Genomic DNA, 72,089 nt, shown 5'->3' on the forward strand with positions numbered 1-72,089 from the left:
TTTGCTTAGGTGATCTGTCCATTTCAGTGAGGGGGGTGTTAAAGTCCTCCACCATTATTGCATTGTTGTCAATGTGTTTCTTTGCTTTTGTTATTAATTGCCTTATATAACTGGCTGCTTCCATGTTAGGGGCATAGATATTTACAATTGTTAGAACTTCTTGTTGGATAGACCCTTTAAGTAGGATATAGTGTCCTTCCTCATCTCTTATTATAGTCTTTGTTTTAAAATGTAATTTGTCTGATAGGGGCACCTGGGTGGCTCAGTTGTTAAGCATCTGCCTTCGGCTCAGGTCATGATCTCAGAGTCCTGGAATCAAGCCCCGCATTGGGCTCCCTGCTCCGCAGGAAGCCTGCTTCTCCCTCTCCCACTCCCCCTGCTTTTGTTCCCTCTCTCACTATGTCTCTCTCTGTCAAATAAAGAAATAAAATCTTTAAAAAATATCTAATTTGTCTGATATAAGGATTGCCACCCCAGCTTTCTTTTGGTGTCGATTAGCATGGTAGATTGTTTTCCACCCTCACTTTCAATCTGGTGGTGTCTTTGGGTCTAAAATGAGTTTCTTGCAGACAGCATATCAATGGGTCTTGTTTTTTTATCCAATATGATACTCTGTGTCTTTTGATTGGGGCATTTAGCCCATTTACATTCTGGGCAACTACTGAAAGATATGAATTTAGTGCCATTGAATTGCCTGCAAGGTGCTTGTTACCGGATATTGTCTGTGTTCCTTTCTGGTCTATGTTACTTTTAGGCTCTATCTCTGCTTAGAGGACCCCTTTCAAGATTTCTTGTAGGGCTTGTCTTGTGTTTGCAAATTCCTTATTTTTTGTTTGTCCTGGAAGATTTTATCTCTCCTATTTTCAATGACAGCCTAGCTGGATATAGTATTCTTGGCTGCATATATTTCTCAATTTGTGCTCTGAATATATCATGCCAATCCTTTCTGGCCTGCCTGGTCTCTGTGGATAAGTCTGTTGCCAATGTAATATTTCTACCATTGTGAGTTACAGATCTCTTGTCCCGAGCTCTTTTCAGGATTTTCTCTTTGTCTCTGAGACTTGTAAGTTTTACAATTAGATGTTGGGGTGTTGACCTATTTTTATTCATATTGAGGGGGGTTCTCTGTGCCTCCTGGATTTTTATGCCTGTTTCCTTTCACGAATTAAGGAAGTTCTCTGCTATAATTTGCTCCAAAATACCTTTTGCCCCTCTCTCTTCTTCTTCTCAGATCCCAATTATTCTAATATTATTTTGTCTTATGGTATCACTTATTTATCGAATTCTGCCCTCGTGATCCAGCAGTTATTTATCTCTCTTTTTCTCAGCTTCTTTATTTTCCATCATTTGGTCTTCTATATCACTAATTCTCTCTTCTACCTCATTTTATCCTTGCAGTTAGAGCCTCCATTTTTTATTGCATCTCATTAATAGCCTTCTTGATTTCCACTTGGTTAGATTTTAGTTCTTTTATTTCTCCAGAAATCGTTTCTCTAATATCTTCCATGCTTTTTTCAAACCCAGTTAGTATCTTTAAAATCATCATTCTGAATTCTAGTTCCGACATCCTACTCTTGTCCATATTGATTAGGTCTCTGGCAGGGAACTAATTCTTTTTTTTTTTTTTGAGGTGATTTTTTTCCATTTTGTCCAGAGGACAATAGATGAATGAGAGAACAAAATGCAAACAGGGTAACAATGTCCCCAGAAAAATATACACTAAACAAATCAGAAGAGACCTGAAACCAGGGGAAAAGAAAGGGAAAGAAGGAAAAAGAAAAAAAAAGATAAAAAAAAGAATATGATCAAATATGATCAGGCTGGTGAATAGATTAGTGCCACACAATAGATTTTGGGTGTGTTTTGGTTAGAAGAAAGTGCCTCCTAAAATTTTAAAGAAAGAAAAATTTAATATTTACAAAAATAAGGGTAAATACAATGAAGGGATAGAATATGACTATAATGATTAAAATTTTAAAAGATTTTATAACAGGAATTGATAAGAATTTGGTTGATAGAAGAAAGAAGAGGAATTAAAAAAAAAAGGAGAGAATGTGATCAGGCAGGGGACTAGAACAAAGCCATATGCTAGAGATTTAGGGTATATTTTGGTCTGTTAGAAGAAACTGTATCCCAAGATTTTAAAGAGAGAACAACTCATACATAATACCAAAAATAAGGTTAACTACTATGAAGGGATAGAATAGGACTCTAAAAATGAAAAATAAAAAAGATTTTTTAAAAAAGGGATTGATAAGATGTTGGTTGAAAAAGGGAAAAAGAAAAATTCAAAAAAATAAAATTAAAAAAAATTAACTTTGCAAGACTAAAGAATCAGGGGAGAAGCCATGAATTCTATGTGCTGTATTCCCCTAGTGCTGGCATTCTGCTGTTCTCATTGATCAGCAGTCTTGGTCTTGGCTGGCTGTCCTTGCTGATCTTCTGGGAGAGGGGACTGTTGCTGTGGTTCTTAGATGTCATTGCTGGAGGTGGAATTGCCCCACTTTTGCCAGTGTCGAGCTAAGCAATTTGCTCAGGTTTGCTCTTGGGAGCTCAGTTCCCTGCATGCTTTCCATACAGCTTTTGAGGACAAGAGTGAAAATGGCAGCCTCCCAATCTCCACCCCAAGGAGCCAAGAACTCGGGGCCCCACTCGTCAGTGAGCCCCAGAGAAAAATCAGTCAGTCACTCCCATCTCCCCAGTCTCCAGCCTCACTCCGTGCTCACCCGGCCTGTAACTGAGGATTTCTATCTCTGGCACACGACCCCGTGTGGAGTCTCTAAACCCAGCAGATCCCTGTGGTGCGCTCCTGCACCGCTCCTTCTAGAAGATGAAGCAGAGTTTCCCCAGACCTGCCACTTGTGGGGTCCCTGCTCGAAGACCAGTGGCCCAACTGTGCTGTGGATCACGGTTTATGGCAATCCTGAGCTAAGAGCCCACTCCCCACTCTGTCTCTGCAGCTGGCTTCCCTGCTCTGATCCCTGGGAGCTCTGCCGTGCTCTGGCTCCCCCGGTCTTCCTGTGACCCCAAGGCTCCTGAGACCACACTGTCCCGCGAGGGTTCCACACCCTGCTTAGACACTGGCATGACATCTCTCAGCAGAGCCAACTTCTAAAAGTTCTGATTTTGTGCTGCTGCTCTATCACTTGTCAGTAGCAGCTGACAGAGGCCCCCTCCCCTGCTGTCTATCTTCCCAAATGTCGCCTTGGATTCACTTCTCTGCACATCCTACCTTTCAGAAAATGGTCATTTTTCTGTTCAGAGAGTTGTTGCTATTCTTTTCTTTGATCTCCTGTTGAGTTCGTAGGTGTTCAGAATGGTTTGATCCCTATCTAAGACTTTCTTATTTTTATTGTCAACTCTATTGAACAATGCTGATCCACCTTTTACAGTATCTTGTTTTGTTTTAGGATAGCATTTAAAAGATATATGTCCCTCTAGGGGCGCCTGGGTGGCTCAGTCATTAAGTGTCTGCCTTCAGCTCAGGTCATGATCCCAGGGTCCTAGGTTTGAGCCCTACATCGGGCTCCCTGCTCAGCAGGAAACCTGCTTCTCCCTCTCTCACTCTCCCAGCTTGTGTTCCCTCTCTTGCTGTGTCCCTCTCTGTCAAATAAATAAAATCTTTAAAAAATAAATAAATAAAAGATATATGTCCCTCTAAATATTTTTTCAGATGCCATTGTTCAGTTTCTCCTAAAGTAGATTGCCATTTAATTATTTTAGTTTTTATTTAAATTCCAGTTAATTTACATGCAGTATAATATTAGTTTCAAGTGCAATACAGTGATTCATCACTTCCATACTCATCACGACAAGTGCACTCCTTAATCCCCATCACCTATTTTACCCATGTCCCCAACTGCTTCCCTTCTGGTAACCATCAATATGTTCTATATAGTTAAGAGTCTTTTTCTTTGGGGAGCCTGAGTGGCTCAGTCGTTAAGCGTCTGCCTTCCGCTCAGGTCATGGTCCCAGGGTCCTGGGATCGAGCCCCGCATTGGGCTCCCTGCTCGGCAGGAAGTCTGCTTCTCCCTCTCCCACTCCCCCTGCTTGTGTTCCCTCTCTCACTGTGTCTCTGTCAGATAAATAAATAAAACCTTTAAAAAAAAAAGTCTTTTTCTTTGTTTGCCCCTCTCTTTTGTTCCCTCCTTTGCTCATTTGTTTTGCTTCTTAAATTCCACAAATGAGTTAAATTGTATGGTATTTGTCTTTCTCTGATTGTCTTATTTTGGTTAGTATAATCCTCTCTAGCTCCATCCAGTCATTGCAAATAGCAAGATTTCATTCTTACTTTTTATGGCTGAGTAATAGTCCATTGTGTATATATATCACATCTTCTTTATCCATTCATCAGTTGATGGACACTTGGGCTGTTTCCATAACTTGGCTATTATATATAATGCTGCTATAAACATTGGGGTATGTGCATCCCTTTAAAATAGTATTTTTGCTTTTTTGTGGTAAATACCTAGTAGTGCAGTTGCTGGGTAAGAGTTTGGTTCTATTTATAAATTTTTGAGGAAGTTCCATACTGTTTTCCACAGTAGCTCCACCAGTTTGCATTTCCACCAACAGTGTAAGAGGGTTCCCCTTTCGCCACATCCTTACCAACACATATTGTTTCTTATGTTTTTATTTTAGCCATTCTGACAGGTGTGAGGTGATATGTTATTGTAATTTGATTTGTATTTTCCTGATCATGAGTGATGTTGAGTATCTTTTCATGTGTCTGTTGGGCATCTGGATGTCTTCTTTGGAGAAATGTCTATTCATGTCTTCTGCCCATTTTTTAATTGGTTTATTCATTTTTGGGGGTGTTGCATTTTATATGTTATTTATATATTTTAGATACAAACCATTAATCACATATGCCATTTGCAAATATCTTCTTTGATCCTGAAGGTTGCCTTTCAGTTTTGTTGACTGTTTCCATTACTGTGCAGAAACTTTTTATTTTGATGAAGTTCCAATAGTTTATTTTTCTGTTCCCCTTGCCTCAGGAGACATGTCTAGAAAGAAGCTGTTGTGGCCAATATCAAAGAGGTTACTGCCTGTGTTCTGTTCTAAGATTTTTAGGGTTTCAGGTCTCACATATAGGTTTTTAATCCATTTTGAATTTATTTTTGTGTTTGATATAAGAAGGTGGTCCAATTTCATTGTTTTGCATGTTGCTGTCCTGTTTTCTCAACACCATTTGTTGGAGTGACTGTCTTTTTCCTATTGAATATTCTTTCTTGCTTTGTCAAAGATTAATTGGCCATACAATTGTAGGTTTATGTAGGGTTTTCCATTCTGTTCCATTGATCTATGTGTCTATTTTTGTGCCACTACCATACTGTCTTGATCACTACTGCTCTCAATATAACTTAAAGTTTGGAATTGTGATGTCTCCATCCTGCTTTTCTTTTCTTTTTCCTTTTTTTTTCTTTTTAAGATTGTATTTATTTATTTGACAGAGAGAGAGAGAGAGCACGTGCACAAGCAGAGAGAGAAGCAGGCTCCTCGAGGAGCAGGGAAGCCGATTCGGGGCTTGATCCCAGGACACTGAGATCATGACCTAAGCCAAAGGCAGATGCTTAACTAAGTGAGCCCCCCAGGTGCCCCTAGCTCTGCTTTTCTTTTTCAAGCTTGTTTTGGATATTCAAGGTCTTTGTGGTTCTATACAAATTTTAGGATTATTTGTTTTAGATCTGTGAAAAATGCTGGTGGTATTTTGATTATGATTGCATTAAATGTGCAGATTGCTTTGGGTAGTATAGATATTTTAACACTATTTGTTCTTCCAATCCATGAGCATGAAATATCTTTTCACTTCTTTGTGCCATCTTCGGGTTCTTTCATCAGTGTTTCATAGTTTGGGGACTAGAGATCTCTCACCTCTTTGGTTAGGTTTATCCCTAGGTATTTTATTGTTTTGGGTGCAGTTGTAAATGGGATTGATTCCTTAAATTCCCTTTCTGCTGTTACATTATTGGTGTATAGAAATGCAACAGATTTCTGTACAGTGATTTTGTATCCTGCAACTTTACTGAATTCATATATTAGTTCTTGCAATTTTGGGGCATATCATCTGCACATGGAGGAGTACCGAGTCATCTGCAAATAGTGAGAATTTTACTTCTCCTTGCTGATCTGGAGCCTCAATTCTTTCTGTTGTCTGATTGCTGTGGCTAGAACTTCCAATACTATGTTGAATAAAAGTGGTGAGAGTGGACATCTCTGTCTTGTTCCTGACCATAGAGGAAAAGCTCTCAGTTTTTCCCCATTGAAGATGTTCCCTATGGGTAGTTTTGTTTTGTTTTGTTTTGTTTTTTACTCAATGTATTCAGGCTTTATTTTAGGCCACTAAATAACATTTTAAAGTTATTTTCAATTTCTGCACATTTACTTACTAATAGACCTAAGGAAGTCATTTAAGCTTCCAAAGTGTAAGTTTTCTTTTTATTATTATTATTATGTTATGTTAATCACCATACATTACATCATTAGTTTTTGATGTAGTGTTCCATGATTCATTATTTGCGTATAACACCCAGTGCTCCATGCAGAACGTGCCCTAAAGAATACCCATCACCAGGCTAACCCATCCCCCACCCCCCTCCCCCCTAGAACCCTCAGTTTGTTTTTCAGAGTCCATCATCTCTCATGGTTCATCTCCCCCTCTGATTTCCCCCCTTTGTTCTTCCTCTCCTGGTATCTTCTTCTTCTTCTTTTTTTTTTTTTAACATATAATTTATTATATTGAGGTATGTTTCCTCTTAACCTACTTTGTTGAGGGTTTTTACCATGAAAGGGTTTTGTACTTTGTCAAATGCTTTTTCTGCTTCTATTGAAATGATTAATCATATGGTTCTTCTCCCTTCTTTTATTTATGTGTTGAATCACATTAACTGATTTGTGTATATTGAACCACACTTGCAACCCAGGAATAAATTCCACTTGATTGTGGTGAATGACTTTTTAAAATGTATTGTTGTGTGCTAGTGTGCTAGTATTTTATTGAGAATTTTTGCATCCATGTTCATCAGAGATATTGACCTGTAGTTCTATTTTTTAGTGAAGTCTTTATCCGGTTTTGATTTCAGGGTAATGGTGACCTCATAGAATGAATTTGGAAGTTTTCCTTCCTCTTCTATTTTTTGAAATAGTTTGAGAATAAGTATTAACTCTTCTTTAAATGATTGGTAGAATTTTCCTGTGAAGCCATCTGGCCCTGCATTTCCATTTGTTGGGAGTTTTCTAATTACTGATTCAATTTTTTTTTTTCCTGATGATCAGTGTATTCAAGTTTTCTATTTCTTCTTGTTTCAGTTTTTGTAATTTATATGTTTCTAGGAATTTGTCCATTTCTTCTAGGTTCTCCAATTTGTTGGTATATAGTTTTTCATTATATTCTCTTATAATTGTTTGTCTTTCTGTGTTGTTTGTTGTGATTTCTCCTCTCTCATTTGTGACTTTATTTATTTGTGTCCTTTCTCTTTTCTTTTGGATCAGTATGGCTAAAGGTTTATCAATTTTATTGATTTTGTCAAAGAACCAGCTCCTGGTTTCATTGATCTGTTCTATTGTTTGTTTTGTTTTGTTTTAGCTTCTTTATCATATATTTCTGCTCTTTATTATTTCTTTCCATCAACTGGCTTTAGGTTTCATTTGTTGTTCTTTTCCAACCCCTTTCAGTGTAAGGTTTGGTTGTGTACATGAAATTTTTCTTGCTTCTTGAGGTAGGCTTGCCTCTTAGGACCACTTTTGCTGTATCCCAGAGGTTTTGGATCATTGTGATTTGATTTTCATTTGTTTCCGTGTAGTTTTTGATTTTTCTTTTGATTTCCTGGTTGACCTATTTATTGTTTAGTAACATTTTGTTTAACCTCCATGGATTTTTGGTCTTTCCAGATTTTTTCTTGTAGTTGACTTCTAGTTTCATAGCATTCTGGTCAAAAAGTTGCTTTCTATGATCTGAATTTTTGTACTTGTTGAGGTCTGACTCATGACCTAATATGTGATCAAAGGGTGTCCATCTCATGTGCACTTTAAAAGAATGTGTATCCTGCTGCTTTAGGATGAAATGTTCTGAATACATTTGTCAAGTCCATCTGGTACAGCATGCCATTCAGAGCCATTGTTTCCTTGCTGATGTTCTGGTTAGATGTTCTGTCTGTTGATGTAAGTGGTGTGTTAAAGTACCCTATGATTATTGTATTACTCTTGATTAGTTCCTTTATGCTTGTTATTAACTATTTTATGTATTTGGGTGCTCCCATTTTGGCTGCATATTTATAATTGTTAGATCTTCCTGTTGGATTGTCCGTTTCATGAAATGCTCTTCTTTATCTCTTGTTATAGTATTTGTTTGAAAGTCTAGTTTGTCCAATACAAATATTGCTACTGTGGCTTACTTTTGATATCCATTTGCATGATAAATAATTCTCTATCCCCTCACTTTCAATCCGCAGGTATTTTTAGGTATAAAATGAGTGTCTTTTGGGGACTTCTGGGTGGCTCAGTTGGTTAAGTGTCTGACTCCTGATTTCAGCTCAGGTCATGATCTCAGAGTCCTGAGATTGGGCCTTGTGTCACATTCAGCTCTCAGTGGGGAGTCTGCTTGAGATTCTCTCTCTCTCTCTCTCTGCCCCTTCCCACTGCTATCTCTCTCACACACACACACACACAATAAGTAAGTAAGTGAATAAATAAATAAATCTTTAAAAAAGTAATAAAATGAGTCTCTGGTAGGCAGCATAAAGATTGTTTTTTATTTTATTTTTTAAGATTTTCTTTAGGGGCCCCTGGGTGGCTCAGTTAGTTAAGTGAGTGCCTTCGGCTCAGGTCATGATCCTGGAGTCCCGGGATCGAGTCCCACATTGGGCTCCCTGCTTGGCAGGGAGTCTGCTTCTCCCTCTGACCCTCTTCCCTCTCGTGTTCTCTGTCTCTATTCTCTCTCTCAAATAAATAAGTAAAATCTTTAAAAAAAAAGATTTTCTTTAAGTATTTGACAGAGAGAAAGAGAGATAGCGAGAGCAGGAACACAAGCAGGGGGAGTGAGAGAAGGAGAATCAGGCTTCCTGTCAAGCAGGGAGCCCATATGGGGCTCAATCCCAAGACCCTGGGACCATGACCTAAGCCAAAGGCAGATGCTTAACAACTGAGCCATCCAGGCACGCTGTTTTTTTTTTTTTTAATCCATTCTGACACCCTATCTTATGTCTTTTGATTGAAGCATTTACTCCATTTACATTCAAAGCAATTATTGATAGATATGTATTTAGTGCCATTTTATTACTTGGTGTGTCATTGTTTTTGGAGATTTTCTATGATCCATTCTTGTCTTTATCACTTTTGGTCTCCTCTTTGCACTCAATGAGTCCCCTTTAATATTTCTTGTAGGTCTGGTTTACTGGTCACAAATTCCTTTAGTTTTTTTGTCTGGAAAACTCTTTATCTCTCCCTCTGTTCTAAATGATGGCCTTGCTGGGTAGAGTATTCTTGGCTATAGATTTTTCCCTTTTGGCACTTTGAATATGTCATGCCTCTCCCTCTGGCTTGCCAATTTTCTGTTGAGAAATCTCCAAATAGCCTTATAAGTCTTCATTTGTAAGTTAAGGGCTTCTTTTGTCTTACTGCTTTTAGGATTTTTTTTTTTCTTTATCACTATATTCTGCAAATTTAGTTATATTATACCTTGGCCTGCTTTTGTTGATTTTGGTGGGAGTTCTCTTGCCTCCTGGATCTGGATGTCTGTTTCCTATCCCAGATTAGGGAAGTTTGCTACTATTATTTCCTCAAATAAATTTTCTGCTGCTTTTCTCTTTGTTCTTCTTCTGGGACTCCTATAATACAAATGTTATTATATTTGATTGTGTCATTGAGTTCCCTAAGTCTAATCCTTTGTTCCATAATTTTTCTTTGTCTCTTTTGTTCAGCTACATTATTTTCCATTATTGTGTCTTCTAGGTCACTAAATCTTTCCTCTGCTTCTTCCACCCTGCTATTCATTGCATCAAGCCTATTTCCAATCTCTTTGATAGCATTCTTCATCTCTGATTCTTTTTTAACTTTAATCTCTGTGATAAGCGTCTCTTGATGTCTTCTATTCTTTTCTCAAGCCCAGTGTGTTTCCTTATGATTATTGCCTTAAATTCTCCATCAGGCATGTTACTTATATTTGTTGCTTAGATCTTTTGCCAGGCCTTATCTTGTTCTTTCATCTGGGAAGAATTCATCTGTCTTTAGCATTTTGTCTAAGCCCCTGCCTTCTTCTCCTCTGCCAGTATTTCTCCTATTCCTGAAAGTAATAGCTTTATGAAGGAAAGGTAATGTAGTTTCCAGGGCTTGACACTGCAGGGAGTGTCTCTAGTGTGTGCAGCTTATGCTCAGCTGTTGTGTTTTGGTTTCTCTATCCTTTAGGCCATTCATCTCCAGAGGTTGTCCTTGCTTGCATTTGGCAGTGTTTCGTCCTTGGCATGTGGTATTTTTTAAGTAGGTGCCTCTGGTCAGCTTGTGAAGTGAGACCTGATACCAACTCCACCAGACCTGAGGCCCTGTAGAACTCTCTGGTCAGGAGTTGTTGTGATGTAAGTAAGGGTTTGTTCTGGTATTCTAGGGGAGAGGTCTCCTACACTGGGGCTGAGGCAAGCTTGACTGAGAGTGTTAGTCTCACCAGAATGCAGGGGAGTGCAGCTTAGTGTATCCAAGTTAGTCAGCCAATGTGGGCATTTGTGCTGCTTCCCACTGGTGGTTGCTTTATTTATTATTTATTTTTCTGGGAAGGGAAAATGGCACCATCCAGCTCATTTGTTACTAGAGAAACATCTCTGTGAAGACTGACTCTTAGGGAAGTACTCTGAGAAGAGCAAAGAATCTCCCCACTGTGTGCCCCAGGCATTCTCAGATCACTGTTTCCTCACTGTGTTGTTTGCCTGCCTTCTCTCTAGGAACAGCACAGTGTGCTCCTGGCTCTATCACAGCCAAGCCTGCTGACTTTTAAAACTGCAGGTTTTAAGCCTTGCTGGTTAAAAAAAAAAAAAACAAAAACATGAAATTTAGCCCCTGTCATTTACCAAGCCAATGACTTTGGAGAACCATTCTTTTTTTTTAAAATTATTTACTTATTGTACAGAGAGAGTGCAGAGGGAGGAGCAGAGGAAGAGAGATCTCAAATAGACTCCCTGCTGAGTGAGGAACCTAGTGTGGGGCTCAATTTCACAACCCTCTGATCATGACCTGAGCTGAAACCAAGAGTCAGTCTCTTAACTGACTGCACCACCCAGGCACCCCAAAACATTCTCCTTTTGCATTCCCCTGTGTGCTCCTCTCTCTCTTGCCCTGTTCCATGACTCAGACTCCCTCCCCTCCAAAGAACACACAATCCACTTCTCTCCCAAACTACATCTCTGCACTTCCTACCTTCTTCAGTGTAACCTCTTCTTTCTCTTTAGTTGTAGAGTTTGCTCTGTCAGTCTTCACGTCAATTTCTGGGGTATTTTGGATGATTTAATAGTGATCTAGCAGTGTTTCTGGGATGAAACAAGCCTCCTCCTCTGCCACCTCTCTCCTTGTTCTTTTTCTAACTAGTTCTTCATTTCCATTCAAATGGCATAGAGCTGTCACTCACACAACCTGAATCCAAAAATTGGTGGTTAGTTCCCATCCTGGTCCTGTGTTCAGCAAAAGCAATCATTTTCTGATATTTCAGAGTAAAAATAGTGAATGTGTCCCTGAGCACAATGTAACTGGCTTACTGGGGTAAGTATGATAATGGGTAGAGACTGCTCCCATTTATTTTTATATGACTAAAGCCTTTTAACTGGGCCTTAACTAAAGCAGGAGCTCCTCTATGCTCTAAAGCTTCACTTTCTAAAGTGATATGGACCAGATCATTAATTTAGTTGTTAAATTACAAGGCATTAAGTCCCACTGTAAAGCAGACTTTATTCTTGTTACTTTAAGAAATGCTTAATTATCCAACACTATTTTTTGCCCACCTCAAAATTACTTCTTGGCTTCTTCCTATGAATTGCCCTCTAATCCAAAAATTATGAAGCTTTTGGGTTCAGTTCTTTTCCACACAGGTGCTGTATATCATGTTGAGAGATAATGACATTTTAAAAGACTGAATCTTTATATTTCTTCATTCATCAAAGCTTTGTCAAAAACTATATGGAATATTATAGCTTTTTTTAAAAAAGTAAAATCATGATTGTCATGCAAATCTAAAATGAACACAGATAAATACTTTATTTAACTTATTAATTCAAGGGGGAACCAGCAAGATGTTTAAAACCATTTCAAATGAGAATCCTAAGAGCAGACATATATAGGAAATCAAAAATGTTGAAATGAATTTAATAGAAAATACCTTCTTGCAGGTGAGACAGTTTTCATCTCCACCTGACAAAATTAATTTGCATCACTATTGACAATCATTTCATTTGTGTAACCAGCAGTTTTCTACAATTTGAAGAGTGCAAAATAGCGGTAAGACAGTGAGAAGTAGAGAGCTCTTCAGAATCAGATAAGGAAGTGTACACTAAACAACACCTAACATTCTATTTCTTCAATTACATCTTTCATAAATTGTCCTAAAATAATTTAGCAGAGTAATGTGAAAAGTTAAAGGACATTGTATTGACTATAATGAATTGTCACCATTATTCCTATGATACTACAGGCAAAAGAGCAGAAGTCAACTAACATTGAGTGGCCACAGTGTATAGGTCTTTGCTAATGAGTCTGCATATAATATTGCATTTAATTTTGTTTTTTTTAACTTTAAAAGAGGTCCTATTTATTTTATTATTATTTTTTATTGAAGTATAATTTCACATACAATGTTAGATTAGTTGCAGGTGTACCACATAGTATATTTAATTTTACTAAAAACAATTGGGTTAGGTAATTTTTGTGGGTTGACTGTGTCATCCTCCCCTCCTCCCAATAATAAAGTTATGTTGAAGTTCCTATTCCTGGCACCTGTGAATGTTGTCTTATTTGGAAATAAGGTTTTTGCATATGTAATTAAGATGTAAGTTAATATGAGGTCATTTGAAGTAGGGTAAGCCCTTAACCCAATATGACACTTTTCCTTATGAAAAAAGGAGTGACAGAGACAGACACACCATATATGACAGAGATAGGAATAGGAAAGATGTGTATACAAGGCAAAGAACTCTGAGGATTGCTAGTAACAGTAGAATCTAAGAGAAAAGAGTGGAACAGATTATCCCCTAGAGCTTTCAGAAAGAGTATGGCCCTGCCTACATGTATTTCACTCTTTTAGCCTCCAGAACTGTGAGAGAACAAATTTCTGTTGATTTAAACCACCCAGCTTGTGGTAATTATTACAGCAACCCTAGGAAAGGAATATGGTATTTTTATAACGTTTTACAATTTAAGATAACAGTATCAAAATGAATGAAGTAATTTAGCAAATATCAGAGAGATTCTGAATGTCAAAGTGAAAATTTGCCCCAAGTACATTTGATCCAAAAATTGCTTTTTGTTCAATATGCCATTTTTGGTCAACAAAGTTTTGAGTGATATCAGTCATCTTAATTTTTATTACATTTTAAAATGATCAGTTTCTTATTTGTTACTAAATAATGACCATTAGTAAAACTTCCTCAAACTAGTACCCCTTCTGATTCCTTGAATAAATAAAACAGGTGATAATTGCATTTTTTATAACAAATCTGTTACTGTTTTGTCTTTTCTTTCCTTGTACAATATAAAAAAAGTCTACTTAAAATAGGCTAAGAAACATGTTTTCAAATATAATTTGAAAACAACCAAAAATGGGGATGCCTGGGTGGCTCAGTCAGTTAAGCGTCTGACTTCAGCTTAGGTCATGAGCCCAGGGTCCTGGGGTCAAGCCCCGCATTGAGCTCAACAGAGAACCTGCTTCTCCCTCTCCCTCCACCTGGTGTCCCCCATGCTTGTGTGCTCTCTCTCTCTGTCAAATAAATAAATAAAAATCTGTTAAAAAAAAAGAGAGAGAGAACAATAAAAATGGCAGAAACAAAAAAGGTCAGGAATTATGAAAAGGATACTTTTTATTTACTTTTAGCTACTTTTTATGATATGATAATAATTCATCAGAGAAGTTAAAATAATTGTGTTACTACCAAGAAAATGAAACATAAATTAGGTATCAGGTTTAAATGGATTTCAGTGTTTTAGGTATTTGCTATGGTGCCTAGTTTTCAATGTTAGATTTGTGAGCTTTGATTATACAATATAGATAGGAAAATGAATACAAATATAAATTTTGGTTTGTAGTTCATGGCAAATGTAGTTATAAAAATGATGACTAACAGAACACAAAGTTAAAATTGTACATAATTTCACCAAACTGGTATATTTGGCATGTTTTGGCACAGAAAATTTTGGTATATTTCTTTATATGGTTCACTGTACACACACATAAACACATATTTTTGTGCTCTGCTTTTTTCACATACCATTATGCAATTTAAATTCTATGATTAAGAAAAACACCTAAAAGTTTATTTTGAAAGCTTATTACTTCAGTTTGGCATCTATTATTTAGTGGTAAACTAAATTTTATTTTAGTGAGGCATCTTTTAATAACCTGTGTTATATATCCATGTCATAGTATTTATTAAAAGATAGAATTTCATCAACATTTTTTAAAGAGTCATGAAAAAGATTCATTGAAAATAAGCAGATATATTTATTTTATATTTCTCAGTAAAACAAAATGTTATCTCCAACTTCTTACCACTTAGGTGGTTATTTCAGTAGATAAGTAGCAGTAATGAAGCCACAGTTTTGTTATGAATGCCAAGGCTGTGGCTAAAAAATATTTATTTTTTTTGAATTATTGTTGGTTTAGTTCTTATGGATGCTATTCATTGAATCTATATGAGGAGAGTCTGTTTTTTTCACTAGTTTCTTATCTGTCACAGGCATTATTTTTGGATTTATCTAACCTCTATTACTGCCATGCAAACACTGCAAGATGATAAGTAATTTTTAAAACTGTCAGAAAGAAGTTCAAATATACACATTTCCCCTTGATCTTAAAGAACAGATTTTATTCCCACCTATGAAACCAGGCTAGAAAATATGGATGTTTCAGCACAATACAACATCCTATTATATACCATTCTTATGGAAAGACCTAAAACTTATCAAGACATTGAATTCAGAGAGCTACAAAAAATTTTTATTAATAGAAAAACTGAATATAAACATACTAGATTTTTTAAGTAGTATTGAGTATTCATTTAGAAAAGAGATAAGGAGAGAACCACTCAACCCCACCCCCATTAAATTTGCTGTAATATCAAAGAAATTAGGATATATGCATATGCAAGAACCCCCCAATTTTTCAAGGTAATAAAATAACTTTCATATTCCCTATGAGAATTTTCATATATCTCTTAGTATATCTTACTAAGGAACATTATCCCTGCATTTCAGTGCATGTCTATAGTAAAACTTAAATATTAAGTTAGGGCTGGGTTCAAAAGCTGTATGTTAAAAGTTCATATCAGTTAGGCTCCCAAATCAGCAAATTTCATATAAAAGTTCATATCGAGATGAGAAAAATGGAAACAAGAGGTGTTTTTTTTTTTTTCTTTTTCTTTTTCTTTTCTTTTCTTTTTGCTTGTTTGTTTGTTTGGAAAAGAGGAGACGAAATAGCATTTCACATAGATAGAAATAATTCATTCGAAAGGAAAATAATGAGGATGTATGAGAAAGATAACTGAATTGCTTGAGTAAATAGAAGAGAGTGGATTTGTTCTCTCGAACAATAGAGAGAACATTTTAGATCTGGGCTTCAAAAATGGTCAGAGAGAGAGGGATGATAAATTAGAAAAAAGAGAGTCCAAGTCTTTCACAGTATATTTTCTTGTGTATACTGGGAATAAAACTATGTTTAAGTAGTCAATATGACCAGATTCACCAGATTGCTGTATGAATCCTTTACCCTTTGAGTTAAGTAATAGTCTTTAGTATTAAAATCTAGTGATACTCTTCCCCATTCTACATATCAAGAAGAAATTTTTCTTCTTCCCTGTGATCAAGCTAAGTGCTTTTCATTCCATCTGAGAAATCTAACACTCCCCTAGGTCTCATGTGGTCCATAATTTCAATCATATATAGTCAGTTGTATTGAAGAGAGAAAATCAGAAAAAAATCAGAAAAGTCCCTTTCTTTTTAGTGAAGCATGATCCGCTTTAGCCATTTAAAACCAAAACCAAAACAAACAAACAAACAAAAAAACTGCCATCATGTCTTTTTTGTAACATTGGCAATTAAACCATTAGAGTATGAACTCCTGCTTTTATTCTTAGCAACAGTAGTGTCTCTGGGCATTTGAGGGAGAAGACTCCCACCAGTAGTTTCATATTTGAGTACTATGGACCTATACTTCCAAAGGTTTTTGGTCCACATGTTATGTAACTACATACTATATATTTTATGTTGACAAGTAGCTTATAACTCCTAACACGTACATCCACAGCTATATTCTTCAGAGCATATCTGTAATGCTAGGATATTAGGTTCCAATTACCAGATGAGCCCAGAGCCAGCCATCATCCATTATATTTGATTTAGCCTCAAAAGCAAAGTAATCTGTCTTTAAATACCAGGGCCTATTCAGAAATACCGAGATACTAGCCTTTCTTTACAGGATATATATTACCTTGTTAAAATCAGGCTCCCTTTACTGATTCTAAAATTTTAGAGCTGTCAATCTTTTTCATTCAATTTGTGATTATAGACCAGGTTCCCAGACCTCATCAACAGCCCTCCCCCATCCCTCCTCAAACAAACAAGACAAAACAGGATTCCAGTATTGCAACAGCAATCTAAGGTAATTTCACTGTAGTCACTCAGAGCACCACCTACATTTCTGTCTGTCTGATTCCAATCCCTTCCTTAGTCATGGAGTTCTTTTGAAAGCATATCTAGAAATCCCAGAGCAATTCCTCATCTACCCTAAAGCCATCTTTCCCACCGTTACATGTCATTAAATATGTTTTTACATCTTGATCTGGATCCTTGTATAACATCTGTGATACGGCTGATGAACCATCTCTAGGGCCTCTGAGGCATATGACTATATGTTCAAGTTACCTCTGAAAAGCCTACCTGAAGCTCATGAAGAGTGACTTCCAGGAACTGTCATGCCATTTCCAGAGGCATCATTGGTTCACTGCCAATGCACATCTGCTGATTCTGCTTTGATTTTTTTCAAAGCCTCATAAGTTTTTCTTTGGAATAGAGGATTTTAATAACCTATTTTGTTCCTGGTGCAATACTCTGCTTACCTCCCATATGACCTAATTTATAAATTGGCTTTTAATAGTTTATACTCAGGAGTCAGTGTCATTTCCTCTCCCTGTATCTCAAATATATGTCTACAGATCTGAGTCAGGGGAAAATCTGAGAGAAGAGTTGTAAACTGTAATCAAAATAATCTTTCCTTCCAAAAACTGAAGCACTGTCCTAAGCCAATGTTTGTATATCTAAAAGCTTCCTTTGGAATAAGTCTTTTCCAGAACTTTTCCAAAAGTTTCTTTTATAGAAATGTCCCATGAGCCTTCCAGACATGCTCAAGGATGTCTTTTTCTCAGACAGATATAGCACAGATTGCCAAGTCAAGAGCTGTACTCATCTATAGTTATTATATGAATATGGCTGTAATCCACACAGAGTTGGAAATTGGGATAGATAATAAGAGGATCTTTAACCCTCAATTGGGATTGCAATTGACTAAAATGTCCAATTCATGTACAAGTCGTACAAATCCAAAGTGTCTTTTAATTCCTGACAAGCTTATATACACACAATTTTATTTCTCCCACATTTGTTTATTACCACATAATTTCTCATCTATGATGTTTAAATTGAGCATTACCCAAATAAAAAACTCAGACTTTTTATTATTTCTTGTAAATATAGTAACTCAACCCTAGACAAGACAGTCTCATAAATGCTTAGTTAACATACATACTTTGCTAAAGAGTCAGTGGTGGGAATTGTCATTTAACCTAATAAAATATCTCTTAAAAGTCTTTTTTTTAAAAGCATTTTAGAACCTTCTAGTCTTTAAAATTTCTTTCAGTATACCTCATTGAAGTGACATCATCTGGCTATGGCTTATGTCCAATCAAATTATCTTTCACTCTTTCATATGTTTTTCTATATTTTTTTTTTAAAGATTTTATCTATTTATTTGGCACAGAGAAAGAGGAAGAGAGAGCACAAGCAGGGGGGAGGGGCAGGCAGAGGGAGAAGCATGTTCCCCGGTGAGCAAGGAGCCCGATACAGGGCTCAAACCCAGGACCCTGGGACCATGACCCAAGCTGAAGGCAGATGCTCAACTGACAGAGCCACCCAGGGACCCTTCCCTTTTTTAAAAGATTTTATTTGTTTATTTGACAGAGAGAAAGAAGGAGAGAGAGAGCTGTTTTTCCATATTCTTTAAACCTTACCTCCTTTCACCTGATTGGTTACAAAAGTCTAATTTGTGTACAACTATTATGAAGACAAATGCCTTTGTGCATATATGTGTCTCTGTGTGTGATGATTTGGCATCCGCCATCATCCGGGCTCTAAATGCCAGCATTTTTCTCAAGTATCATCTAGTTGTTTATCCAAACAAAAAAGCTTTAATCTTATTCAATTTCTAGTAGTAACTCTTTTGGAGATATTTACTTAGTTCATTGTTCTCTAATATAATTAAATATTGTACATCACAGCTATATAAAATGGAATCATAAATATTGGAGTGAGGAGATCATTGAACTCATTAAGCCCAGATATTAAAACACACACACACACACACACACACACACACACACACACACAAGCATTTTTCTCCCACAGGTTTTAATTTTGTAAAAGTTTTAATGTATAAAAAGACATATTATATAGTATCTTTCCTCTCTGATGTACAGTATTCCAGAGAGTTGTTTACATAGTCTCAGAGGATATTGAAAAGTGAGGCTGAGGGGAAATAGTTCATCTTATGGTAAAAAATAAGGAACCAGTTAAAGTATCCTTTCTTAACCATTAAAAACTGGTCGCTATGGTGTCCTTTCTTACAAAAGAAAAGCAATGAAAGAAAAGATACCAGAGAATGTGGCAGAGTCACCATTTGATTTATGCATAAGCACTGTTTTTTCTTTCTTTTAAGAACAGTTTTAAATGACGCTTCAACCATTTGCAGATTTGTTTCTGCAGAAAAATTTCTAATTTTAGTGACATGTAGTTAACAATTGAACTTTTCTTTGTAAGAAGATGGATCCAAATTTATTCACACAAGACCCTTTTCAGAGATGTTTTGGCTTTGCCTAGCCAGGGCAGTTGTTAATAGCATTTCATATGTATTTTTCTATATAAAAATGTATTCCAAACATGTGCAAACAAGTAGGACATTAATCTTTTGTTGAACTGAGCTGTATAGCTAGCTGAAAAACAAAAATGAAAATAAAAACAAAAACAACTGGTATTTGGTGACAGAAAATAAGAATGTGAGGGTATAAAAATAATAGGCCCATGGTTTCATGAGAATAGCTATATCTAAAAAGCCAAGCCCATATAGGAAATAGCATTAGGTTTTTATGTAACACATCTCAGTCAACAATGAATCTTATATGAGCAGGATTCATAGGAGTTTTAAAAACTCAGTAATGATGAGAAAATTTATCATTTGGATTCAAATGCCATCCTTAATGGATAAATCTTCAAGAAAAATTATAAGCCATACATGACTTCACATATAAAGCTCAAAATGGAGCAAAGTTTAAAAGCAGTCTCTGTCTCTCCCCTCAGACTATAATTCGTGTGGATGCACTGGTACTCTGATGGATCTCTCACTTCAGAGTTGCAGAAAAACAAGACTGTTGTTCAATAATAAAGAGCAGAATCTGTGTTGTAAGGGAAGGAGGCCTGGTCACTCTGAATATGCAGACCCTAAAACTTTATTTTTGCTAAATAGACACTGATCTCTCCAGGGTTGTTCAGGAAATAGTTGAATGCAAGAAAGAGAACCCACTCAAGCTAAGGTAAGTAAAACGGGAGGAACCCGTGTTTGAAAACTACAAGAGGACAGTCATACAGAAGCCATGGAAAGCACACCAAGTTTTTAGAAGGACCTGGAGCCAACAGCAGCTCACTCTGCTGAGCTTGAACAAAGCTTCAATATGGTCCTTTCAGCCTCAAACTTAGAGCGATTCCCAGATTTCATTAGAAATAAATGGAATCCGGGGGTCCTAAATCCAAATTTCTGAGAGCAAATTTGTTTGGCTCAGGTTGGATGAGAGGTCCATCTCTGGCCCAATCAGCTGCAGAAGTAGCTGTGTAGCAGAAGGAAGCAATGGGGGAAACTTTCTGAGAGAAACTCTCTGAGGAGGCAGAGCTGAGTGGGATAAGCATTTCTCGGAAAAGTTAGTATGAAACATTAGAATTCCCTACCAGGGAATAGAAGAAAATCCGTTTTCTTGATGGTAAGTGCTACTGAGATGGAGATAGAGGGCCTGGATATTCTGATGAAGAATGCTGACTCAGAGGGACTCAATATCTATTCAGCTACGAGCACGGTGGTCCCTTTATGAGTAAATGCACAAAGGACATGTCGGTACCTGTTTGGAAAGGGAAGACAGTCACCCCATTCTACCCCAGTAGTCTGATTCTCAGAACTTAACATCTTTCACATATTTTCATTTAACGAAACCATGTGTCTATACTGGCATACAAAAATACAGAAAAACAACTTGCTGCTCTTACATCCTTCAAAATACCACTGGCTACTTCTGTAGCCCTGACAGCTCAGGCTGCCTCAAAAAACCTAGTTAGGGACTCGGGCCTCAGCCACTTCAATGCACTGTGATGATGTCTGACCTTGTTCTTCTCACCTGAGATTGCTTAAAGGAATTTCCCGACCATTTGTCTTAGGTGCACAATAGTGTTGTTAGAATCGTATTCATAGGCTTTGAAGATGATAACTAAATCTAGGTACCACATGCCAAGTATAGCCTGACACCAGCTGGTTATAAATCTGTTCTCATCTCTCTGAGGAAGTTCTGTTTAAAATTCATGACTTAAAATAATTCCTTGTACACTGTGCATATGTGTGTATTCATATACAGTTGTATGAAAAAAACCCCACAACACTGTATTTATTTCTCTAATCTAAACTATATTCTTTTGAAAATAAATAAAAATTAACATAAATTTTTATTTCTCAGAGGAAATCTCTGGCTTCCTTTTCTGAGATGTCATTGTGTTGTTTAAACTCAAACCCAGTTCAAGGAGGGATTTGACAGGTGGTATATAGAATAAAATGTGTCATGCTTTTCCCTGCTCTGAGTCCAAGATAACTTGCCTAAGCTTGTTCAAGCAATCTTCTTTTAGCTGAGTTTTCTCCTAGGAGGTTTATTGCATCATAGACAAAATATGAAGGAAGCATCATACTGAAATAAAATCTGTTAGATTTTGAGACATAGCAATGAAGCTTTGAAACCTTCCCCAAAGAACGTGACCCAAAGGGGAGTAAACATTCTTATGTCCCTCACATCAAGATACCAGGAAGCTGTCTTCTTATTTTTCCAGTAAAAAAAAATGACAATGACTGTTCCAGAGCATCAGCGATGATACATGCTCTGAGGATAAGGGGGTGCCCAATTATAACAGCAACCGTGCCAGGAGAGGTGGCACATTTATAAGTGGAAATACAGGGACTAAGAATAAGGGCAGCAGTGCCTAGACAAGAGCTACCCAAGCAGGAAAGACGAATACAAATCACAGGTCCCTAGCACACTGTAACTGACTTCTTGGTGAGATTGAAATACACAGTGTGGATAAAGAACATTGCAATATCTTGGGGTCCTCATGTAATAGGTTCAAGAACCAATAACAACATTTTTGGAAGAATAAGTGATTTTCAAAATTTATTTTAAAAGCCCAATTTATTAAAATATGACACAATGTAAAAGAAAAACAATTTTTAATCAAGAGAAAGCTTGGTACAATTAATGATCTTGCATAGAAGCAGTCAAGATACCAGTTTATATTTCATTTTTAGTATTTGAAAATACTAGAAATTTTTTTTTAAAGTAGGCTCCCTGCCCAACATGGGGCTTGAACTCACAACCCCAAGATTAAGAGTCACACATGCTCTACTGACTGATTCAACCAGGTGCCTTGAAAATAGAATTCAATAGAATTCTAATAGAAGTAATATATCCTTTTACTATAGGAAAAATTTTAAATTTGGCCAATTCTGAAAGATGGTTTACACTTTCTTATACTAAGTATGCCCTTCCTAGACTGTGACCTGGGACAAATAATTTTGCATTTATAGGAGTGAATTTCCTTGTCTATAAAATTAATGGCAGAGATAAGGTTCTAAGTTCCCTCTACCTCTAGATTTTAAACATTATTCCGCAAGATCTATTTCTCAAATATTAAATGAATTGTTTAAAATTCAATCTAAATGGGATTCCAATGGTTAGTCAGTCAGTTCGGTAAAATGGCACTAATAAAGACAGTGGAACTTTTGATAAATTATGGTAACATATTTAAAAGTTCAGAGGTGGATTTGTTAGGCCAGTCAGTGGACAAATGATTAGATTTAGTCTATTAAGCTTAAATTATTGGATAATATATTTCAACTATTATTTTTATCACTCAATTGATTTTAAAACATCAGTTAAGTCAAATTACTATTTTAATTTTGATCATACTGGCTATATTTACACTGATTATAAAATAGATTTTATCTACAACCATCAGGAGCATCACCATCCCTCTGTCCTGAGTAAGACAGGTGACTTTGAAAATACAGAATAATAACCTCCTCTCAACAACTATATAGTCCGTAAAAGTTTTCCAGTATAAATAAAAGATGGTTATGCTTATGAAGAGACACATTGCCAAAGATAATCTATTCCTTTCTCTTCTTTATACTGAGTGCCAGGTTTTCTTTCATTTATCTGTAGAGGTGCAAAGAAGAGTATTTTTTTCAAACATGGCTTATTGATGACAATAATTACCATTAATTAAGTTCTATATTATCAGGATTGTTCTACATATAATCTTTAAGCCTGTAAGATAAGGGTCTTTTATTTTATAGGAGATTATAATCAAGATATTATAATACAATTAAGAGTTTAATATAATATGTAATAACTAGTATAACAAAGTTAAATAGCAGAATTAGCTTCAAAACATGTTTTGTTGACTCCATAGGCCATCCTATGATTAACACACCTTGACAACTCCTCATGAAACTTTTTTTTTCTGGAAAAAATAAGAACATTTATTTGGTCATAAGAGGTTAGTTTAAGATTTAATATATACATATTAGTATTTACATATTTAACATTTATGTAATAATTACAAAGCAATCTCAGACAAGTTTCTAAACTGTGTATTAGTTTTCTTGTTTTCCAGCTCATTTCCCAACATTATGAAGATAATGTTACATTGATAACATTTCATACATGTTAAATTATTAATATAAGTAGTAATGGATGAAATCCAGACAAAGGGTGCCACAATAGGATAAATGGACACCAAGATGGCCCCTAGTTTGGGGACTTTTTTGTTCGCTATTCATTTGCCTCCTCACTGCATCATCATCTCTGATGTTGAGGACATTCGACTTACTGCAGACACGTCTACATCGTATTTTATGCTGCTGTGGTGCAGTCATTAAAACATCTCTGACAAAAGAAAAAAAATCTGTATTTTCAGGAAATGAAGAAAAAGGCATGCTCATTTTTGCTTTCAGAATACACTTAACAGCAAACTTACTATAAATGAGAACCAGAATACATATCATTACAGTTAAACACAGGCTTTGGAATAAACAGGCACTGTTCAAAACCTAGCTATACCTCTCAATGATGACATGGTGTTTGATAAATTACTTAATCTGCATTTTCCTATGTGTGATTGGAGATACTAACTCCTGTAACAATTAAATTAGCTAGAATATATAATTCAGCCCAGTGCCTGGTTACCATGTAACAAAGACTTACAAGTGGTAGCTAAAAGTGCTTTTGTCATTCCTATTTTTATTTTAAATTTCCACATAATTAAAATAATATTTGACTGTAATGCTAAGGAAAAGCCTTAGTAACTGAGAAAAATAACCATAATTTCAAATTTTATCTAAGCTGCCTTTTACTAAAGACATTTAAAAACTAAAGACCCAACTCTAAAATGGGGAGAAAAGACTGATATCATATTCTTCAAAGATCTTAAGTTACCAAAAACACTCTGCATAATAAAATGTCTATTTCTCTTTTGAAATAAACCTCATAAAAAATTTTAACATCCAGCACAGAATCAAATGCTCTTGGAAGATGCTTATAATATCTTCCAATATAGTAGGTGAACCAGTAACATAATAAGACTGATTAATATAAATGGTTACTGTTTTACTTTCTTGGATTGTCTACTTAGTAACTGAATGTATTTACTTAGTTGAGGAAAATGGTTTAAGTCAAGAACACTTACTTGCTTAAAGCAACAAATTTTTTTGTTTCTTACAATTCTTTTACTTAAAAGCATTTCTTTTTCTTGAACTTGTGTGTGGTTGACAATTTAGGATGACTCACACACATATAGCTGTAGGCAGGCTGCTTTGTCTAAAGGAGTTCAGATGGAAGAGCTTCATTTGGCTCCATGTGGTTTCTGGTACCCCGATAGACCATCCTAGACTTCCCATTACATGAGCAGTGCCAGGATTCCAAAGAGCATTAAGAAAGAAAGCTCCAGTGTGCAATCACTTTTCAACCCTCTCTTCAGGTCTTATTTGCTAATGTCCCATTGGATATAGACAAGATGTGAAGCCCAGGTGTAAAGGGTGGAGAATTATACTTTACTGCTTGATGGGAGGAGTGGCAAAGTGATAATGGAGTCGTGCATACAGGGATGGGAGGATTTTCTGGTGATTTTTGTTCTTTTCCACAGTAACTGACCTTGTTCAAATTACTTAACTGAACTGGATATGTATATTATCAATTTTGAGGTTTTGACATAAGATTGAAAGAGAAATACAGACTTACACAAACTAGTACACAGACTAAAAGACATAGGCAGTGGCAAAGTGATTAGGATCTAGGAATAAAGAAATATGAAGTATATAGTGATTGTTGATAGATACTGTGAAGGAACAAATTATTAAAATACGTGTTTTCTCAGTCACTTTATCTTCATTATTTTACCTTATATGTAACCTAATCCCATGTATGCTGATGTCTTCCTTCACACTATTTTGCATAGGGCACGTGCTTTTGAATAGAGAAATCTTAGTATATCTAGCATATTGTGGTAAATACCACACTTATTCTACAAAATTAATTATACATTAAGCCATTTTTTCAAATGGCCCTTGTGAAATATTCCTTGGTACTCTAAATAAAAGAAAAATATGGTTCCTAAACTCAAGGAGCTCATAGATATGGGAAAAACAGATACAGAAACTAGTAATTGTAATAAAGTCTGACACACTGATTCATCTAAATAGAGAAAATGGTTGGCTATAGGAACTCGGTCCACATTTGTTAAGCTAATGGATGGATTGTGGATGGAAAAGGTCATTCATTTCAGAGAAAATGAGTTAACTATTGCACTCTTATGAAAGCAGGATGGTTAGGGCAATCTGGGGGGAGCATCCAGGGTGACATCAGCTGAATTTTTTTAAGTTTTTTTTTCTTATAATTTCTACACCCAGTGTGGGGCTCAAACTCATGACCTTGAGATCAAGGGGTGCAAGCTCTTTCCACTGAGCCAGCCAGGCTGAATTGTTAAGACAGGTCATTTTCAGGATGATGATTTCATGAAAGAACTTGATTTACAACAATGATTCTTGCACTTCTAGGAAAAAAAATAAAATAAATTTATTAGAAAGAAAAAATGTAAAGGTAAATATGGGCATGGAATGGAGCGGCATTAATGAAATTTAAAAAATACATATATAGATGAACAGATTACCAAGATTAACATACCTGGGAGAGGGCAGTGGACAACAACAGAGAAATGAATCACAATTCCATAAATAAAGTATAGAAAATAGTCATGGGAACCAGACAAGGGAATATAATAAAAAGGAATGATGATCAAAAATAGTTAATATTCCAATATCTGCAAATGTAGACTTGAGATTTAACTAAAAATTTAGTGAGAACCCATAATTTCTTTAATCTGTAGTTAAAATGTGTTGTTCATCTAAATGGAGTGCATATGCTAAGTAAAAATGTATTAGGGTTGAAGGAATGACAGTAAGTAGAAGGAGCAGTATTATAAATTCAAAAGGAGAAATGTCTCCACTTGTCATGTTCAGTGGTTGGTCTGATAATTTAATCTAAAAGGGAGCAAGAAATCCAGCGGTTTGTGGGGTGCCTGTCTTGATACTTCTGCAATTTGAAAAAAAATGGAGAGATGGGTTTAAATACACTGTAAAACATTCTACAGGGTACGCAGCTCTTGGTTAAGAGGAAATTAAACACATGTATATCTTTCACCAAAACCAAAAAATGTTATTTTAAATCAGTTTAGATATATTTTACATCATTAAAAATTCCCTGATATGAGAACTAATGCTTTTTTTCTTTCCCTACAAAATATCGTACAAAGTAAAGAATTTCTGTGATGCAGTTAGGTGTGTTCTCAGTTATGCTCCATAACTTAGAAAAGTGCCCTGATATTTGTATTCTGTTTCCTGCTTTAGAGCCACTGACAAAATTGTTTCCTTTGAAGTAATTCTGTTTTATTAGGGTATTAAAAATGTGGTGCAAGCTAATGTGGAGAATTTAGTTTGTCACTTTAAATCAATAGTGATCTACAGAACTATGTGAGGTCAAGCACTGTTCAGGTTACCTTTGTAACAAATCATAATGCCACATTAAGTACTTACAGGGTGTTATTAACCGAAGGAAACCTCAGGGGAAAAGAAATTTGTTGACAGCAAAAAGAAAGCTCTGTAGACAAGTATTAAAAAAAAAAAAATTGTTTCAGAACAGAGAGCTAATGCAGCAGGAGATGGGAAACTGGGATAATAAACAATACAAATGGCATTAGGTATCATTTTAAGGTTCACATTTCTTTAGAAAGACTTTCATTTCTATAAATAAAGAAAAAAGATCAACTCTTTCGCTAGAGAAGTTTGTTAATCTGAATAAGTAAATGCTGTCCTTATGTTCCCTGGCCAGCTATCAGAAACACTTCTATCATTTCACATTATAAAAAAAGAAAGAGAAAATAAGAACATGAGGGAAGTAATTGTGTGTGGGGGTGTGGGGGTGGGTGGGTTTGTAGCACAAAATGAGATGGGAAAATTTACAATCTATCAAAACTTTTGAGTACAGGTTTTTCCTACAAAAGTATGCATTTGGATGGGAACTCAGAGGTCAAATGAAAGAAAGTAACAATGGATGGCTCTTGGATAAGAGGGTACAACAACCACAATGAGCCACAGACTCTCATGTGGTCCAGTCACTTTGGCTGTACCTCAGAAGTCAGTATCTTCTACTCTTTTCTCTAGTGGATCTGAGGCTGTCTCTCTTTGCTCCACCAATTCTCCAGCTTTGCTTCTGATTCTGCTCACTTCTGCCACTATATCATAGTCTTAATTCTGCCAAAGAGAGATTTGGGTTAGTTATATACCAACTGTATCTATTGGGGTTTTATTTATGAGTAACAGTGTTCACTCTAAGTGTTTTAATTATTTTAGGCAACTCACAAAATATACAAGAGGAAGCAGAGAATCAGACATAGAGTAGGGAAGACAAACAGTGCTCAAATTACCAGCACAGGACTAAGCACAGGGCACAACATCTCAGGGGCCACGGCACAGTCTGGACACTGGATGATGCTCTTACACTGCTACCATTGGAGACAGATCTATCTGCTAGTCCCCACAACAGAATGTGTTCTCTGCCACACATGTTTCTTTGTGAAATTCCCTAAGCATGAGAAGGGTATTCAGATATGGATACAGACCAAAAATCCACTGGCAAATCCACTGTATTTTCCAAATGGAAGACTCCTATTGAATGAAGTTTTGGTGTCACACAACTTACAGGTCCTTGGACACCATAAAAACCTATTGATTTTATTTTTGTAGTTTTGGCACTATTACTTCATCATATTACTAGAGATAAAGGTAGCAGAGTCACATGACATACATACACAAAAAAGTATGCAGACTTTCATCTGTGACAGTTTTTCTGGGAAAAAAATATAATAGCCATGGGTGGCTAGAGTTTCTTGGATTTAGCTCCAATACAATGTGCTTAATAATTTCTCATTTTATACCACAGTTGTGAAACAATAGGCATAATTATTTCTTTAAATTGATTGAATTATGTTCCAGAAGAGATATATAGGAAATTATGAAAAATTCATGCAATGCAATGAATAGAAAGAAAGAAAATAGATGAAAATGTAAGTTGTGAAACTGTAATAACCCTAAAAGTGAGATTAAAGTAGAAAACAATTGTCTTGACATCTTTTTATACATGGTATATGTATATTCTCAAAATTATATTCTGAACATTCTAGAACAAAATGCAAAAAAGGAAGCCTGGCAAATTACTTTATCTGTAATATTCATAAACCAAAACAAAATAATACAATACAGATTACTCAATATAAGTACAGCATATACTTCTAAAGCCTAAAATGAATAGATAAAGGAGTGATGCCTGTGTGGCTCGGTCAGTTAAGCACCTGTCTTCAGCTCCGCTCATGATCGCAGGGCCCTGGGATCAAGTCCCACATCAGACTCCTTGTTCAGTGGGGAGTCTGCTTCTCCCTCTGTGTACTGCTCCCCCTGCTTGTGCTCTCTCTCTCTCTCTCTCTCTGACAGATAAATAGATAAAATCTTTAAAAAAAAAAGAAATAAGAATATGTCATAAAAGAATTACTGTAAAATAAACAATAATGGCAATTAAACATATATAATGACTGTAAGGGTTTCCTACAAGCAAACCTTGTACTATCTCTTATTGTTAGTTTTAGGATACATCAAAGCACAATTCTATTTAAAAGTATACCGGGGTCAATGCACACAGCCTATATTTTGCAGTTATCTGATGATCTTCCCTAATCTAAGGAAAGATTTTAAATATTGCATAGCTACAATGTTCATCTTGAAGAATGTATGGCTACTTATCATAATCTCCAGGGGACACAGCGTGGTTTTGAAAACACATATTCAATACTTAGATTGTTGCAAAAATAAACTATAAGAAGTAAAGACTGCCCTTACAGGACCCGGCGGGCCTGACTTTGAGAACACCCTCCTGCGGTCAGAAATAAGGAAGAACATTTCTCAAAATACCTACCGTTCCTCTGGAGGGTGGTTACCTTTTTTCACAGCCTAAAGCCTAGCAAAGAATAGCTTGGAGACCAACCAGAGCAGGGACACCGACAGCCCTCAGAATAGTTCAAGTCCAACTAAGGGAGAGACCGCATCCTTCAAGCAAAAGCTTCAAATAAAGAACCAACTATTAAGGGCAAGATTAAACTGCTGGAAAACCCGCTTACCTTTACCATGGCTCCAGTTCCTAACTGTCCACTTTAAAACTTTATTTGTAAATAAGGCTATCCCTTGGGAGAGAGGTGCTCTTGAGGGTGCATTTACATGTGTGGAGGTTTGTGAGGCACTTCTCCCACGGATGGCTCTAGGCCATGGCCACACACAGGTTCTGGAACAGAGTATTAGGATTTCAGAATACACGCTTATTAAGCAACTTTAATAAGAAAACTTTTTCCTTTAAACATTTGGACTAAAATGGACTACTGTGGCCTTAATTACTATCTCTACAAATCATGTGTTAGACCATTTTTAAAAAGTGGGAAATCACCTTCATTATTATCCACTAAAAACAGGAAGAATTCAGTCAAGCACAAGACAAATTCAAAAATTCATCTTCTATCATTTTTCATGAATACAACCTTAAAAAGTTTAATATAACCCAAGGGTGAACTTCTATATACATACGTTGATTTAGGACGTTGTCAATTTCCACAACCTTTACAATTTCAGGACCGTTTTTCTTCCAAAGAGATACAAATTATTTTTTTCATACCACCTGCTGAGAGGGGTTGCTGGATTAGGACCCATTTCCTTCCATTGAGACTGCATTTCTAAGGTTGGGTTGAGGTGAGAATCAACTCTATTCCCTTGTCATTTCCAATCTTACGCCTTAATCTTCTAAATCAAGGAGGGCTCTGGTGTTGATTGAATTGCTCTAATCCTGAAGCCATGTCTACCACCAGCTGCTGTGTACTGAGTTCTAGTAAAGATGACCTTGTCTAAAAAAAAAAAAAAACAGTAAAGACTGATAGATCTCCTTTAGTGTAGGCCTTTACAGATTAGAGAATGAGTACGAATTATAGAGAATCCAAGAAAAACTGCTATAGAAGAAGTGCTGGACTGCATACCTTCACATCAGAGTCTATAACTATGATTTTTCTCAACCATTTGACTGATATTATTGAGAAGTGATTTTGGATTACTCCCATTGACAGTTATGTAGGGCATATGTTTCCTATGTTGTTAAATGCTCTATCAAACTGAGCTTGATACAGGTTTGCCAACCTAAGTAAGGTAAGAGATCTGAACGTGATTTTCACACATAACACACTGCAATATAAGAAGTTATTACTACCCATACTCTATTTCTAACCATTAAATTATCTAATTTGATGTGAAGAGTTAGTGCTTCCTATTATACTTCTGGCTGATGAGTAAAGATAATAGTTGTTATATTCCAAAGGTTCACCATGTAGCTGTTTCAAAATAGGTGACTAAAAATAAATTAGTTGGCTCTTAAGTTAACCAGGTTGAGGATATAAAATGTTCAGGATAGTGATTATTTTAGAGGAGAAATTGTAGATAACTACTTAGGGAGCAGGGATAGTTACTCACACTTATCTCAGCCTTGGAGGTGGAACTTAGATAGAATAATTGATTTACGGGAGGAAAGTGAATTTGTGTATCTGATTTCAAAAATCCAAATATTGTGACATAGGTAAGCAAACTTCAGGCAGACTCACTAGAAGCTATTCTGGGGACAAAGGATATATTGGTGGTTCTTATAAGGCATATGTGGCCAAGGATAATGATAGCTCCCTATGTAGCTGTCTAGATTTTTTTTGTTTCCCAGTGCATACAAAAGTTATGTTTACACTATACTGTGGTTTACTGTGTAAAAGCTTTATGTTTTTTTAAAAAAAACACTGTATGTATCTTGATTAAAAAATACTTTATTGCTAAAAAATGCTAATCATCATCTGAGCTTTCAGTGAGTCATAATCTCTGATCACATATCACTCTAACAAAAATAACAATAATGAGAAAGTTTGAAATATTGTGAGAATTACTAAAATATGACACAGAGACAAGAAGTGAGCAAATTCGGTTGGAAAAACAGTATCAATAGAATCGATCAAAACAGCGTTGCCACAATCCTTTAATTTGTAAAAAATACTATGTCAGCAAAGTATAATAAAGTGAAACTCAAGAAAATGAGTTACACCTGTAATGCTATCTTGGAATTCTTGCATTTAGTAAAAGGAGGAAGGAACCAGTGAGAAAAGTGATAAATTCAATCATCCAAGGACATTATGGGAAAAATCCTAGTTATAGAGGATATAATTCAAAAATAAAAATAATACCAGAAGAAGCTTCAAAAGTACTTATTGAGAAAATGAGTTTATTTTAGGTACATTGCCAGGCTAGAGATTATAAAGCTAGCTCAATCAGAATTTTTTTTTATCAGATTAAAGTCTTGTCTCACTCTTATCCTTGATAGGGATGGAGGAAAAGATATGGTATTAAAGAAGAAAAAGCCAATAAAGTTCCCTTTTATTATGCCTCCTGACTATGGAAGGTCTTTGAAAAGGAGAAGGGAGAAAAGTTTTATCTTTGAATAAAAAATGAAGTGTTGATTATTATATGGGTCTGGTCAATTTTAATTTTTTTAATGCAATATTGTGTTCTCTGACTTAAAGGATTAAAGGCTTTTAAATTATACCTAACAGTGAGCATAAAAATCATGAGGACTGTAAGAATTTTCATCTGGGGTCAAAGGAGGAAGTCCACTGGAAAAAAAATATTAAGGGGCAGGTGGAATTAAAACTAGTTTCATTTTTACTGCATCCTACTGCATTGTTCATGGATCAGGTGTGTGTGTGTGTGTGTGTGTGTGTGTGTGTGTGTGTGTGTGTGTGTGTGAATAAAGAACTTTTTTTTATTCCCGGAACTGAAAATTATCAACATCAAGGTCATTTAAATGTTGAAATTATTTCCCCATGCAATGGTGACGATATCTGAGTTTCATTCATTTACAAAAATTAGCAAATCACTAAGGAAATGAATCCTGACAGAGGCTTTATATCATGACCTGACAGACACTTAGCATCTATAATACTTATGAATAAGAAAGAAAGGAGGCTGCATTCATGTTTGTTTATCACATTACAGTGTAATAGCAGTTTGCTCTCATGAAATCCTGGACATCTGCACTTGTTTCAGGATATCATCCCTGCAATACACAGATAAGTGTACTTCTATTTTTTAAAAACATCAAAAAACGATTGGTGTCACACCTGAGGTCAGGGAAGGTGTTTAAAAGATTACATTGAGAATGACTGTATAATAAGTAAAATATGAAAACATGTTTGCTTCTAATACATGCTCCTACACAGCTCACTCATAGGACATCACACCTAAATCTAACAAATCATTCATAAATATCTACCTCAGTCAAACAGGGCACAATTTACAAACAAATGAATTGTGTTTTTTTGTTCTATGTCTACATTACTAATTCTCTTTTATGACTTCCAGTGCATATTGCTCCAATGAAACAACCCCACGAACAAAGCTTGTTATAAAAGTGGACTTTAGGGTACCTTAAAAAATGATTGTGTGTAGACAGCAGCACGTTTACACAGGTTTTCTTTGGAACAGATGCCAGGTGGCAGGGAATAAAGCACTTTATTGAGTTCTGTAACCAAGACAGTTTATGTGTGCTCTACAAATGCAGTATTACATAAAGGACACTTCATTACCAGTATTGTGTTGAAAACAATTAAAAATTGCTTGACTAGTCATATTCTTTTTGGGAATTTCTATTGTTTATATAGTAAAGAGAATCTGTATCAGAGGTTCTGTGGCAAAATAGTAAACATTACTAGAACCAAAGCAGATTTATTATATTGAATGCAAAAAAAACCCCCAAAAAACAAAAAACCAAAAAAAAATAATAAAAATAAAAAACAAGCAACAATAACAAAAAACCAAAAGGAGCACTGCCTGTCAGATAAAAATATTTGTATAATACAGTCAGAGGTGAATGACTCTTAAAGGTGAAACCTAATTTTTTGTAATGATGATCAAGTGTAATGCAGTCTATGCTTTTGAAGATTATGTGCTTGCTGGTTTGCAATCATGTCAGGAGCTTTCCCGGTGCAATCTGAAACTGGCCCCTGTACTCAGAGGGCAAAGAGAAAACAAAGAAAGAGGCCGGCCAGTCCAGGTTAGTAAATGGCAATTTTAATAATAGCAAAAGGAACTTACATACTATGCTTGTCTTGGGTGGTAGCAAAATGAATGGATCCCTGCAACTGCTCTCCCAATCTTAAAAGTTTATAGAGGCCCGACCTAGGCTCAGGCAAATATACCATGCAGGTATTTTCTTTCTTTTTTTTAAATTTAATTTAATTTTATTATGTTATGTTAATCACCATACATTACATCATTAGTTTTTGATGTAGTGTTCCATGACTCATTGTTTGTGTATAACACCCAGTGCTCCATGCAGAACGTGCCCTCTTTAATACCCATCACCAGGCTAACCCATCCCCCTACCTCCCTCCCCTCTAGAACCCTCAGTTTGTTTCTCAGAGTCCACAGTCTCTCATGGTTTGTCTCCCCCTCTGATTCCCTCCCCCTTCATTTTTCCCTTCCTTCTCCTAATATCCTCCATGCTATTTCTTATGTTCCACAAATAAGTGAAACCATATGATAATTGACTTTCTCTGCTTCACTTTATTTCACTTAGCATAATCTCCTCCAGTCCCATCCATGCTGATGTAAAAGTTGGGTATTCATCCTTTCTGATGGCTGAGTAATATTCCATTGTATATATGGACCACATCTTCTTTATCCATTCATCGGTTGAAGGGCGTCTTGGCTCTTTCCACAGTTTGGCTATTGCAGACATTGCTGCTATGAACACTGGGGTGCATATGGCCATTCTTTTCACTACATCTGTGTCTTTGGGGTAAATACCCAGTAATGCAATTGCTGGGTCCTAGGGTAGCTCTATTTTTAATTTTTTGAGGCACCTCCACACTGTTTTCCAAAGTCGCTGTACCAACTTGCATTCCCACCAACAGTGTAAGAGGGTTCCCCTTTCTCCACAACCTCTCCAACATTTGTTGTTTCTTGCCTTGCCAATTTTTGCCATTCTAACTGGTGTAAGGTGATATCTCAATGTGGTTTTGATTTGAATTTCCCTGATGGCTAATGACGATAAACATTTTTTAATGGGTCTGTTAGCTAATGTCTTCTTTGGAGAAGTGTCTGTTCATGTCTTCTGCCCATTTTTTGACTTGATTATTTGTTTTTTGGGTGTTGAGTTTGAGACATTCTTTTTAGATCTTGGATATCAGCCCTTTGTCTGTAGTGTCATTTGCAAATATCTTCTCCCATTCTGTGGGTTGCCTCTTTGTTTTATTGACTGTTTCCTTTGCTGTGCAGAAGGTATTTATCTTGATGAAATCCCAAAAGTTCATTTTTGCTTTTGTTTCACTTGCCTTTGGAGATGTATCTTGAAAGAAGTTGCTGTGGCCAGTGTGGAAGAGCTTATTGCCTATGTTCTCCTCCAGGATTTTGATGGATTAAGCAGTGATTACCAAGACAGCATGGTATTGGCACAAAAACAGGCATATAAACCAATGGAACAGAATAGAGAGCTCAGATATGGACCCTCAACTCAGGTCAAATAATCTTCAACAAAGCAGGAAAAAATATGCAATGGAAAAAAGACACTCTTCAACAAATGGTGCCGGGAAAATTGGACAGATATATACAGAAGAATGAAACTCAACCATTCTCTAACACCATACACAAAGATAAACTCAAAATGGATGAAAGACCTCAATGTGAGACCATGCAGGTGTCTTCAATGCCACATCAGTATCTATAGACTATGTCTTTGGGCAGGAGCAGCCTCTGGGAGCAGGAAAGGTAAGCAGAACTCACATTCTAAGGACAGGAGAAGGGCAAGGAGCCTCTGGGTGCCCAGGTCTAGCTCAAGAGTAAATTGGCAGTCACATCTTTTTGGTGATGTTCCCCAACAGTACTGTTACATGTTACAAAAAATATAGTATGTAGGAAATCCTGGTCCTTCTAATGGTCCAAATGACATGGCATTTAGAAATGATTTGGAAAAGAAGCAGAGCAAGTACCTCTTTTCATAATTACCCTTTCAAAAGGCTGAAATTGGCCATCATGTCCCCTTTGAGTTTATTCCTTATTGCTAGCTATACCAACTTTCCTTAAGAACATGTCATCTTATATTGTGGTTGTAGTGCCATGCAGTTTTGGCAACGTTCCTAGAGCAGAGCTTGATAAGTGTATTATAGAATCCTGGGCCCTTTCTATCCTCTGGATCTGTATGGTTATTAAGATTATATTAGTAGACATTAATTCTCTCAATATGGGGAACTAAATATCCTGAAAAACCTTTTCAATTATAAAGAAAGGAAATCAAAAGTAAAGAAAATCTACCACCTGAAAACACTAAATATCATATTTTGGAAAGCATTTGAAAATGTATATGTAGGTTTGTAGGTCAATGGATGAAGTCCATGGGCCCACAATTAAGTAGAAGCAGGATTGCACAATGGAAAGCCGTTGTGAAATGATGAATGCCCTAAGGCACTGGTCAGTCTTTGTAACTTTTGGTCTTCGGTAGTGATGGTTGCAAAGTGGGTATGGTAAGAGAAATAGGTGTTGTTTGTTTGTTTGTTTGTTTACTTCAATGTCCTTGGAAAACCAAACACTGATACTCCTACACTTGCTTCTCAGACACTACAGACTCTGTATTTACACATGATACTTCAAAACTGACCGTTATTCTAGGAATTGGAGTTCCACTTGCCTTAGGGCTGAAAAATCACAGATAGGTGCTTAATCAATCATGAATTAATTTCACAAACACAGAGGGTGTGTTTGTTTTATAAAACAATGGCATTTGAATGGATGAAAGACATAACTTTTTGATATAGGCCCAGAGGAGAGAAGGGTGCCAGGCAGGGCCACACAAGGGATTAATCTGGGGACAAGATAACGTCAAGTTGCAGCTGTAGGGTGCATTTATGTATAACAAGTGGGATGGAGTCAAGTAGGTTTTGTGGGCTTCCTGTGGATTATCTGATTTGAATAATTTCTGGGAGAGGGGGATAGTGACTGCCTCTAGTTTCCTGGTACCTGGGTTGAGGCACTTAAGGCTGCTGCATACTGGCCTGGAGAGTGAGATCCCCAGGACCCTGATGGAAGTATCTGGAACGTGAATTTAACTGGCTGCTCAAGAAGGGGAATTGACCAGCCTTCAGTCAGGGGCTCAATACTAGGTAAAAATAGCATTCTTTTAAAAAGTCTATTATAGTGCTTACCATATTCTAAATACTTGCAGATGCGAAGGGAGAAAATTTAGAAAACATTATGATAAAATATGAAATAATGATTATAATTATTTTTAATCTTGTAACTAAATTTATAGAGGAGGAATGCTAAATTGTTAAAAACTTTGTTAGAACTCTATTATATGATGACATGGTATTCTTATATCCATTTATTTAAGAGCAGTGGAAACCATAAGGCCCAATCATAAACCTTCAAAGTGGGACATTTTGCAATCACACAGCTGAACTTGCACTCCTGTGTGCCTGTCATTAATTCTCCTTACTTTACTTCTCATTATTTCTCATGATTCATTCTGCCACATTTGATTCTATTCTAAGTTTACCTTTATCAGGTTTGCCTACTGTTCATTATCACAGAACTGATCTTTAAACTCTATAATCTCAGGTCTATAGAGAAGTTCTGAAGAGATCCCTATGGGCACCCAGTAAAATTTTTAGCATACAGTGGTAAATCATGACAATGGTTTGTAATATGAATTCTTTCATATTATTTTATTAACACCAAAAATTAGTAGCCACAAGTTAATTATTGGTTGCATAATAAGTAATTTTTCAGCATAACTTTTCAGCATTCAGACAGTTCTTTAGTTAGTGCAAATTATATGAATCTGAGATTTCAAACTAAAATACTATTTTCTTTCCAGAATAGAATAATGAGAAATACATCAGTATATGGGGAAGTTCAGAAATACCAGTTTTTCCATTTTTGTTTGTTGATCCATTTTTTTTTGCTTTGCTTTATAAATCTGCTTTCATTGGTGTAATCTGCTTTGTAATGTAATAAGTTTTCTAGGAAGGTTGAATTTGCTAGTCTAAAAATACATATAGTTCTGATGGAAAAGATAAATAAAGAAGAAAAACAAATATACTATAAAGCCTGTAAAGAGATACAATTCTACCGCAGATAGCAATTTCAAGCTGTGTTGAACAGCATGATAATCTGTTTCTGCTTGGTAATAAACACATAATCTGAGGTGGATATTAAACATTGGTACTAAATGTGATATTAAGGCTTGGAGTGAAATCTGCCTGATTTGTCCAAGTGACTGATGGACATCTAATATTGCTAGGTTTTCTGGAACACACCAAATTCTCAACTTCAGAGAAAGATAGCATTACCTCATGATGTTGATCCTTTAACAACTGTGTCTTTATGTCTTTTAATGCATTGCTCTTTGCCTGGACATATCTCTCTCAATTCTTTTTTTTTTAAGATTTTATTTATTTATTTGACAGAGAGAGAGAGAGAAAATGAGCACACAAGTGGGAGGAGCAGCAGGCAGAGGGAAAGAGAAAAGCAGGGTCTCCACTGAGCAGGCGCCCGATGCGGGGCTTGGTCCCAGGACCCTGGGATCATGACCTGAGCCAAAGGCAGATGCTTAACCAACTGAGCCATCCAGGTGCCCCATCTCTCTCAATTCTATTCAGCTTATACAAACTTCTCTTTTTAGGGAGTACCAACCTACCTCAATCCTTACCACAGCCCTATTGATGTCTTTGAGCTTAAAGAATTCTCTTCAGGGGCGCCTGGGTGGCTCAGTCATTAAGCGTCTGCCTTTGGCTCAGGTCATGATCCCAGGGTTCTGGGATCGAGCCCCGCATCGGGCTCCCTGCTTGGTGGGAAGCCTGTTCCTCCCTCTCCCACTCCCCCTGATTGTATTCCCTCTCTTGCTGTGTCTCTCTCTGTCAAATAAATAAATAAAATCTTAAAAAATATATTATAAAAAAAAGAATTTTCTCCAAAGATAATTGACTTCATGAAATTTGGCCTTGATTTTCACTAGTCTCTACTCCAGTCAAATTTCCCAGTCCCTTCTTTTGTCCTGGTATATACATTCTTACTCTTATATAATATTGTATGATATTAAAATATATCACACATAATTTGAGAAGGTGGTCATGGTCAGAAATGATGCATGATATAATAGAAAGAAAATGATTTAAATAAGCAGTCAAGAGTCTGCCACTTGCTTTTGAAATTCCTTTGAGGGTATTAAGTAACCCCATCAAGATATGAGAAGGAACTTACTTTCTCCAACTGTGATAGAGAGTGTTCAATGAGCATTGTACCTTTAATTGCTGATCGAGTTTCAAGGACACACCTATAATCTCTTCCTAAAAAGAAAATTGAATTCAGTGCTAAAAACAAATGATCTATCAAGCTATGAAAAGACATGGAGGAAACTTAAAGACAGTCCATTAAGTTAAATAAGCCAATCTGAAAAGGCTACGTGCTGTTTGATTCCAACTATATGACATTCTGGAAAAGACAAAACTATGGAGACAGTGGTTGTGAGGGGTTGTGTGAAGAAGTGAGGCACAGGATATTTAGGGCAGTGAAACTATTCTGTATGATGCTATAATAATGATTACATCATTACACATTTGTCCAACCCATAGAATGTGCAACACCAAGAGTGAACCTTAATATAAACAATAGACTCTGAATGACATTGATGTGTCAACATAGACTTATGCACCACTCTGGTGGAAGATGTTGATAATGAGGGAGGTTGTGCATGTTTGGAGGTTAAATTCCTCTCAATTTGCTGTAAGTCTAAAACTGCTTTAGGAAAATAAAGCCTTTAAAAAAAGAGAGAGAGAGAATTGGAGACATGCATTTTTTTTTTCTTCAGAGAAACGTTACTGTTCCACCCTCTTTTCACCCTTCTCAAACATTCTTCTGTGGACTGCTTGTAATCTTTTGGCCTAGGATTCAGTTTTTTCACTCTTCCCAGCCCTTTTGGGTTAGATATGTCCTCTGAACCATCTCTTTGGTCCCTGTTTTTGCCCATACCCAGGAAGCTTGAAAAGAGAATAGAAGTGGTGGCAAACACCCTCCACTGTTGTCGTGCACCAAAATAATGTTCTCAGACACCAATCTGAAGGGTCATGCAGGGCTGCCTCTATAAGGGAGAGTGGCAGCAGCTGAATTCTGCACATAGCTTTTATTTTGTTTTTTATCAGCAAAGCAAGGACAGATTTATCAAAACATGGGGAAGGAATACCAAGAGATGGCCATTATCTTGAAGCCAGAAAGCAGGCCTGCACCTTGCCCAACTCACGGACACACAGGAGGCAGTCATGGGATAAGGGAGGAATAGGATGTCTGTGCTAACAATTGCGGGAGGCAGGAACAGAAGTTGAGGGTTACTTTCTTTCATAGCTCCTCATCTATGCCCTGCCACAGGAGATGATGGGATCCTGTTCCCCTACCAGGCCATTGCATTCAACAGTCCAAGAACAGGAATGCTGCTGACGTTTAGGTTGCTCCCACAATCACTCCTTAGGGTTTACAATACATTTTCTAACAATAACTCCACACTCCACTTAACAACATCAGCTACAACTCCATCACCAAGCCCTACATTTCTGCCAAGACCTCGGGTGCACTTAGGCTGGGTATAAAGAGAACCTTGAGAGCAGTGACAAGAATGCAGTGGATCTTAGGAAAGGTCTTGATACTGATACATTAACTGGGAATATATAATACTATTGGATTAAAATGGTGTATTGAAAGAGAATAGACCTTCTAAAAGTAAAATTATTAAACCATTTTGAGAAAACATAGCCTTTTGTTTATGGGACAGAAATAAAAGAAACAAAACCAAAATCAAAACTCTTCCAAAAGTATAATGCTGGGCACCGGAGTGGCTCAGTCAGTTAAGCGTCTGCCTTCAGCTCAGGTCATGGTCCCAGGGTCCTGGGATCAAGCCTCATGTCAGGCTGTCCGCTCAGCTGGAAGCCTACTTCTCCCTCTCCCTCTGCCTGCTGCTCTGCCTGCTTGTGCTCTCTCTCTCTGTCAAATAAATAAATAAAATCTTAAAAAAAAAAACCTATAATGGCTAAGAGCATAGATTCTTAACACAAAAGTGCCTGGTCTTCAGTCTAGATTCTACTGATTATTGGTGGTAAAATTAAAATAAGTCATGGAACCTCTTTGTTCTTCCATTCCCTATATTAGTAAAATTGTGGATATGTTTATTAAATAAATATTTTTTTAACCCTTACTATATACTAGTCACTGTTCTAGTACTTAGAATATATTTGTGAACAAAACAACAGAAACACTTGGCTGTCATTGAGTTTTTGTGTTAGTATGTTTGATGACAGAGTCCATTTCTTAGGGTTTTGGGGATTATTACATGTTATTATATGTAAAGTTGAAAGACCAGTGCTTAGCCTACATTCCATCTTCTGTAATGCAAGCTGTTGTTATTGACTGCAGCTAGAGTGGAAGGTATTGGAGGCATACAACTGTTCAAAGGCCTCAATTTACTTGGTGAGTGGAAACAGTGAGGGAACAATTGTTATGTTCTCATGCAATACAAGTATGTTTTGTTTGTTAATATACACCAGGAAATTGCACAACTAATGTTAACTGATAAAATGCAAAAGTAGAAAAAACTTCTACAGAAGGGGAAAAAATACATATCAACTAAATCAAATCAGTTGCATATTTGGAAATAAAGAAAAAGTTAAAATAAAATAAATAATAAGCAAAATGAAACAATTAAGTTTTATTCATTTGGTTTATTAAACATAAGTAATTAAATTAAGGCATTATAAAAGAAATGTTAAATTTATATAAAATATATTTAAAAGAATAAAGTTGAAACTAGTGTGTGAATTAAAGAGTTTCCAGACAAATGAAAATATCACAAAACTAGGGGTAGCAATATTTGGATCAAATAAAATGCAATTTAAGGTTAAAAATTCTCAGAAAGGAAAAAATATGTTTTGTAAAATAATAGATACACCTTTATGGGTATGCAATTGCCATAAGTGTATATCCATGGATATATACATTATATATTGCTAAATTTATCAGAAGTCAATAAAAATTAGATACAATACATTATATCCAGAATTATCCGTATACATTATTTAGAATCAAATAGATTTGGTAAGTAGAGAAATAAAAGTATAAAAAAATCCAAAAATCAACAGATTCAATTAAAATATACAAATATGTAAAAGTATTACTCATGGACAGTTTGTTTTCTATTTGTTTGTTTCTCTATATGTAGTTACCATACCAAAAAATCTGAAGAATATTTCAAATATAGAAATTTTGGAAAGCATATTTTCTAATCATAAGGCAGTAAAAATTTGTATATATATATATATATATATATATATCTCCACAAACAAGTCTCAGCCACATTCTTACATAAGCACATCATCAAAAAAGAAGTGAAGAAAAAAAGAATTGAAATAGGGAATTAGCTAGGAAAAACTACATCATTGTCTAGGGGATACAACAAACACTAAAAGCATTTCCTTTGTGATCTAGACAAAGCTTTTTTTTTTTAAGCTTTCATTTTAATTCTAGTTAACATACAGTGTTATATTAGTTTCAGGTGTACAATATAGTGATTCAAAAATTCCATACATCACCTGGTATGCATCACAAGTGTACTCCTTAATTCCCATCACCAATTTAACTCATCCCCCCATCTGTTAACAATTAGTTTGTTCTCCATAGTTAGAGTCTGTTTCTTGGTTTCTCTCTTTTCCCTTTATTTGTTTTGTTTCTTAAATTCCACATATGAGTGAAATCATGTACTATTTATCTTTGACTGACTTCTTTCGCTTAGCATAATACTCTCTAGCTCCAACCATGCCATTGTAAATGGCAAGATTTCATTCTTTTTTATGGTTGAATAAGTTTCCATTGTATATACATACCATATCTTCTTTATCCATTCATCGGTCAATGAACACTTGGGCTGCTTCCATAATTTGGCTATTGTTGATAATGCTGCTATAAACATAAGGGTGCATGTATCTCTTTCAATTAGTGCTTTGTATTCTTTGGGTAAATACAACTGTTCAAAAGCCTCAATTTACTTGGTGAGTGGAAACAGTGAGGGAACAATTGTTATGTTCTCATGCATACAAGTATGTGTGATTGCTGGATCATAGGGGAGTTCTTTTTTTAACTTTGTGTAGAAACTGCATACTGTTTTCCAGAGGGCTTTTGCATTCCCACCAATAGCGTAAGAGGGTTCCCCTTTCTCCACACCCTTGCCAACACCTGTTGTTTCTTGTGTTGATTTTAGCTATTTTGACATATGTGAGGTGATATCTCATTGTAGTTTTGATTTGCATTTCCCTGATGATAAGTGATGTTCAGCATCAGTTCATGTGTCTATTAGCCATCTGGATGTCTTCTTTGGAGAAATATCTGTTCATATTTTCTACCCATTTTTAATTGGATTATTTGTTTTGGGGATGTTGAGTTTTATAAGTTCTTTATATATTTTGGATACTAGCCCTTTATCAAATATGTCATTCGCAAATATCTTCTCTCATTCTGTAAGTTGACTTTTAGTTTTGTTGATTGTTTCCTTCACTGTGCATAAGTTCTTTATGTTAATAAAGCCCAATAGTTTATTATTGCTTTTGTTTCCCTTGCATCTGGAGGCTTATCTAAAAAAAAGTTGCTATGGCCAATGTCAGAGAAGTTAGTACCTATTCTTTCTTCCAGGATTTTGATGGTTTCAAATTTAGGTCTTTCATCAATTTTGAATTTATTTTTGTGTATGGTTTAGAAAGCGGTCCAGTTTCATTCTTTTGCATGTGGCTCTCTAATTTTCCCAACACCATTTATTGAAGAAATTCTCTTTTTTCCATTGGATATTCTTTCTCCCCTTCATTGAAAGTTAATTGACCATATAATTGTGGGTTTATTTCTGGGTTTTCTAGTCTGTTTCATTGATCTATGTGTCTGTTTTTGTGCCAGTAACATACTGTTTTGTTCACTACAGTTTTGTAATATAACTTGAAGTCAAATTTGATGCTTACAACTTTGCTTTTCTTTTACAAACTGCTTTGGCCATTTGGGGTCTTCTGTGGTTCCATACAAATTTTAGCATTGTTTGTTCTAATTCTGTGAAAAATACTGGTGGTATTTTGATAGAGATTGTATTAAATTTGTAGGTTACTTCGGGTAATACAGATATTTTAACAATATTTGTTCTTCCAATCCATTAGCATAGAATGTCTTTCCATTTCTTTATGTCATCTTCAATTTATTTCATCAGTGTTTTATAGTTTTCAGAGTATAGGTCTTTTACCTCTTTGATTAGGTATATTTCTACATATCTTACTATTTTTGGTCCAATTACAAATGAGATTGTTTTCTTAATTTCTACTGCTTCACTATTGGTTTATAGAAACACAATTGATTTCTTTACATTAATTTTGTATCCTGTGATTTTACTGATTTTTTTTTTTCAGTTCTAACAGTGTTTTTGGTAGAGTGTTTCAGGTTTTCTATATAGAGTATCACGTCATCTGCATTTAGTGAAAGCTTGACTTCTTCCTTACCATATTGGCTGCCTTATATTTCTTTTTAGTGTCTGATTATTGGGTCCATGAAGCTTTTTTATATTCATTGCGCAAGAGAAACTGTTTTAAAAATACATATTTTTCATATATGTACAATAGAGAAAGAACATTAAAAGAAAACAAATGAGGGAAGAGAAATAAATAAAAACTAGAGGGGCTGAGCAAGATGGCAGAGGAGTAGGAGACCTGGATTTTGTCTGGTCCCAGGAATTCAGCTGGATAGGGATCAAACCATGCTGAACACCTATGAACTCAACAGCAGATCGAAGAAAAGAGTAGCAACAACTCTCTGAACAGAAAAGCGACCACTTTCTGAAAGGTAGGATGTGCGGAGAAGTGAATCCGAGGCGATATTCGGGAAGATAGATGGTGGGGCAGGGGGCTTCTGTCCACTGCTTCTGGCAAGGGATAGAGCAGCGGAGCATAAAATCAGTACTTTTAGAAGTCAGGTCCGCTGAGGGACGTTGCTCCAGTGGCCCAGTAGGGGGTGGAACTTGCTGGGACAGTGTGGTCTCAGGACCTTTGGGGTCACAGGAAGACTGGGGGTGCCTGAGTGTGGCAAAGCTCCCAGGGATCAGAGCTGGGAAGCCGGCTGCAGAGACAGAGCTGATGACTGGGCTCTCAGCTTGGAGTTGCCATAAACTGTGATCCATGGCACAGTCGGGCCACTGCTCTTCCAGCAGGGACCCAACAAGCGGCAGATACAGGGAGACTCCCCTTCCTCTCCCGGGAGGAGCAGCATGAGAGCACACCACAAGAATCTGCTGGGTTTGGAGACTCCACACAGGGTCCGGTGCCAGAGATAGAAATGCACGGTCACAGGCCAGGTGAGCATGGAGTACGGCCAGAGACCCGGGAAATGGGAGTGATTGACTGCTTTTCTCTGGGGGTGTACTGAGGCGTGGGGCCCCAAGTTCTCGGCTCCTCTGGGACAGAGATTGGAGGCTGCCATTTTCACTCTCATCCTCCAAAGCTATACGGAAAGCTTGCAGGGAACAAAAGCTCCCGAGAGCAAACCAGAGCATATTACTTAGTCCGACTGGCAAAGAAACGGCAATTCCGCCTCCGGCAAAGACATTTGGGAACCATGGCAACAGGCCCCTCCCCTAGAAGATCAGCAAGAACAGCCAGCCAGGACAAAGTTTACCCATCAATGAGAACAGCAAAACTCCAGACCTAGGGGAATACTGCACATAGAATTCATGGCTTTTTCCCCATGATTCTTTAGTCTTTCAAAGTTAATATTTTTTTAACTGTCTTTTTTTTTTTGAATTTTTCTTTTTCCCTTTTTTAACCAATATCTTATCAATCTCTTTCTTAAAGAACATTTTTTATTTTTCATTTTTAGAGTCATATCCTATCCCTTCATAGTAGTTACCCTTATTTTTTGCATGTATATGTATATATATATATAAAGCTCTCTCTTTAAAATTTTGAGACACAGTTTCTTCTAACAGATCAAAATATACCCTAAATCTCTAGTGTATGGCTTTGTTCTAGTCTCCTGCATGATCACATTCTCTCCGGTTTTTCTTCTTTTTTTTTTTTAAATCCTCTTCTTTCTTTTTTCAAACAACTTCTTATCATCAATTTCTTTTATAAAATCTTTTATAATTTTCATCTTTACAGTCATATTCCATCCTTTCATCATATTAACCCATATTTTTGTACATATACAAGTTTCTCTTTCTTTAAAATGTTGGGAGGCAGTTTTTCTAACAGACCAAAATACACCCAAAATCTAGTGTGTGGCACTGATCTATGCACCAGCCTGATTATATCTGATCATATTCGGTTTTTTCGTTTTGTTCTGTTTTAGTTTGTTATTATCTTTTTCTTTTTCTCTTTTCTTTATCTTTTTTCTTTCTTTCCCTTTTTTTCCCCCTAGTTTCAGGTGTTTTCTGATTTGCTTAGAGTATATTCTCTGGGGATGTTGTTACCCTGTTTGCATTTTGTTCTCCCATTCATCTATTCTCCTCTGGACAAAATGACAAGATGGAAAAAATCACCTGAACAAAAAGAAAAAGAGGCAGTACCGACTGCCAGGGACCTAATCAATACAGACATTAGTATGATGATGGAACTAGAATTCAGAATGATGATTTTAAAGATACTAGCTGGGCTTGAAAAAAGAATGGAAGTTAATAGAGAAACCCCTTCCAGAGAAATAAAAGAAAACTAAAATCTAACCAACTCAAAATAAAAAAGGCTATTAATGAGGTGCAATCAAAAATGGGGGCACTAACTGCTAAGATAAATGAGGCAGAAGAGAGAATTAGTGATGTAGAAAAACAAATGATGAAAAATAAAGAAGCTGAGGAAAAGAGAGATAAACAACTACTGGATCACAAGGGTAGAATCCGAGAGATAAGCGCTACCATAAGACGAAACAACATTAGAATAATTGGGATCCCAGAAGAAGAAGAAGAAAGAGAGAGAGGGGCAGAAGGTATCTCGGAGCAAATTATAACAGAGAACTTCCCTAATTTGGGTAAGGAAACAGGCAGCAAAACCCAGGAGGCACAGAAAACCCCTCTCAAAATCAATAAAAATAGGTCAACACACTGACATCTAATAGTAAAACTTACAAGTCTCAGAGACAAAGAGAAAATCCTGAAAGGAGCTCAAGAGAAGACATCTATAACCTACAATGGTAGAAACATTAGATTGGCAATATACCTATCCACAGAGACCTGGCAGGCAAGAAAGGACTGGCATGATATATGCAGAGCACTAAATGAGAAAAATATGTAGCCAAGAATACTATATCCCACTGGTTGTCATTGAAAATAGAAGGAGAGATAAAAAGCTTCCAGGACAAACAAAAAATAAGGAATTTGCAAACACGAAACCAGCCCTATAAGAAATATTGAAAGGGGTTCTCTAAGCAAAGAGAGAGTCTAAAAGCATCATACAACAGAAAGGAACACAGACAATATACAGTAACAATCACCTTACAGGCAATAAAATGGCACTAAATTCATATCTTTCAGTAGTTACCCTGACTGTAAATGGGCTAAATGCCCCAATCAAGAGACACAGGGTATCAGATTGGATAAAAAAAACAAGACCCATCGATATGCTGTCTGCAAGAGACTCATTTTAGACCCAAATACACCCCCAGACTGAAAGTGAGGGGGGTGGAAAACCATTTACCATGGTAATGGACACTAAAAGAAAGCTGGGGTTGCAATCCTTATATCAGACAAATTAGCTTTTAAAACAAAGACTGTAATAAGAGATGGAAGGACACTATATCCTACTTAAAGGGTCTATCCAACAAGAAGATCTAACAATTTTAAATAACTATGCCCCTAATATGGGAGCAGCCAATTATATAAGGGAATTCATGACAAAAGCAAAGAAACACATCGACAAGAATACAATAATAGTGGGGGACTTTAACACCCCCCTTGCTAAAATTTGACAGATCATCTTAGCAAAAGATCGACAAGGAAATAAAGACTTTAAATGAAACACTGGACCCAATGGACTTCACAGATACATTCAGAATATTCCATCCCAAAGCAACAGAATACACATTCTTCTCTACTGCCCATGGAAAATTCTCAGGAATAGATCACATCCTAGCTCACAAATCAGGTCTCAACCAGTACCAAAAGATTGGGATCATTCCCTGCATATTTTCAGACCACAATGCTTTGAAACTGGAACTCAATCACAAGAGGAAAGTCAGAAGAATTCAAACACATGGAGGTTAAAGAACATCCTACTAAAGAATGAATGGGTTAACCAGGAAATTAAAGAAGAATTAAAAAAATTCATGGAAACAAATGAAAATGAAAACACAACTGTTCCAAATCTTTGGCATACAGAAAAGGCAGTCCTAAAAGGAAAATATATAGCAGTACAAGCCTTTCTCAAGAAACAAGAAAGGTCTCAAATACACAATCTAACACTACACCTAAAGGAGCTGGAGAGAGAACAGCAAATAAAGCCTAAACAGCAAAAAAGGAGAAGAGAAATAGAAAAGATCAGAGCAGAAATCAATGAAATAGAAACCAAAAGAACAGTAGAACAGATCAACGAAACTAGGAGCTGGTTCTTTGAAAGAATTAAAAAGATTGATAAACCCCTGGCCAGACTTCTCAAAAAGAAAAGAGAAATGACCCAAATCAACAAAATCATGAATGAAAGAGGAGAGATCACAAACAACACCAAAGAAATACAAACAATTATAAGAACATATTATGAGCAACTCTACGCCAGCAAATTAGATAACCTGGAAGAAATGGATGCATTCCTAGAGATGTATCATCTACCAAAACTGAACCAGGAAGAAATAGAAAACCTGAACAGACCTATAACCACTAAGGAAATTGAAGCAGTCATCAAAAATCTCCCATCAAACAAAAGCCCAGGGCCAGATGGCTTCCCGGCGGAATTCTACCAAACATTTTAAGAATAATTAATACCTATTCTCCTGAAACTGTTCCAAAAATTAGAAATGTAAGGAAAACTTCCAAACTCATTTTATGAAGTCACCATTACCTTGATGCCCAATTCAGACAAAGATCCCATCAAAAAGGAGATTTACAGATCAATATCCTTGATGAACGCAGACATAAAAATTCTCACCAAAATACTAACCAATAGGGTCCAAAAGTACATTAAAAGGATTATTCACCACGACCAATAAGGATTTATTCCTGGGCTGCAAGATTGTTTCAACATCCGCAAATCAATCAATGTGATACAATACATTAATAAAAGAAAGAACAAGAAACATATGATTCTCCCAATAGATGCAGAAAAAGCATTTGACAAAGTATAGCATCCTTTCTTGATCAAAACTCTTCAGAGTATAGGCATAGAGGATACATATCTCAATATCATAAAAGCTATCTATGAAAACCCACATCAAATAACATTCTCAATGGGGAAAAATTGAGAGCTTCCCCCAAAAGGTCAGGAACACAGCAGGGATGGAAACTATCACCACTGCTATTCAAGAGAGTATTAGAAGTCCTAGCAACAGCAATCAAACAAATAGAAACAAAAGGCATCCGAATCGGCAAAGAAAAAGTCAAACTCTCACTGTTCCCAGATGATATGATACTTTATGTGGAAAACCCAAAAGACTCCACCCCAAAACTGCTAGAACTCATACAGGAATTCAGTAAAGAAGCAGGATATAAAATCAATGCACAGAAATCAGTGGCATTCCTATACACCAACAACAAGACAGAAGAAAGAGAAATTAAGGAGTCGATCCCATTTAAATTGCACCCAACATCACAAGATACCTAGGAATAAATCTAACCAAAGAGGCAAAGAATCTGTATTCAGAAAACTATGAAATACTCATGAAAGAAATTGAGGAAGACACAAAGAAATGGAAAAATGTTCAATGCTCATGGATTGGAAGAACAAATATTGTGAAGATGTCAATGCTACCTAAAGCAATCTACACATTTAATGCAATCCCCATCAAAATACCATCCACTTTTTTCCAAGAAATGGAACAAATAATCCTAAAATTTGTATGGAACCAGAAAAGACCTCGAATAGTCAGAGGAATGTTGAAAAAGAAAAGAAAAGCTGGTGGCTTCACAATTCCGTACTTCAAGCTCTATTACAAAGCTGTCATCATCAAGACGGTATGGTACTGACACAAAAACAGACACATCGATCAATGGAACAGAATAGAGAGCCCAGAAATAGACCCTCAACTCTATGGTCAACTAATCTTCGAGAAAGCAGGAAGGAATGTCCAATGGAAAAAAGAGAGTCTCTTCAACAAACGGTGTTGGCAAAATTGGACAACCACATGCAGAAGAATAAAACTGGACCATTTTCTTACACCACACACAAAAAGACACTCAAAATGGTTGAAAGACCTAAATGTGAGACAGGAGTCCATCAACATCCTAAAGGAGAAGACAGGCAGCATCCTGTTCGACCTCAGCCGCAGCTACTTCTTCCTAAAAACATAGCCAAAAGCAAGGGAAGGAAGGGCAAAAATGAACTATTAGGACTTCATTAAGATTAAAAGCTTTTGTACAGCAAAAGAAAGAGTCCACAATACCAAAAGACCCCTGACAGAATGGGAGAAGATATTTGCAAATGAAATATCAGATAAAGGGCTAGTATCCAAAATCTATAAAGAACTTATCAAACTCAATACCCAAAGAACGAATGATCCAATCAAGAAATTGGCAGAAGACATGAACAGACATTGTTCCAAAGAAGACATCCAAATGGCCAACAGACACATGAAAAAGTGCTCAACATCGCTCAGCATCAGGGAAATCCAAATCAAAACCTCAATGAGATATCACTTCACACCAGTCAGAATGGCTAAAATTAACAAGTCAGGAAATCACAGATGTTGGTGGGGATGCAGAGAAAGGGGAACCCTCCTACACTGTTGGTGGGAATGCAAGCTGGCGCAACCCCTCTGGAAAACAGTATGGAGGTTCCTCAAACAGTTGAAATTAGAGCTACCGTTCGATCCAGCAATTGCACTATTGGGTATTTACCACAAAGATACAAATGTAGGGACCCGAAGGGGTACGTGTACCCCAATGTTTATAGCAGCAATGTCCACCATAGCCAAACTGTGGAAAGAGCCAAGATGCCCATCGACAGATGAATGGATAAAGAAGAAGTGGTATATATACACAATGGAATATTATGCAGCCATCAAAAGGAATGAGATCTTGCCATTTGCAACGACGTGGATGGAACTGGAGGGTGTTATGCTGAGTGAAATAAGTCAATCAGAGAAAGACATGTATCACATGACCTCACTGATATGAGGAATTCTTAATCTCAGGAAAGAAACTGAGTGTTACTGGAGTGGTTGGGGGTGGGAGGGATGGGGTGGCTGGGTGATAGACATTGGGGAGGGTATGTGCTACGGTGAGCGCTGTGAATTGTGCAAGACTGTTGAATCACAGTTCTGTACTTCTGAAACAAATAACGCAACATATTTTAAGAAAAAAGAAAAAGAAGAAGATAACAGGAGAGGAAGAAAAGGGGAGTACGTCAGAGGGGGAGACGAACCATGAGAGATGATGGACTCTGAAAAACAAACTGAGGGTTCTAGAGGGGAGGGGGGTAGGGGGATGGGTTAGCCTGGTGATGGGTATTGAGGAGGGCACGTTCTGCATGGAGCACTGGGTGTTATGAACAAACAATGAATCATGGAACACTGCACCAAAAACTAATGATGTACTATATGGTGATTAACATAACAATAAAAAAATTAAAAAAAAAAAACCTCAATGAGATATCACCTCACACCAGTCAGAATGGTTAAAATTAACAAGTCAGGAAATCACAGATGTTGGTGGGGATGCGGAGAAAGGGGAACCCTCCTAAACTGTTGGTGGGAATGCAAGTTGGTGCTGCCACTCTGGAAAACAATATGGAGGTTCCTCAAAAAGTTGAAAATAGAGCTACCATACAACTCAGGAAATGCACTACTGGGTATTTACCCCAAAGATAGAAATGAAGGGATCCTAAGGGGTACATGCACCACAATGTTCATAGCAGCAATTTCCACAATACCCAAGCTGTGGAAAGAACCAAGATGTCCATCAACAGATGAGTGAATAAAGAAGAAGTGGTATATATATACAATGGAATATTATGTAGCCATCAAAAAGAATGAAATCTTGCCATTTGCAATGACGTGGATGGAACTAGACGGTATTATCCTGAGTGAAATAAGTCAATCAGAGAAAGACATGTATCATATGACCTCACTGATATGAGGAATTCTTAATCTCAGGAAACAAACAGGTTTGCTGGAGTGGTGGGGGTGGGAGGGACGGGGTGGCTTGGTGATAGACATTTGGTAGTGTATGTGCTATGGTGAGTGCTGTGAAGTGTGCAAGACTGTTGACGCACAGATCTGTACCTCTAAAGCAAATAATTCATTATATGTTAAAAAAAGAAGAAGAAGAAAAGAAATAGCAGGAAGGGAAGAATGAAGGGGGGGAATCGGAAGGGGAGACAAACCATGAGACTATGGACTCTGAAAAACAAACTGAGGTTTCTAGATGGGAGGGCAGTGGGAGGATGCATTAGCCTGGTGATGGGCATTAAAAAGGGCACGTTCTACCTGGAGCACTGGTTGTTATATGCAAACAATGAATCATGGAACACTACATCAAAAACTAATGATCTATGGTGATTAACGTAACATAATAAAAAAAAAGAAAATGAAGAAGAAACCCCTCCCCCCAAAAAATCACAAGTGCAAAATTAGGGGTTCTTTTCCATTTGAGATGTCCACATGGATACCTTTGAATGTAATATTTTAAAATAGATAACATACCTCATATATACCTAAGAAAAAAATTAAAAAATAAAAATTAAATGTAGAAGTTATTCCAATAACCAATCTAAAGTTGAATTCATTAATTCATTTTAAGAAAGATAAGTTATCACTAATATGATAAAGGAACAGAAAAAAAAGAGGGTAGAAATAGAAAACATTAAGAATGAAGAAAGAGTTATAACCACTCTTAGAAAAGAGGTTAAAGGGGTGCCTGGGTGGCTCACTCGTTAAGTGTCTGCCTTCAGTTCAGGTCATGATCCCACAGTCCTGGGATTGAGCCCCACATCGGGCTCCTTCTCAGAGCAAAGCCTGCTTGTCCCTCTACCACTCCCCCTGTTTGTGTTCCTGCTCTTGCTCTCTCTCTCTCTGTCAAATAAATAAATAAAATCTTTAAAAAAAAAAAAAGAAAAGAAAAGAGGTTAAAATAATTTTAAAAGAACACCACATATAATTCCATGGGAAAATATTTGACATTTGAGAGGAAATGGATGGTTTCTTGACAGAATAAAACATACAAAAACTAATCTAAGTAAGGAAAATTTGATAAAACCTATTGTCATGGGAAATATTAGAATAGTAATTAAAGGTTTGCCAAGCGTACATCAAAATCATATTGTTTCTTTCTTATTTGTAAGCAACCGAGATAGTGCTAATGTCCTTTAAACTATTCATGACCAGAGAAAATATATAGTTATCCTTTTATGAAGAAAGTAGAACTATATAAATACATATTTTTATAAATGAAAACACTGTAAATAAAATAATTTCAAATAGAATCTAGCAAAATATCAATATCACACACACACCTAGATATGTGAACAAGCCCAATGCAGTAAAAATGAAACTCTATTTTTAATTCTAGGGATGCATGGAAAATTTGATATTTGGAATTCTTCATAAAATTATCTAAATCAATAAATTAAATGGAAAAATATGTCCTTGATGTTTTTACATGTAAGAGTCAAAGAGTGAGCCTGGTCTTTAATTGTATCATCCATACAACCTGGAGACCTTCATCAGCAGAAGGCAAGTGGAAGACAGAGTGGATACTGCATGATCTATCAACACACCTACTCTTCCAGTGCCTCACATTCTGCCTCAGAGCCATTAGGAATAATTTTTATATTTTTTGCCCTCCCCTTATAAGATATCAAAGAGAAGCCTAGGTCTCTCAGGTTATTCCTCATCCACACCTTTCTCCACAAACCCACCACATGCCCATGGACTCTATTTACCCTAGTCCCTGTTTGGAGGACAGTACATACCCCATTCTAACATCTTCCCCCAACATTCTCCATATTAGGAACCTGCCCATATCTTCGAAATTTTCTTTTCCATTCATATTCTAACAGAAACCTACCACTTTTCTGAGAACACTGTTTTCTGCCATCCCCAAGTGATGATGTTTGTATTTTATATCTCTTGGACTTTTGGGCTTGATGTTGAGCTTGGAATCCTTTTATTTCTCATTGCCATTCTCAAACTCTGCATCTTTCCACCTCTGCTTAAAAGCACAGAGCTTTGAATATTAGACTTGACCATGTTTTATTGCTCCTTAATGTAATAACATACAGAATTCCAAGTCCCTTGTTCTTGAACACTTTAGATTCTGGCTTGGTTTAGCTTTGTAACATTGTTCTTTCATAGTTATAATGATTTCGGTTTTCATATACATGAACTTTCAATAAGTTGGTGTGGCAAAGAGTGGCTAGTTAGTCACAGAAACTAATTTTCTTTCCTTCTGACAAACAGCCAGAAAATATTTACAAGTCTCTTCCATGTGGCCATTGGCTAAATTATGACTAAGAATATTTGGTAATCATAAGAATTTTTACCACCATGTTTCAAAAAAAAGATATTGTTTTTAAATTAAAAAAAAACACAGCACTCACTGTTGAATCACAGACCTGTACCTCTGAAACAAATAATACCTCATATGTTAAAAAAAAAAAAAAAAGAAGAAGACGATAACAGGAGGGGAAGAATGAAGGGGGGGAAATTGGAAGGGGAGAACAACCATGAGAGACTATGGACTCTGAAAAAAAAAACTGAGGGTTCTAGAGAAGGGAGGGGTGGGAGGATAGGTTAGCCTGGTGATGGGTATTAAAGAGGGCATGTTCTGCATGGAGCACTGGGTGTTATATGCAAACAATGAATCATGGAGCACTACACTGGGTGTTATATGCAAACAATGAATCATGGAACACTACACTGGTTGTTATACACAAACAATGAATCATGGAACACTACATCAAAAACTAATGATGTAATGTATGGTGATTAACACAACATAATAAAAAATAAATAAAAACCTTTAAAAAAAACCCACAGCAAATAAAATATATATTTTTTTCAAATGATGAATGAAAGGTGAGAATTTTGAGACCATCCTGATAACTTGTTTCAGAAGATACAAAAGAATAGGGTACATGGAAACAGATGTGAACTTATGGTAGAATTTCTCTGTTGATATTTCCTTGTTTCCTTTTGCAATTTTATTCATTTTACTTCCCTTTTCATCTAGAAGGTAGGTTTTAGGACAGGTTTTTATGTGAAAGGGAATGATCTTGAAGAGGCACAAAAATTGAAGGTCAGTTGAGAATAAAATAGATCAGAGTCAGATAGAAATACTGATACAATGCTACTAATAGAAGTTGGTTTGTAGATTTGGTAGTGGAAAAAAGAATAAATTCCATCAGGTGGATTCCACAACACTAGTGAATTATGAGGCCAGGCCATCAGCTGAGAATGTGGTCAGAAAAGAAGTATAGATAGATTGAGGAGAAAGGAGAATTAGTATAGTAGACATCTCAGAGAGTGGGAATGTGGACTTATGAGGAAAATGGTATCAAACTACTGTGCAGTGTTCAATATCCATTTGAAGCTTTTGATCATGAGTTAAAGTATTATAATTCAATCAATTTTTATTATTTTCTTTAGCAACACTTAACTATTTAAGAACAGATCCAGTGGAGTGAGTAGTTGGTTCTAATCAAGCTTGGGAGTTTTGTTCAGGCTGGGAAGGCAGGGAGTTTTTTTCAGTGGCCAGAAAGACCACACCATGAATTTGCTCATGAAGCCAATAATTGTGCTCAGGTGTGTCTAAAGTAAATGAATTGGAAGCAGAGGTGATGGTTGGAGAGGGTGGGATTTTTGAAGAAGATTTTGGAAATGGTATATTTACTGATAAGAATAGGTTCATGATATAAATATGGGAATTGCTGGCCAAGTGTAATCGAGGGGAAAGTTTTTGAAACTGAAAGACTAAAGAACTGGAAGGACAGTTCAGCATGGTCTGTTTAAATGAGTCTTAGAAATGATCCAGAAAGCCTTTGTAATAAAAGTTGATGAAATAGTATTCATTAAACTCCAGGCAACATGTGTCTGCAACCTTTTTTCCTATATGGTAGGCAATAAAGTAAGGATTTTCTAGTATAAGCACATTGAAGAAAGTCAATTTATGTCATTATAGGGATAGGGAAATTGTATATAAATTGTATATATAAATTGTATCTCACATTTGCATATGGGGCTCTCACATAAGATTGGACGATGTTAATATATAGTTTGGGTTTCTTACCTACATGTTAGGCTATACCTGTCACAGAGTTTCAATAGGTCCAAAGGCCTAAGTGATGCTTTAGCCATATTATAAAATATAATAGTGCTTAAAATTGCTATAGGACATATATCTCTATGATAATGTTACAGTATTATAGGTTATAGGTAGATTATGTCCCCCAAAAACCATATATTAAAGTCTATGCTTCAGTACCTCAAAATGTGATCTTATTTGGAAATATGGTCTTTGTAGATATAATTAGTTAAATTAAAACGCGGTCATACTGAAATAGGGTAGTACCTCAATCCAGTATGACTGGCGTCCTTTTAAGAAGATGGCCATGTGAATTCACAGAGACACACAGGGAGATGCCGTGTGGAGACAGAGGAAGAGGACAGATTAAAATATTGCATCTCCAAGCCAAAGATCACCTAAGTCTACCAAAAGCTGGAATAGGCAAGGAAGGATGTTCCCCTGGAGACTTCAGATAGCATGGTCTTGTCAACACTGTGATTTCAGACTTCTGGCACCCAGAAATGTGATATAATTAATTTCTGTTCTTTTAAGCCTCTCATTGTGTGGCACTTTGCTATAGCTGCTATAGGTAACTATTATAGATGGGTATAGAAATTTCAGGACGTTTGAAAAGTGAAGGTTCCTCCTACTTTAGTTGTATAGACTTCATGCTGTTTCTTTCAATCCAAAACTAACCCTGCCTACAAATCTCCAAATGATGGGACAGGAGGCACTTAGGAAAGATGGCTCATATAGGTGGAAAATAAAGCAGTACTTTCTCAAGGAGGACAAAGTCTAGGGTCTGTCTTTTTTAATGCAAATTTCTAGAAAGGCAATTTATTTATTTATAGAAGAGGTTTTCTATCTCTATACCACCAAAATTTAAAAAAAAAAGGAAACAAATTTCTCTGAAAATCTGTTTTATCAAGTTCTACTCTTCTATCATTTCTATCAGAAATCTGTTCTGATACATATATTAGACATGTATTTCTGAAATACATTTTGCCATTTAGAAAACAATGAAAATTCTGAAATTAATTTAGTGAAAGTGACTGAATGAATAGATGTTTAAAAGTAATACTTTGCTCTGATTGCATCACTGGCTTGAAGGGGAATTTCATGGAGGAAGTTAGTATAATCTTGGGGAATGTGGAGTACTAGTTAATTTCTTTCTAAAAACAAATCAGATGTCTGAAATTCAAAATGGATTTTACTTTACTTTCAGTTTACTAAAGCCCGCTTAATTTTCACAAACACTGGCTATATGTCAGAAATTTCTAAACATCACATCATTTCTGCTGACAATGACGTAAGCTTTTATTGTTTATATCATTTGTTTTTCATAATTATGAAAAATAAGCCAATCATTCCAAGTTCATATATCTAGTCAAAGGTGGGATTTTATCCTAGACACTCTCTTTCCAAAGCTTAGCTCTTAATTTCCATTTTACACATTATCTCATATATTATATTTTAACAAATTATAGGATGTTCTATTTTTGCCAATAAGTTATTCCACAATTCTTTTCTCACAATTTGATTGTAAAAGACATCTTCCAGAGATGTTAAAATATGAAAGAATTAAGCCATGTTAAGCCATATTAAGAATTAATAAAATAATGTAATTAGAACCAAATACTGTGAGTGAAGTAATATCAGTTTTATGTATTAAGGAACCAAGTAAAAGAGATTTAATCATTTGGCTTTGGTAAATAGTGAGAGAGCAGTTGAAAATCTTTCAACACCAAAAGTCATGCGCTTAAACACTAAGTTCGTCCTTAATGCAGTAATGATATCCTTGAAGGTAACTAATCTTGTATCCATTTTCATTACATATAAAATTAAAAGCCTTAAAACAAAAGGCTCATGGTTTTTAGTTTTGTTTTGTTTTTGTTTTTGTTTTGTAGCAGAATGCTTTAGTAAGAATAAACATGCACTTGTCCCCCCTTCCTCTTTCACCTTAAAACATTAAAAGAAACTTCTTTTTTGGAGCTATTATAGAAATTAAGGATATCTGTCTTTACAAAGGAGGTTTCAGACTTAAAGATTACCACCATTAGAAGGAAAGTGCTAGATCCACTGTTAAGGAAAAACAATGGAATTAACTATTTGTGTTTCAAGAGTTAAAAATAGGCCTCTTAAAAAAATAAGTTTTTATTTTTAGTTTGATATTAAGAAGAAAGATCCTACTGCCACTAAGTTCGAATGACACCATTGAGTCTCAGGATGAGAAATACTTGAGCAGCTTTCCATTATGGCACAGTGAAGCAACACAGAGCAAAGCAGATTCTGACCCAGTAGAATCACATGCACCAGGACATTATAAAAGGGGACTCAGGAGTCAGATGCAAGACCTTTGGGAACCGTATAAGCCTTTGGATTTGGATGGATTTGTTGATATTGTTGCTTTTTATTTTTTGTTTGTTTGCTTATTTATTATTTAAGGTAGAATTTGATCTGAGGGAAAATGATATTGAACATCTTATCTATCTGAGATTTAGGTATTCCATGTGATTTTCATTTAATTTGGAAAAGGAAGAGAAATGTGATCATGATATCAGTAATGTACAAAAATGACTTTCTAGTTACTTTTGTTTCATTGGCAGAAAACACACACACACACACACACACACACACACACATAACGGAAAAGGGAAATAGATAGATTTCTATATTGCAGCTGGTCCTGGTGGTGAGGCATGCCAGTGCATAGAGTTGAAGGTGACAGTAATAAAGAGGAAAGGAAGCAGAGTGAGTCCCAGAGGCTTTGAATAAGACAGAAAAAGTAACACAAAAGTCAACCAGGGCCAAAGAAGCTGATCCACGTACTTAATAATAAAAAGATCCACTTGGGGTCTTCAGAGCAGGGAGCTCAAGAAACTATTTATTTGGTTAAGTTTTAGAGAAAATATCTAAAGCCCAAAGAAATACAGAAGCAGTCATACTGTCTAAGCATTCAATTTTATTTTCCTGCTTTATTTATTTATTTTTTATTGAAACACAGCATAGTTGCCAGATGTGACTCTTTTACTATTGAAAGGGGCTATTTATCTTATAGACCTTATACTGTGCTTTGAGTTTGTAGAGCAATTCTACTACACTTTATTTATATACATAAATATATATGAACTGAAATGAACTAGTGATCAAACAGAAGAAAAAGAATTAAAAAGCTTTGTCAAAATGCTAATATAAAATATAAAAATGTTGCATACTAAATTAAAATATTTATTTACTTATTTATTGAGGAATTAAACCCTTAGCATAAACTGAAAATTCTAGTGTCATGTATAGTACTGGCACAGAAAAAGATAGATAGATCAATGGAATAGAACAGAAAACCCAGAGATGAACTCACAATGGACTATTGACAAAGCAAGAAAGAATATCCAGTGGATAAAAGACAGTCTCTTCAACAAATGGTGTTTGGAAAACTAGACAGCAACATGCAAAAGAATGAAACTGGATCACTTTCATATACCATCCACAAAAATAAATTCAAAATTGATGAAAGACCTAAATGTGAGACAGGAAACCATCAAAATCCTAGAGGAGAACACAGGAAATAACCTCTTTGACTTTGGCCTTGCAACTTTTTTTCTAGATAAGTCCCCAGAGGCAAGGGAAACAAAAGCAAAAATAAACTATTGGGACTTAGTCAAGTTAAAAAGCTTATGTACAGTGAAGGAAACAACAAACAAAGCCAAATTGCAACCTACAGAATAGGAGATATTTACAAATGACATATTTGATAAAGTGTTTGTATACAAAATATAAAGAACTTATAAATCTCAACACCCCCAAAACAAGTAATTCAGTTAAGAAATGGGCAGAAGACATGAATAGACTTTTTTCCAAAGAAGACATCCAGATGACCAACAGACACATGAAAAGATGCCCAACAGCACTGATCATCAAGGAAATACAAATCAAATCTACAAAGTGATCACTTCATTCTGATCAAAATGACTAAAATCAACAATACAAGTAACAACAGGTGCTGATGAGGATATGGAGAAAGAGGAACCCTCTTACACTATGGAGGGTTGGCAAACTGATGCACCCAGTCTGGGAAACAGTATGGAGATGTCTCAAAAACTTAAAAATAGAACTACCTTCTCATCCAGCAATTGCACTACTACATATTTACCCAAAGGATACAAAAATACCAATGTGAAAGGATACATGCACCCCTATGTTTATAGCAGCATTATCAACAATAGGCAAATTATGGAAAGAGCCCAAATGTCCATCAAATGATGAATGGATAAAGAAGAAGTGGTGTGCTATCAAAAATTATGCTTTAAGATATATCTTAAAAGTGAGAATAATTTTTGATAGCACACACAATAATTGAATATTATATGTATTACTATATATAATATATATAAGAAATAATTGAATATTACTCTGCCATAAAAAAGGATGAAATCTTGCCATTTGCAATGATGTGAATGGAGCTAGAGTATCATGCTAAGTGAAATAAGTAGGACAGAGAAAGAAAAATACCATATAATTTCACTCATATGTGTAATTTAGGAAACAAACAATTGTAGGGTTAAAAGAGAGTAGGCAAACCAAGAAACAGACTCTTAATGATAGAGGGCAAATTGATGGTTAGCAAAAGGGGAAGTGCGTGGGGATATGCGTTAAATAGGTGATGGGTATTAAGAGTGCACTTGCTGTGATGAGCACCGGGTGTTGTATTAAGTATTGAATCACTAAGTTGTACACCTGAAACAGGAAGAAAGAAGGAAGGAAGGAAGGAAGGAAGGAAGGAAAGAAAGAAAGAAAGAAAGAAAGAAAGAAAGAAAGAAAGAAAGAAAGAAAGAAAGAAAGAAAGAAAGAAAGAAAGAAAGAAAGAAAGAAAGAAAAAAGAAGAAAGAGAAAATGCTAATGTCAAGTGTAAAACATGAAAATATAATGCTCCAGCATCTAACACATCACTATAGCATATATTAAACACTCAATTAAACCTGCTTGAATTTGTCTTTGTGTGAGAAGCGATAATATGGGCCCTGAAATCATGATTTTCCCCATTTAGTGATGATCATATGAAAATATCTGGATACATTCACAACCAGCAATTTCTGAAATCAGAATACAATCTTCTCTAACATAGGGATGAAAAAATTATCTATATGGGTTTTAAAAATTCATGGCCCTAAAAAACTACTCAATTCAACTTATAATATTTTAAGTGGAAAAAATATAAAGAAATGAAAAATTCATGATATTTAATATTTGTTTAGAGACTTGGGAGAGGAGTGTATTTTGCAGGTCTGGTAAAATAGAAAGTTAATTAAGCCAGTAGAAACCTTATGCAATGCAGCGTCTGCTTACAAGTAAATGAATACCTTAATGCACCCATTGTTTGTTAATGAAACAACAATCATTTGGGAATGAAAGAAATCCAGTGTTTAAAGGTTTAGGACTTATCCAAACTGTTTTTTTTTCCCCCAGCTAGAACTGCTAAATAAATGATCCAATCAGTATATTTTATAAAATAGATTGCTTTATTCCTGAAATTTTCATGTATTGTTCAAAAAGGCACCATTTAAAAAATCATATCTGGCCAAGTACTATTAGTTTGCATATTAACCTGAAATAGTCACAAGTTGAGGTTTGCAACATTGATAACAACACTTAGAAGTACGTTGATGGTGATGCTGAGGTGCCAGAGATGATTTTTTTTAAAGATTTACTTATTTATTTGAGGGAAAGAGCAGAGGGAGAGGGACAGACTCCACACTCAGCTTGGAGCCAGACATGGGGGCTCCATGACCCAAGCCAAAATCAAGTTGGATGCTCAACTGTCTGAGCCACCCAGGTGCCCCAGAAATGATGATATTGATAGCTAATATTTACAGTGTGCATAATCTATTCCACAGCAAGCCTTTGACATAGATGCTAGAATATCTCACTTCTCAAAACAAAAAAGGCTGAGATAAAGTAAATAAATTGCTCAAAGTTACACGAAGTTGTTGAATAGAGCTGGAATTTGTACTATGTCTATATAATTCTAGAGCCTGTGTGTTTACCTAAAAACAAATACAATTTCTGTAATAGTAATTATATCCTTTTGTTCTCTGGTGATCCATGAGAAAATTATGTTGCTGGTCTAGTTTTCAAATAACTTTTCTGGCCTGTTTTTTAACATTACTGTGATGGGTTTAGAATGCCATGAATTCATGATAGATTCTAAGTGACATATCAGGTCAAAGATGACTGATGACTGCACATAAAGTTTATAATTTTGTATTCAGATTAATTATGAGCTAAACTATTGAGCTGAATTTGTTTTGATATAAATATTGTTATGTTTATTTTATAATCACACTATTAAATTTTAGTTCATCACAAATTTGACATAGGTAATGTCGTTACTTCTAATAGCTATTGTTTACTATGTATGCATATGACCTGACATTATGTTAGAAGTTATAAAATCATTATCATTAAAACTAACAAGCATCCATTTTGTAGAAGAGAAAATTAAAGGCCTGAGGTTTTTTTTTTTCTTTGTTTTTTAAAATAACGACTCAAGTTTCTAGAACTGGAAAATGGCAGAGGATTCAAACACATTTGACCACAAAATACTTGCTCTTTATTCTATGCTATACTGTCTTCTTTAAACTATAAAATGAGGATCTTAAAGGCCAGCATAATTTTTGATAGCACTCACAAACTGTTTCATATTATTACGACTTTAGTACCACCATACGTGGAAACAAACAGGTGAAAAACAAGAAAGCTTAGAGAGGACACCTAAACTTGGATACTGAGGCCAGCAAATATACAAATAGGTTAACACATGCTTTCTGATTAAAATTAGTGCTAGAATAACTTTGAAATCAAGGAAATAGGAGAGAACAAAGTATATTTCTGTGGTGCTGCAGCAGACTTCTTAAAGGAGAAGTTTAAATTTAAAGTTTTTAAATAATACCTGAGTTGCATGGCCTTAGATTTAGTTGCATGACCTGAGAGTTGTAGACCTTTAAGGGATTAAGTTTCTCACCCTAAAATGAGATGGATAATGTTTTCTGATGCTCTCCTAATATGGCACAGGATAATGATATAGTATGTATAATCAATTCACACAGTTAAGAGTCACTAAGACCCTTCTAGTTCAATTCCACACAAGATATTGAATTCCTTTTGATACTTTTCTGTCATGTATTAAGAGTTGACATTAGTAGATAAAGCCTGATTTCCAACCTCAACTCTTAACGTGACTTTGAACAAAGTTTTTAATATTTCTGAATTTCCATTTTTTCTATGAAAAATAGAGAAGGTGATATCACTAACCACACTGTATACACTTCAAAGCTTAACACTCTCTCTGATCCAGAGTGGGTTCTTAAAAATTGTACTGGTGATGATGATGATGTGATATTGATTATGATGATTATGACTGTGAGTTATCTGTGAATTACGTATTTATCTGACTTGGCAGTCTGTTACCTGCTGACCAATATCTTTTCTCTGTGCTATAAATTTCTTTCATCAGATTAGTTTAGACAGCATAATATCCCTTAGATCCTACTCCTTCCAGACTAGCTCCTTTCACCCAAACAATATGTAATTGAATTCTTTATCCACTCATTCTCTTCACGACTTAACATCCTCAAGTCACTGACACACTTCATTATTCCAGTGCTTAGAGAAAGATTTCCACACTATTTGAAAGAAAATAATTGCTTTTCCCAATATTTAATTCCTCTCCATCATTGTGCTTATACTTTTACATAATTTTATCCTATTGTGTAATATATATTCTATCTCTCTCATAGTACCACCTTTAATATTCTAATAATGCCATGCTTAACAAACATTCACTGAGGGCTCCTGGGTGGCTCAGTTGGTTAGGCGTCTGCCTTCAGCTCAGGTTGTGATCCCAGCGTCCTGGGATCGAGCCCCATGTCAGGCTCCCTGCTCCATGGGAAGCCTGCTTCTCCCTCCCCCACTCCCCCTGCTTGTGTTCCCTCTCTCGCTGTGTCTCTCTCTGTCAAATAAATACATAAAATCTTAAAAAAAATAAAAAGTTTCTTTAATACATGATAATAGAATGGACTAAACATAGAAAGGAGTAGTTGGCTTTCTGAGTGAGAAGTTGAGACAGATAAAGCAAGGTAAAATTTATAGAAGTTAATGTAAACTTGCAGGAAAATGTGCATTGCAGTAAGGAATCTCTCCTGTCTTACCTCAGTAAAGACATAGGGATTGTTTATCTCTCAGAAGATGTATGAGAAAATCTGCTTGATATGAATTCTATTTGCTTCTGAACAGGCATAATAACAGCATTTGAAAATTGTTTAAAAATTGAAAAATCAGTATATTAAAATTTGCAATATTAGTGTTTTAAAATATTTTATTTATATCAAAACAATTTATTTTTATTTTACTTTTTATTATAATTATATCTGCCCTTCTTGGAAACAAATTCATCAATAATATTTTTGAAATCAACTTCTTCTACTTTAATGTTCTGGAAAAATAACTAAAACTAGATTAAACATGTTTATATAAGTCCACAGTTTCTCTTTATTGCCTTAGGCTCTATTACTGTTCTGCATGGCACTGCTGTATTGAATCTATTGGGAATTTTGATTTCATTGACTGCGATTTTTTTTTACATTCATTTTGAACTGTTTTAAATAGTGCATTTAAATTATTATTTATATTGATTTCTGATTTTTGGGGACCTCTGAGATTTTATGCCTGAAGTAAGTTCTGCATTTGTTTCAAATTTCAGTCCCTGTTCCAGGTCCTTACTTTACAAGAGACACAAGCAAAAACTCCAATCTTGGTAACTGACAATGTGTCACAGGGATAAGTCAGTAGGTACAGTGGGAGAGGTATTCAATTTCTAGACAGTATTTAGTTCTGAGCTCCTGATATCTGACAAAAATTCCAGCTTGTAGGTAGCTTGTCTAACAGCCCTTATATTTTTAATCTTCATTTTTGCCTTACCTAGCACAGTGACTAAAGAATTATAAGTGATTAATGATCATTTCAGAGTTTAATAAATTAAATTATTGTAACAATTATTGAATAAAGCAACTGATTTATAATGATAGCTCTTCCAGAGCAAAGTTGAAGTAGTCAGACTGATGACATTTTTATTTCATAGTCAAACCACTATAGAAATGAGGAAGAAATAATAACCTCTTTATATTTAAACACTCATTTACTGTATTTAGCCTCCAGTTTAAATGGCAAAAAAAGTAATCAGAACTGAAGAGATAAAATAAATATCACCTTAAACAAATCTTATAGCTACTCTAAATTTATTAATTGATCTCAGTTCCTTTTCTATGATGAAATGCCTCTAATGAAATCATGTAAGTTTAGACACTAAATTTAAAAAAAGTTATTTATTAATACAATGCCAAACAAGTCAATAAAAATTTATCAAATTATGGCATGAAATAATTAATTAATATCTGCATTCCCACAAATAATCAAAGTAATTAATATCAAAACCACTAGGTAGTGTGGAATTAAATTATTAAATGAATCACAAAGAAATATATTTCTATTCATGCCCTCATGAAAACCTATTTCCAAAACTTTTGAATTTCAAAATTTGATGTGTATTATAATTATATGTATATATTTTTTGAAATGTGCATGTGTGTATAACTACATATATTTATATTTAACATCCATGAAATGCATATATACAATATATATGCATGTAAATGAATTATATTATGTCATTGATATAGGTGATTTTACTGTGGAAGGCCTTAGTCATTTATTAAATGAGTTTCTAATTTAAGGATCTTCATTTTTAATAGTTGTATGGAGGATATGTAAAGGATAAAAAGCAGACATGAAATTGTGGAAGGTAGCATGGTTTAAGTAATACCTTTCTTTAATTATATTTGTATCTATATTTGAGATGAGATTGAATAGATGATATTTTTTGAACATCTGTTATATATCCAGTACATTCTAGAACCTTTATATACTGATTTAAATACATTTATAGGGAAAGAAAAATAGTGAAAAATAAATAGACTAAATTCAAACGATGGAAAAAAAAGCAAAAAGAGCAAGCTACAAAAAATACAAAGTATGTAGGGGAAGAAAATTGCAGCTATCTATTTAAATTAGAACAAAATACAAAAAGAAAAAGTATAATATCAAAATATACTTTTATTTTTTCCAAGTTTTTATTTAAATTCCAGCTAGTTAACATACAGTACAATATTAGTTTAAGGTGTAGAGTTTAGTGATTCATCACTTACATACCACACCTGATGCTCATCACATGTGCCCTCCTTAATCCCCATCACCTATTTAACCCATCCCCCCAATCACCTCCCCTCCAGTAACCATCAGTTTGTTCTCTAGAGTTAAGAGTCTGTTTTATGGTTTGCCTCTCTTTTTTTTTTCCCTTCATGTTCATTTATCTGGTTTCTTAAATCCACATATGAGTGCAATCATATGGTATTTGTCTTTTTCTGACTGACTTATTTCACTTCATAATTCTCTCTAGCTCCCTCCATCCATATCATTGAAAATGGCATGATCTCATTCTTTTTTTTTAATGGCAGAGTAATATTCTGTGGAATATATATATACCACTTCTTCTTTATTAATTCATTAGTCGATGGACATTTGGGCTCTTTCCATAATTTGGTTATTGTAGATAATGCTCCTATAAACATCAGGGTTCATGTGTCCCTTCAAATTATTATTTTTGTATCCTTTGGGTAAATACATAGTAGTACAATTGTGGGATGAGAGGGTAGTTCTATTTTTAAGTTTTTGGGGAGCCCTCATACTGTTTTCAAGAGTGGCTGCAATGAGTTTGTGTTCCCATCAACAGTGTAAGGGGGTTCTTGCATCCTTGCCAGCATCCTAGCCAGCATCCTTGCCAGCACCTCTTGTTTCCTGTGTCGTTAATTTTAGCCATTCTGACAGGTGTGAGGTGATATCTCATTGTGGTTTTGATTTGTATTTCCCTGATGCAAAATATACTTTTAAAAAGATTTACAAACATAGAACTTTGGAAATATTGATTTATTAGAGATAAATATGCAAAGAAAATTCAGAATAAACAAGAAATTGCATATATAACATATTTTAAAATGATCAAGTTTAGGATTTCAGGTTCTAGGTAGAATGTGGGAAGATATGCCAGTTCTATGCTGTCATACTGAGAAGTAAAGATAAATTACAAAATCTTACTTTAAAGTTATTAGAGATTTATGGAAGCAATGGGCACAAGATAATTGGAATTCCAGAAAAGGGAAAGTTGTTCTGAGATGGGCAAATAATCACTGACAATTTTCTGACTGGGAAGAATGTGTTAATTCTGGGTGCAGACTGAAGATTTGGTTTTCTCATTCGGAGGAACTGCCGGTGGGACAACAGTCAGGAAGAACGTTAGTAGTTGTGTGGGGTTTGCCTGACAATCTGGAAACTTGGGGGCCACAGAAACATTTTTATCACCTCATGAAATATTTGCTGAGTTTGGGGCTGTATATGGGAGTATGTAGAGGATCAGGCCAAGGCTTTTTTTTTTAAGATTTTATTTATTTATTTGACAGAGAGAGAGAACAAGCAGGAAGAGTGGCAGGCAGAGGGAGAGGGAGAAGCAGACTCCCTGCTGAGCAAGGAGCCCGATTCATTTTGGGGCTGAATCCCAGGACCCTGGGATCATGACCTGAGCCAAAGGCAGATGCCTAGCCAACTGAGCCACCCAGATGCCCTATAAGCCAAGGCTTTCAAAAGTCAAACTGAAACTAGCCTATAGTGCTTAGAAGACAATATATTGCTGAAAGGAGAGGCATTCTTCAATTCAAACACACAATTAAAAGCAAGATTTTAACGACCTAAGGTTAAATTTTCCACCAGAGGTGAATATTTCAGTCTTTCAAGTTGAAGATAAAGAGGTCCACCGACTCTCAATTAAGAGACTAGAAAAAAAAATTAATATAAATAATAAAAAAATAAATAAACATTTATTTTTGTTTATCACATAAGGTCTTAAAACAATCATTTATGTTAAATAAAATAAAGAAAAATATCAAAAAAATAGATGTAATCATGCAGAATTTCTTTTATTTACTTGTTTATTTATTTATTTGAGAGAGAGAGAATGAGAGATAGAGAGCACGAGAGGGAAGGGGGTCAGAGGGAGAAGCACATTCCCCACTGAGCAGGGAGCCCGATGTGGGACTCGATCCCAGGACTCCAGGATCATGACCTGAGCTGAAGGCAGTCTCTTAACCAACTGAGCCACCCAGGCGCCCTGAATTTCAACACAAATTCATTCAAAACCTTCATGATAAAAACACTAAATTCAACTATAAATAGAAGGAAATTGAATCAGCATAGTAAAAGTCATATATTAAAAAAAGCACAGCAAACATCATACTGAATTTAAGTTTTTCTTCTAACATCTGGTCTGCTTCTACCATCTCTATCAACATAGTACTGAAAGTTCTAACCAGAGCAACTAGGCAAAAAATGGAAAAAAAAAAGAGAGAAGGGCAGAAAGAAGAAAAAAGAAAGAAAGAAAGAAGAAAGAAAGAAAGAAAGAAAGAAAGAAAGAAAGAAAGAAAGAAAGAAAGAAAGAAAGAAAGAAGAAAAAAAGAAAGAAAGGAAGGAAGAAAGAAAGAAAGAAAGAAAGAGAGAAAGAAAGAAAGAAAATGTATCCAATTGGAAAGGAAGAGGTAAAATTTTCCATTTGCCAATGATATGACCTTATGTGTAGAAAACCCTAAGATCAAAAACAAACAAACAAAAACCTGTTAAAACTAACAAATTTATTCAGCAAAGTAGCAGGATACAAAGTCAACACACAAAAATCAATTGCATTTCTATACACTAATAATGAACAATCTGGAAAGAAATTATGGAAACAATTCTATTTATAATTGCATCAAAAAGAATAAAATACTTGTGAATTAATTTAACAAAGGTGGTAAAAACTTGGACATTGAGTACTACAAAATATTGCTGAAAGACATAAAAAATATATTAAATGGAAACACATCCCGTGTTCATGGGTTGGAGGAGAGTATTGTGATCTACAAATGCAATGCAATCCCTACCAAAATCCCATGATATTTTTTGCAGAAATAGAAAAACTCCTTCTAAAGTTCATATAGAACCTCAAGGGACTCCAAATACCCAAAAAATTTTGAAAACAAAAACAAAAATAAAAACAAAGTTAAATGATTTATACTTTCTGATTTCAAAACTTACTGCAAAGCTACGGTATCAAAACAGTGTGGTTCCAGCATAAAAGTAGACACACAGACCAATGGAATAAAATAGATAGCACAGGAACAAACCCTCACATATATGTTCAAATAATTTTTGACAAAGGTACCAAGAATATTCAATGAGGAAATCACCATCTTTTCAACAATGGTGCTGGGAAAACTGGATATCCACCTAAAAAAGAAATAATTTGCACCCTTATCAAATACTGTATACAAAACTTAACTCAAAATGACCTAAGACTTAAATTACAACTTAAACTATAAAATTCTTAGATGAAAACATTAATGTAAAACTTCATGATATTAAATCTGGCAATAATTTCTTATATATGATAGCAAAGTCACAGACAACAAAAGAAAAAAATATAGACAAACTAGACTTCATGAAAATATTGAAATTTTGTGCACCAAAAGACACTATCAGAGTAAAATGGTAACCTACAGATTGAGAGAAAATATTTGCAAATCATAGATTGTTAAAGGGTTAATATCCAAATAGCAAACTCCTAAAACACAACAACAAAAAACAACCCATTTCAAAAGTGAGCAAAGGACTTGAATATACATCTCTCTAAAGAAGATACACACATGGCCTATAATCATACAAAAATGTTCATCATCACTAGTTATTCAGAAAATGTAAATGAAAGCTATGAGATACTACCTTATACCCATTAAGATGGCTACTAGTAAAAAAGTTTTAATTAACAAAAGACAAAAAAGAGCAAATGCTGGTGAGGCTGTGGAGAAATTAGAAACTTCACACACTAATATGAGGTAGATATGTAAAATTATAGAGCCAACAGAGTGGCAGACAAAATGATGGTTCCTCAAAAAATTAAAATTAGAATTACCAAGCAATCTATAAATTCCACTTCTGAATGTATAAACAAAATAATTGAAAGCAGGATCTCAAAGAGGTATTTGTACACCCACATTCATAGCAGCATTATTCACAATAGCTAAAATATGGATGCAATTCAAGTGTCCATGTGTCCATGGGAAAGATGAGCAAAATGTAGTATATATATATATATATACATATATGACAAGATACTATTCAACATTTTTTATTTTTTATGTTATGTTAATCACCATACATTACATCATTAGTTTTTGATGTAGTGTTTCATGATTCATTGTTTGTGTATAACACCCAGTGCTCCATTCAGTATGTGCCCTCTTTAATACCCATCACCAGGCTAACACATCCCCCCACCCCCATCCCCTCTAGAACCCTCAGTTTGTTTCTCAGAGTCCATAGTCTCTTTCGTCTCCCCCTCTGATTCCCCCCCTTCATTTTTCCCTTCCTACTATCTTCTTTTTTTTTTTAACATATAATTTATTATTTGTCTCAGAGGTACAGGTCTGTGATTCAACAGTCTTACACAATTCACAGCGCCCACCATAGCACATACTCTCCCCAGTGTCTATCACCCAGCCACCCCATCCCTCCCACCCCCCACCACTCCAGGAACCCTCAGTTTGTTTCCTGAGATTAAGAAGTCCTCATATCAGTGAGATCATATGATACATGTCTTTCTCTGATTGACTTATTTCGCTCAGCATAATACCCTACAGTTCCATCCACCTCCTTGCAACTGGAAAGATTTCATTCCTTTTGATGGCTGCATAATATTCCATTGTAGATATATAACACATCTTCTTCATCCATTCATCTGTCGATGGACATCTTGGCTCTTTCCATAGTTTGGCTATTGTGGACATTGCTGCTATAAACATCGGGGTGCACGTACCCCTTCGGATCACTCCATTTGTATCTTTGGGGTAAATACCCAGTTGTGCAATTTCTGGGTCATATGGTAGCTCTATTTTCAAGTTTTTGAGGAACCTCTATACTGTTTTCAAGGGAAGGAAATTCTGACATATGATACAACATGGATGAAACTTGCAAACATTATGCTAAGTGAAATAAGCCAGTCACTGGGCACCTGGGTGGCTCAGTCGTTAAGTGTTTCTGCTCAGGTCATAATCCCAGGGTCTTGGGATCGAGTCCCACATCAGGCTCCCTGCTCAGTGGGAGACCTGCTTCTCCCTCTCCCACTCCCCCTGCTTGTGTTCCTGCTCTCACTGTGTCTATCTCTGTCAAATAAATAAATAAAATCTTTAAAAAAATAAGCCAGTCACAAAAAGACAAATATTGTATGATTTCACTTATGTGAGGTATTTAATGTAGTCAAAATCATAGAGACAGAATGTGGAATGGTGATTTCTAGGGGCTAGTCTGAGAGAGGGAAGGAAATAGGGAGGTATGTAAAATGGGTATGGAGTTTCATTTTACAAGATGAAAAGAATTATGGAAATGGTGGTAATAGTTTCACAACATTATGAATGATATTAATACCACTGAACCAAGCACTTAAAAATGATTAAGATGGTAAATTATGTTATGTGTATTTTAAAAATTCTGAGCAAGACTAAAAAAATAAAATTTTCACTTTCATATTTAGTATGAAATTGAAAATCACTAGTGATTCAACAGACTTTAAAGAAATAATAAGAAGAATTTATGGTAACCTTTATGCTAATGAATTCAACAGCTAAAATTAATAAATTTCTTGAAAACTAAACCTTGAAAAAATAAGACAATAAAGAGTAAGTACTGTGAATAGTCCTGTACCTACTAAAGAAAGTTATCCATGATCAAGGAGCAATCCAAATAAACAGAAAAATGATTAATGCCTAATAAGTTAATTAAGCAAATTGAACTGGATACAGAGTTATCAACAGAATTGATACAAAAATTTCTTGTATTTACTTATATTATCAAAAATGCAATTAGGTAAATAGTAAACATATACTTTACATAATAGGATAAGAAACAATGAAATACTTACAAATAAATCCACAGAAAAATCTAAAACAT

The sequence above is a fragment of the Eumetopias jubatus genome, unplaced genomic scaffold, assembly GCF_037043125.1.
Source record: "Eumetopias jubatus isolate StellerSeaLion01/CBP00866 unplaced genomic scaffold, mEumJub1_p1.0 scaffold_15, whole genome shotgun sequence".
Lineage (NCBI taxonomy): Eukaryota > Metazoa > Chordata > Mammalia > Carnivora > Otariidae > Eumetopias > Eumetopias jubatus.